This window comes from Phocoena sinus, chromosome 5, assembly GCF_008692025.1.
Source record: "Phocoena sinus isolate mPhoSin1 chromosome 5, mPhoSin1.pri, whole genome shotgun sequence".
NCBI classification, from domain to species: Eukaryota; Metazoa; Chordata; class Mammalia; order Artiodactyla; family Phocoenidae; genus Phocoena; species Phocoena sinus.
The window spans coordinates 2,701,188-2,771,778 of NC_045767.1; the positions used below are offsets into that span (position 1 = coordinate 2,701,188).

Consider the following 70,591-nt stretch of genomic DNA (forward strand, 5'->3'; position numbering starts at 1 on the left):
ACAGTCTCTAGGTCCATCCACCTCACTACAAATAACTCAATTTCGTTTCTTTTTATGGCTGAGTAATATTCCATTGTATATATGTGCCACATCTTCTTTATCCATTCATCTGTTGATGGACACTTAGGTTGCTTCCATGTCCTGGCTATTGTAAATAGACCTGCAATGAACATTGTGGTACATGACTCTCTTTGAATTATGGTTTTCTCAGGGTATAGGTCCAGTAGTAGGATTGCTGTGTCATATGGTAGTTCTGTTTTTAGTTTTTTTAAGGAACCTCCATACTGTTCTCCATAGTGGCTGTATCAATTTACATTCCCACCAACAGTGCAAGAGGGTTCACTTTTCTCCACACCCTCTCCAGCATTTATTGTTTGTAGATTGTTTGATGATGGCCATTCTGGCTGGTGTGAGGTGATACCTCATTGTAGGTTTGATTTGCATTTCTCTAGTGATTAATGATGTTGAGCATCCTTTCATGTGTTTGTTGGTAATCTGTATATCTTTTTTGGAGAAATGTCTATTTAGGTCTTCTGCCCATTTTGGGACTGGGTTGTTTGTTTTTTTGATATTGAGCTGCATGAGCTGCTTGTACATTTTGGAGATTAATCCTTTGTCATTTGCTTCATTTGCAAATATTTTCTCCCATTCTGAGGGTTGTCTTTTCATCTTGTTTATGGTTTCCTTTGCTGTGCAAAAGCTTTTAAGTATCATTAGGTTCCATTTGTTTATTTATTTATTTATTGTTATTTTTATTTTTTTTTGCGGGACACGGGCCTCTCACTGCTGTGGCCTCTCCCGTTGCAGAGCACAGGCTCCGGACGCGCAGGCTTAGCAGCCATGGCTCACGGGCCCAGCCGCTCCACGGCACGTGGGATCTTCCCAGACCTGGGACACGAACCCGTGTCCCCTGCATTGGCAGGCAGACTCTCAACCACTGCACCACCAGGAAAGCCCTCCATTTGTTTATTTTCATTTCCATTTCTCTAGGAGGTGGGTCAAAAAGGATCTTACTGTGATTTATGTCATAGAGTGTTCTGCCTATGTTTTCCTCTAAGAGTTTTATAGTGTCTGGCCTTACATTTAGGTCTTTAATCCATTTTGAGTTTATTTTTGCATATGGTGTTAGGGAGTGTTCTAATTTCATTCTTTTACATATAGCTGTCCAGTTTTCCCAGCACCACTTATTGAAGGGGCTGTCTTTTCTCCATTGTATATTCTTGCCTCCTTTATCAAAGATAAGGTGACCATATGTGCGTGGGTTTATCTCTGGGCTTTCTATCCTGTTCCATTGATCTATATTTCTGTTTTTTGTGCCAGTACCATACTGTCTTGATTACTGTAGCTTTGTGGTATAGTCTGAAGTCCGGGAGCCTGATTCCTCCAGCTCCGTTTTTCTTTCTCAAGATTGCTTTGGCTATTCAGGGTGTTTTGTGTTTCCATACAAATTGTGAAATTTTTTGTTCTAGTCCTGTGAAAATTGCCATTGGTAGTTTGATAGGGATTGCATTGAATCTGTAGATTGCTTTGGGTAGTATAGTCATTTTCACAATGTTGATTCTTCCAATTCAAGAACCTGGTATATCTCTCCATGTGTTTGTATCATCTTTAATTTCTTTCATCACTGTCTTATAGTTTTCTGCATACAGGTCTTCTGTCTCCTTAGGTAGGTTTATTCCTAGGTATTTTGTTATTTTTGTTGCCATGGTAAGTGGGAGAGTTTTCTTAATTTCCATTTCAGATTTTTCATCATTAATGTATAGGAATGCAAGAGATTTCTGTGCATTAATTTTGTATCCTGCTACTTTACCAAATTCATTGATTAGCTCTAGTAGTTTTCTGGTAGCATCTTTAGGATTCCCTATGTATAGTATCATGTCATCTGCAAACAGTGACAGCTTTACTTCTTCTTTTCCGATTTGGATTCCTTTCATTTCTTTTTCTTCTCTGATTGCCGTGGCTAAAACTTCCAAAACTCTGTTGAATAATAGTGGTGAGAGTGGACATCCTTGTCTTGTTCCTGATCTTAATGAAAATGCTTTCAGTTTTTCACCATTGAGAACAATGTTGACTGTGGGTTTGTCATATATGGTCTTTATTATGTTGAGGTAAGTTCACTCTATGCCTACTTTCTGGAGGGTTTTTTTTTTTGTGTGTGTGTGGTACGTGGGCCTCTCACTGTTGTGGCCTCTCCCGTTGCGGAGCACAGGCTCTGGACATGCAGGCTCAGCGGCCATGGCTCACGGGCCCAGCTGCTCCATGGCATGTGGAGGGTTTTTTATCATAAATGGGTGTTGAATTTTGTTGAAAGCTTTTTCTGCATCTATTGAGATGATTACATGGTTTTTCTCCTTCAATTTGTTAGTATGGTTTTTCACATTGATTGATTTGCGTATATTGAAGAATCCTTTCACCAATGGACAGATCATCCAAAATGAAAATAAATAAGGAAACACAAGCTTTAAATGATACATTAAAAAAGATGGACTTAATTGATATTTATAGGACATTCCATCCCAAAACAACAGAATACACATTCTTCTCAAGTGCTCATGGAACATTCTCCAGGATAGATCATATCTTGGGTCACAAATCAAGCCTTGGTAAATTTAAGAAAACTGAAATCGTATCAAGTATCTTTTCCAACCACAATGCTATGAGACTAGATATCAATTACAGGAAAAAATCTGTAAAAAATACAAACACATGGAGGCTAAACAATACACTGTAAGGTCGGATCTTAACAAAACGGCACCGCAGAACAAAGGAAAGCTTCAAGTGAGTTTTATTAGGGAGCGCTCCCGGGCGAGGTTCACTGGTCCGAGAGAAAGGGGCCAGAGAAGTCGCGTCTAGTACTGGATGAGGGGAATTTTTATTGGGGTAAAAGCAGAAGGCAGCTTGCAAGGGGAGGGGGTGGTTTGCTATACAGGGTAATTCCTTATTTGGTGAGGCTACAGCAGGGCCAGGTGTTGGTTGGTCTGTTGTGGGGCGTAAGCCCATTTTCCTTTCCCGTCAGCCCCATTGTTTTCTGGGCAGGAAGTTAGAGTCTCTTGTTGATTCCCAGAACAGGTGAGGTCATTATGTCCCAATGCCTCTCCTACCTCATACTGGTCGATGTTTTCTCTTACCCCCCCAGGCCTCCTTTCACCCAGGCCAACGGACCTTACATACACTACTACATAACCAAGAGATCACTGAAGAAATCAAAGAGGAAAACAAAAAGTACCGACAAACAAATGACGATGGAGACACAACGACCCAAAACCTATGGGATGCAGCAAAAGCAGTTCTAAGAGGGAAGTTTATAGCAATACAATCCTACCTCAAGAAACAAGAAAGACTTCGAATAAACAACCTAACCTTACACTTAGAACAATCAGAGAAAGAAGAACAAAAAACCCCCAAAGTCAGCAGAAGGAAAGAAATCATACATGTCAGGTCAGAAATAAATGAAAAAGAAATGAAAGAAACAAGAGTAAAGATCAACAAAGCTAAAAGCTGGTTCTTGGAGAAGATAAACAAAATTGATAAACCATTAGCCAGACTCATCAAGAAAAAAAGGGAGAAGACTCAAATCAATAGAGTTAGAAATGAAAAAGGAGAAGTAACAACAGACACCACAGAAATACAAAGGATCATGAGAGATTACTACAAGCAACTCTATGCCAATAAAACGGACAACCTGGAAGAAATGGGCAAATTCTTAGAAAAGCACAACCTTCCGAGACTGAGCCAGGAAGAATTAGAAAATATAAACAGACCAATCACAGGTAATGAAATTGAAACTGTAACTAAAAATCTTCCAACAAACAAAAGCCCAGGACCAGGTGGCTTCACAGGAGAATTCTATCAAACATTTAGAGAAGAGCTAACACCCATCCTTCTCAGACTCTTCCACAATATAGCAGAGGGGGCTTCCCTGGTGGCGCAGTGGTTGAGAGTCCGCCTGCTGATGCAGGGGACGTGGGTTCATGCCCCGGTCCGGGAAGATCCCACATGCCGCGGAGAGGTTGGGCCCGTGAGCCATGGCCGCTGAGCCTGCGCGTCCGGAGCCTGTGCTCCGCAACGGGAGAGGCCACGACAGTGAGAGGCCCGCGTACCGCAAAAAAAAAAAAAAAAAAAAAAATATATATATATATATATATAGGAGAGGGAGGAACACTCCCAAACTCATTCTACGAGGCCACCATCACCCTGATACCAAAACCAGACAAGATGTCACAAAGAAAGAAAACTACAGGCCAATATCACTGATGAATATAGATGCGAAAATCCTCCACAAAATACTAGCGAACAGAATCCAGCAGCACATTCAAAGGATCACACACCATGACCAAGTGGGGCGTATCCAGGAATGAGAGAATGGCTTGAGATCACTTGCTCATTCATTCCTTCGTTCCGGCCACGCTGCCTGTGCTGGGCGCAGAGCCTGGTCCCTCAACCGCAGGAGCTCCCGGTCCCCTCGGCTCCAGCAGGGCAGCTTAGGAAGTAACAGGGCTGCCACGCAGAGGAATCGGGGTGTCAGGAACCACAGCCACGGAGAAGCACCCGAGACGACCGAACAGAAGAATGGAATTTGAGTCCATAAGAGGAGAAACTCATAGAAACGCCTATGGCACACAGAAAAAACTAGAAAGTGATGTTTCTAAAAGCCGAGCTGGGGTGGTGAGACCACAGGCACCTTCTCTCTCACCTCCTCCCCAGACCCAGCATCTTCTCCCACCAACGAGGGACACAGCAGCGGGGTGGGGTGTGTGTGTGTGTGTTTCCACAGAAGGGACGGAAAGCATCATTGCAGAGCTGTCTGAGCTGAACTGCAGACTCAGGAGCTGGGGGGGTTCCCCCTGGGGGAGAACCGCCCCTGGGCTGAGAAGACCCAGCCCATCGGGGGCTGCGAGGGTGCAGGTGGGGACGGCAGAGACAAGAGAGGCAGGGAGTTACTCTCACAGGGAAAAACCGGGAACGAGTCGCCAGAAGAGGAACCAATTTAAAAAAAAAAGACCAGGAGGGGAAGATGCTTGCCACCTGGAACCGGGCGTGAATGATGCGTAATAAATGTCATTCTTTTTCTGGAGGTGACAATTCAAAACTGTGACTTCGTAATTACCCACATGTCTTTATTTCATCCTTAGAAGGGTCCCACAGATAGCTCACATCATCATGTCAGATTTTCAGAGGGACAAGGAAAAGTCGAGACCAGGGTGGGAAGGGCCACCTGAGGGGCCCTCAGATGTGTCAAGTGCCAAGTGCTGGGTCCCACCAACAATCCTTGCATCACTGCTCATGCCAACAGTGCTCCTTTTTAGAGATGAGGAAACTGGGGGCCAGAGAGGTTGAGTCACCTGCCCAAAGACCCACAGCAAAAATGGCCAACCCAGGATGCAACCCTAAGACTTTGTCACCCCCAAACCTGCGCTCAGCCTTTGAATTTAGTCCAAACAAGAGAAGGTGGTCCAGGACAACACTACCTCCCTGCTGCCCACCAGATGGAGACCCTGCTCAGCACTGGCGCCCTGGGAACCAGAGATTGAGCCTGCCGATACCCTGAGTTTCCAGCAGGACAATGGAATAAGCCAGGTTTACCAGATGAAGATACAGGACACCCGGTCAAATTCCAATTTCAAATGAACGATGACTAAATCTTAAGTATATTCCATGCAATATTAGGAAATACACTAAAAATGTCTTCCTTGTTTATCTGAAATTAAAATTTAACTGGGAGTCCCTTTTTATCTGACGGCCCTGTTAGGAGAGAGGCCGGCGTGAGCATCTATGCAGGGGCTGCTTTCAGGGCGGCACGAAATCCTCCGGGCAGCTGGAGGGCTGCATATTAAGACACGTTTTGTCCCCGCGGCGCTGTGTCCGGCTCCACGCTGCTGGTCCCACCCCGCCTACAGGATGGGGATGGGATGAAGAGCCCCTCCCTCCACGGATATGCCGGAATGTCCTTGTTTCCACGTCACCTCTTTCAGCCCAGGATGACCCAGGGGGGACAGTTTTCATTGTTAGTGTTATTCGCATCCTCCTTTTACAGACAGGACTCCGGAGCTCAGCGAGGGAGGATGTGGCTCACCCGACACCCCACAGCAGGGAGGGGGCGCCCAGCTGTGCCCCACCCGCAGCCCAGGCCTTGGGGATGGGCACCTTGGCCGGGGAGGGTTGGGTCTGACGGGGGAAGGCTGCACACTCCACAGCCAGAGAGAGAGGCGGGCGAACAGAGCAGCAAGGGAGGCTTTCCAGCGCTTAATTCTACAAAACAGACGCCCACGGGCAGTAATGGAAGAATAGCGGCTCCCCTGGGCCACAGCCCTCCTCGTGCACGGACTGGGCAGAAAGGCAGGGGCCCTCCCCGAGCTGCAGCCTGGCCCTTCCGCCAGCTCTGTTGCACCTCCCCCTCGACTGACACGCCTCAGCTCCACCCACACCCCAGCATCCTGAACCGCTGGGCGCAGTCAGACGGCACCCGCTGTCCCTCTCAAGAGCCAGCTGCCCAGTGTCCTGGTTGGAGGGTGACCCTCAGGCAGCTGAGGCCTTCTTGGTCTGTGCAGTGCCCGGGAGGGCCCGCAAGCTCCCCCAGCCCACCCACCAGGCGGCCGACATCCAGGACTGGTGGGTGCAGAATAAGTCCTCCAGCTTCTCGGCTTTGGACGCCCTGGGGGGAAGCTCCGGGCAGCGGTGCAGTCCTCGAGCTCGTGGGGTCCGCGCTCTGCGGTCCTAACAGTTTTATCTTTTTTCTAATATATAATTTTTTCGGGGGTATAGCTGACATACAATGTTGTGTACAGCAAAGTGAATCTGTCGTACGTATACGTATATCCACTCTTTTTTAGATTCTTTTCCCATATATGCCATTAGAGTGCTGTGCTTTTGTGAATGGAGTCCCCTGGCACCTGCAGCATGCATGGGGCCAGTTCACAGAGGTCCTGTCTCCCATCACCCCTGGATTGGGCCTCACAGGGATGGGTTCTGGAGGCCTGCCCTCTGCCCCGCCCAGTGACCCCTCCCCCATCCCCCATCCCCCATCCCCCCCTGGGCAGGGCCTGGTTGTCCCCAGTATTGGGGTGGGGCTCTGGGGTCCACACGCACCCCTCAGAGGCCCCTGCCCCAGGGGTCATGTTGAACAGTGCATAGGAAACCTCTAGACAGGTCAAGAGACAGTCAGGGAAAGCAGACAGGTTTTCTCCTGCCTATTTCTTTTTTAATTGAAGTAACACTGATTTATAACGTTATATGTTCACGTGTACATCGTTATATTTCTACTTCTGTATACACAAGAGTGCTCACCACCAAAGATAGTTTCCATGCATACCATGTGTATAGCTGGCCCCCGTACCCATTTCTCCCTCCCCTGAGCCCTCTGGCAACCACTGCTCTGTTCTCGATCTATGTGTTTGTGTCTGTTTGCTTTGGTTTGTTCATTTATTTTGTTTTCGTTGATTTGACTCTTTATTATTTTAGCTTCCACACGTGAGTGAAATCCTACAGCGTTTGTCTTTCTCCATCTGACTTACTACATTCCACTTAGCGTGATGTCCTCGAGGCCCCCCATCTTCCTGACTTTGGAGAGAAGGACCTGTACTTTCACTTACGCTGGGCCCAACAGTTTTTGCTGTTGAAGCCGCTGGTCCGGTGTTCTGTTGTGTGGCCCACAGGCTGGTACAGTTGGCAGCTGGGCCTGGGGCCTGGGGGAGGACTCCTCCGGGGTTCCCCTTGGGGAACGTCGTTGGGAAAGCTGGCGTTGGCACGCGCACGCCACTGTCCCATCGCAGCGTCCGCCTCCCTTCCATCCAAGCCCGCCCGGTGGTATGAGGTGGTGGTGACTTCCTGGGACCCCCAAGCCGGGTCATGAGAAGCCGTGCACCTCCCGCCCGATGTCTTGGAGCACGTGCTCTCAGAACCCAGGCGCCATCCGAGGGAAGCCCAAGCCACGCGGAGAGGCCACGTGGAGGCTCTGTGGTCAGCAGCCCTGACACCAGCTGCCAGCCACGCAGGGGACTAACCTGGGCGTCCAGGGCAGCCGAGGCTTCAGACACTGCCGCCCAGCCAACCTCCCATGGTGCCACGAGGGACAGCCTCGTAGCCGACCCCACTCAGCCTACAGAACACTGGGAGATAGGGATAAATTAGTGTTCTGCGTTTTTTAAAAATAAATTTGTTTATGTATTTTTGGCTGCGTTGGGTCTCCATTGCTGCACGCAGGCTTTCTCTAGTTGTGGCGAGCGGGGGGCTGCTCTTTGTTGCAGTGAGCAGGCTTCTCATTTTGGTGGCTTCTCTTGTTGCAGAGCACGGGCTCTAGGTGCACGGGCTTCAGTAGTTGTGGCTCAAGGGCTTAGTTGCTCCGTAGCACGTGGGATCTTCCTGGACCAGGGCTCGAACCCCTGTCCCCAGCATTGGCAGGCGGATTCTTCACCACTGCACCACCTGGGAAGTCCCTAAATTGGTGTTTTAAGCCAATGATTTTTGGGGTGCTTGGTGCGCAGCAGTAGATGACCAAAGTACCCCCAAGTGGTCCTGGCTCCGCCTTTGGGGCCACACAAAACCAATCCCTGTGGCCCCGACAGCCCTTCAGAAATCACAGGCAGTGGCCAGGTCCCCAGAGCCCTGGTGAAGCAGCCCTGATTCCTGGATGCCTTCCTCCAAGGACCCAGCCTCAGGTCCCCTTTCCAACCTGCTCAACATGCCAAGGCCCAGATTACCCAAAGGGACCCACAATCAACTACAACACTGCCAAGAATGTATGAGCCACCCAGGATGCAACAGAACGATCGCCTCCTCTATTCCAGACACTCTGGTCCTATTATTATGATCGAAGATTGAAATTCCTTTCTAATCAACCCCACCTGCTTAAATGAACCTTCTGTCATTTACACCCTCTGGATCCTTTTTAACCAAGCAGACTCCAAGGCAGTTGCCACACTTTTCCCAGGAGCACCAGGAAGACAGCTGACCCCTCACAGAGAGTCACAAACAAAGAGTTCCAGGAGCCCAAGGTAAGTGGGTCCCTGGAAGATCCAGGGCAGAAGAGTTCCCTCTGCCAGCAGAGAGGCACTAAAGAGTGAGTAGGAAGACTCGGGATTTATGCTTCCAAAACCGCCCCCCCAAATAAAACCTGACACAACCAGAGACAAAGCAGTTTGTCACACAGAGTGATGTACATTTTAAAAAATTAATTAATTAATTTACTTTTGACTGCGTTGGGTCTTCATTGCTGCACGCGGGCTTTCTCTAGTTGCGGTGAGCGGGGTCTACTCTTTGCTGCTGTGTGCGGGCTTCTCACTGCGGTGGCTTCTCTTGCTGTGGAGCATGGGCTCTAGGCATGCGGGCTTCAGTAGCTCTGGCACGCGGGCTCAGTAGTTGTGGCTTGCGGGCTCTAGAGCTCAGGCTCAGTAGTTGTGGCGCACAGGCTTAGTTGCTCCGTGGCATGAGGGATCTTCCCATCACAGGGCTCGAACCCGTGTCCCCTGCATTGGCAGGCAGATTCTTAACCACCACGCCACCAGGGAAGCCCCCGAGTGATGTACATTTTTAAAACAATTTCAGTTTTTAAAAGAATTCACTGATATTCTGTCACCCATCTTAAAGAATCCAGAGAAAAAGAAAGAATATACAGATTTCATCATTTAAAAATCAAACTACTTTCTCTTCCAGGGTTTGAATCACCACTCCCCAACTCAAATGTGGGTTTTCTGAGAATGTCTCATTCATTTAACTATTTTTCATCCTGGAGGAAGAAATTGTCAGTCACATGCTATTTCGAGAACAGAAGCTCCTATGGAAGATGCTGAGGAAGCTCTGAGCGCTGTCGCCAGGGACAGAACCTCGCCCTGTGGAAGCAGCACAGCCGCGGGCTTGTGGGAGTCCCCCTGCTCACGCCTCCTGGCACAGGGACTACCCGACTAATTGGATTGACCTCTGGGGACCCCGTGTCCCCAGCCCTGTGGAGCCCGAGTCTTCACAAGTTTGAGAGAAATGAAAGAAGGATGTTTATCTAAAGATCTAGGCTCACCACCTCCTGTGACGGCTTCATTTTGGAATTGCAAAACCTCCAGCCACTTAGTAAGACAAAGAAAGGACATGTTTTTAAGGGCAAAAGCATGTCGGTTTAATCTCAGAGCTTTAAGAGAGGAGATGCAGAGCAGATTTAAGTGGTTTTAGCATATGCCGCTATTTGTGTGAGAAATGTGAATGTGACCACACAGGCGGCTTTTCTGCACGTTTTAATGCATTATATAAGCACATTTATATAAATGTTTTCCTGGGTTGGTTAAATAGTGCTTTTCTATTTAAATTTAATCTGGGTCCTTGAGAATGAATTTTACTGATCTTTTTGTAACCCTGGAGATTTATCCTCGATGCAAATTTCAAACGTGAAATGAATTGTCACTAAGTTCATGAGTCTCTAGCAAGAGAAGGATGGACAGGAGGATTCGTGCCACAGATGTGTTTTGAGCAGGTACTATGTCTGTACGTCCTGTACAGCAGGAAACAAAGGGCCATATACCTGCACCCTGGAGCTTCCATTCCAGCTGGAGAGAGGAATGGAAGAGAGACTGACCATAAGCCAGCAATGCGTGTGCCAGGAGGAGCTGTGTGCTAAGGGAGTAACCAGTGCCGGGCAAAGTGGGGTCAGGGGCAGTCCCTTCCCTGTGGAGGGTCACTCGAGCAGAGAATTAAAGGAAGTGATGGTGAGCTATGGTGACATCACAGGAGAGGTCCAGACAGAGGGAAGAGCAGGTGCAAAGGCCCTGGGGCAGAAGCTGTGCGGTCAAGAAATAGCAGGCGTGAACAGGGGAGGAGAGAAAGGAACAGGGTCATGGTCATGTCCTGCGGGACCTCGGGGCCGTGGTAGGGACTTTGGACCTGGCTCTGAGTGGGAGGGGAGCTCACCGGGAGGTTCTGAGCAGAGGAGTGGCACGTTTCTGCTTTCTGTCTCCCTGTGGTGCAGCATGGAGAAGAGCTGATCAGGGCACAGGTGAGGAGACCACGGGGACATGATGGAGGTGGCTTGGACCTGGCTGGGGGAAGCAGAGACGGTCGACCCTAGATGTGTATTGAAGGCAGAGCCAGTTGGATTTACCAGCAGCTTGAAAGTGGGGTGAGAGAGAGAGGAATCAAGGATGGCTTCAGGACGTAGAAGAACAGAGGTGACACAGGCTCAGGTGAGGCAGACTGGGTCAGGGTTGAGCTGGGAATTAAAAGGTTTGACTATTAAGTGATGCTTCTTAGACCACCAAGGGGAGATAGCTGGATATGCAGGCCTGGTGTTTCTGGGTGAGGTCCAGGCTGGAGGGGCAATTCAGGGTGGATGGAATGCATACACCCAGGAGCCTGGCCAAGGGCAGCTGGGTGCGTGGGACACGAGCCCATGTAGACAAGCCAGGATGGAGTGAAGGGGTTAAGAGCTCAGACGCTGGAATCAGTGAGCCTGGGTTTGCCTGAGTTTTGCCACCTCCTACCTGGGAAGTGCAAAGGCCCTGGGGCAGAAGCTGGTGCGGCTAAGGAATAATAGAGGCCTGGGACTCAGCCTCTCTCAGCCTCTGCTTCCCCAGCTTGAAACGGGGTACAGTGGGGTAGCATGTGCCTCACTGTGCGTGAGGGCGAGGGGGCGTAGTGACCTGCACGCAGGGAGCGCTCTTTGTCATCCCTGGCTGACGCACTCCAGTTCTCCCTGCTGGGAGGGTCTGGAAACTTCGTGGAAGTGGGCAGGGGTCTCACAAGCAGCTTGGAAGGAAGGGAAGGCACAAGGCACCCTGCAGTCAGAGCACGTCCAGGGCCAGCGAGGCAAATCAGAGGGTCTGAGGGCAGAGGCCCGGGGTGTGATGGGGGCCAGCAGGACTGGGCAGAGGCCAAGTTGACCGCCAGACCGTGTGCCTCTGGGGCTTAGGTGTCTAGTGCGGGAGCGACAAGGCCAGCTGGATCTCGTTCTTCAAACCTGGCATGTGCTGAGTGCCCAGTGCCTGCTGCCAACTTGATGGCCGAGTCAGGGTAGTGGGTTCATCGCTCTGATGGCCCTTGAGGCTTGATCCTGCCCACCCCGTCCCAGTCTCAGCCATCATCTCTCATGTGGTTCTCTTGTGACCATTCACGAGGGATTTGGGGGCATCATCATCTCATGTGACCCTCACATTGAGGGTTGTGAAGCAGAGATGAGATATTGAACAGATCTGAACAGATCTTGGAATAGAGGCTCAGAGAGGTTAAGTAACGTTCCCAAGGTCACACAGTGAACAAATATAGCAACAGTATATGAACGCAGGTCAGCATCTCCCAGGATGGAACCCAGGGCCTGTGAGGAGCCCACCCTGGAATGTCCCGGGCCATTAAGCACCTACTGTGTGCCCAGCCTGGTGGGAGTCACAGACAGATGACTTCACACGTCATTCTGCCTGTGGGCACGCTGACTCCCAATCATGGGCAAGGAAACAGAGTCTGGGGGTGGGGCCTGTCCAGGTGCCCTGGAACCCAGGGCCCCTGGGACCTACCAGGCTCCTGCTGCATCTGGGAAGCCCACCCAATCCGTCCCAGACTGCAGGACCCCTGGGAGGCAGCGTGGGTCCTGGTGGGAACGCCTGCCCGAGAGCCGACGGCTCGCGCCGGCGAGGTGGTCCTGGGCAGGTCTGCCCTCCTCGCTGGTATGCGGGGTTGGGGTCAGTGCGGATCCTTCCAGGTACCTGTGGAGGGCGGCCAATCCTACCATAGCGCCTGGGCCGGGCCGGCAGGGTTCTCCTGCCCTGTGCTGACCCGCCCGCCTGTGCGCCCCGGTTCTGTAGCGACGACAAGGGTCCCGGGCCTCGGGTGTGCATCCCAAGCCTCTGCTCACCGCTTGCTCCACTGGTGCGCTGCCCCCTCCTCCCTCCCACCGTCCTCCAGCACCTCCTCCAGCAGGCCTCCCTGATTGTCCCAATCGGCCCCAGCCTGTCTCGCTTTCTCCGGGCCCTACTGCAAGGGATGCTCGCCTGCCCCCTCTGTGTCCCCCGTACCCCAAAGGGGGCCAGGAGCCCAGGAGTTCCTCACTCCAGGGACAACTGATGAGTGAACAGGGCTGGTGCAGGGATGCCACCAAGTCAAGGGACCCCAGCCCGTGCGGTCCTCCCTGCCTCCCTGTGGATGGAGCAGCCTCCGAGCTTGCTCCCTGCTCTGCCCGCATCTACAGACTGTGCTCAGCACCACTGGAACCTGGCGAGGCCCATCGACCCGACACACGGCTGGCACAGGGCACGGCCCAATTCCCGAGACACAGGCCACACCCTGGCTTGCGGTTTCCTGGCCGTGGCCCAGGCAAGGCTCCCATGAGCCTCTGCTTCCCCGTCTGTGGAACAGGGGGATGTTAGTACCCTAAGGGGCCGTTGAGAGGATAGAACAAGTGGTGCCCCTACCACGCGGAGCCCAGGGCTGGGAGCACAGGGTCTCAATTCTGCAATGCGGGTGGTGTTTAAGGAGCATTCCAGGGACACCGGCCACGTGCCAGCACGGGGTGGACGTCGCAGGGGCTCATGGCGTATTCGGGAAGATGGACAGGTGGGTGACCTCAAGCTCTCACAGCCCAGCCTCCCTTGAGGTGCACCCAGGGCTGGGGGAGCCCAGCAGGGGTCTTCTCACAGGGTTTCTCACGTCAGACATGGCCTCTGGAGGATGTATGAGGAGCGGCCGGGGGCCAGAGCCGGTCAGTCCAGGCCAAAGGGAGAGCATCTCCGAAAGCTGGTGGCCCAGCAGTGATGGTCACCCGGGCATGCGCTCAGGGCACAGGTGGGACATGCGGTAGGGGAACACTGGGTTCCCGTCAAGGGGTTTGGGAATTTTTTCTGGGAGTGACAAGGAGCATTTGGAAGTTTAAGGGGAGATGTGCCCCCCCACCCCCTGATTTGTTCTGGAATAAACGTCTGACTAATTTGCTTTGAGTTTGAGCCCAATCCGTCTCTGGTGAGAACACGGGGTTGGCCGCACTGGCCACGCGGATATGCTCCGAGGTCACCTCGTCCATGGCTGCGCCTGGATCCCATGAGGAACCAGCCTCCCCTGGATGGCTTCCCCATCGGGGCAGGAGCCCTGGGACGAGCAGAGGGTTAGGCTGGAAGGGCCGCTCAGCGTTCTCAGGTGCCCAGCTGATTTGATGCTTCAATGGGCTTTCTGATCAAGGGGCTGACAGTTAGGGGCCTCCTTAGATCCAGAATTTCAGAGAAAGGGTCTCTCACGGCACGCAGCATCAGACGAGCCACAGCCCCGCTCCCCGCAAGGCACGCACCTTCCTGAGGCTCTGCTGGGGCTCAACGGTCACCCTCTGCCCATGCCTGAGCCCCATACCCCAGGGACACCTGCACAGACCTGGTGTCATCGCCCTCAGCAGCTGGCGTCTGTGGGTGAGACCTGTATTCCCCATTTTCAAGTCTCCCCCGCCTCTGAACCCCATGGTAACCCCAAGACACACTGCTTTGGTCAGTCCCATTTGAAGGCTGGGAAAGCTGAGGCCTGGCGGCCAGCTCTCGTGTTTTCATGGATCCAGAACTTGCTTGTGGGCAGCTGGCAGGACAGCGGCCCTTCAGACGCGTGGGTCCTGGCAGAGGAGTGAGGTGGGCTGAATAAGGGCCCCACAGACGCCCAGGTCCTAGTGCCTAAAACCTGTGAACGTGTCACCTTACAGGGCAAGACTCTGCCGGTGTGATTAAGGACCTTGAGATGGGGACCACCCAGGTGGGTGAGGAGTGGACACGTGCCAGAGGCGGGGGAGTGACCACGGAAGCAAGAGGCTGGGGAGCCGCTGGCCGGCAGCCCGGGAAAGCAGGCGGCCTCTAGAAGCTGGAAGAGGCCAGGAAATGGATGCTTGCCCAGAGCCCCAGACACCTGGCTTTCAGACTTCTGACGCCCAGAACTGTTAGAGATTAAATCTGTGTTGTTTCAATACACTACCCAGGAGGTGATTTGTTAGAAGAGCCGTAGGAAGCTCACACACAGAGGAAGTGGGAAGTCAGGCTGGGTAGCACGGGGCGGGGTAACCATGCGTCCTGGGCACCGGCGTTTTTAGTGGAAATGAGAAACTTTTCTCAAAGCCACCAGAGGTATTCGAAATAGAAACCCAGTGCCCTGCTCCATCTACCTCTGCCCCTGGACCACGTAATCCACCGTAATGGTTCTGCCTGCCCTGGGCTCGGCCTCTGTGGGGTGTAAGGAGTGTGGGACCTGCCCTGAACGCCAGGGATCCCCGTGGCGGGGTGTGGGGTGCGGTCTCACACTGGCAGGTCCCCTGAGCTTCACCACTCTCTTGGCCGCTCAACACACGGCATGCGGCCAGGCCGCAGCCCAAAGCCCCACGTGGGATTCCTGATCATTGCCACGTGCTCACACCAGCTCGGGGAGATCCTCAATGCTCATCAAAAAGATATTCAAGCCACGGAGATGTCGGAGCCCCACGGAGGGTGCCTAGCGAGTGTTCATTACGTTCTGGTAATAATCACTATTAGAATGTGACATGATGTCGAGGCCGAAAGGACACGCTTGTTGGGAAACACCCAGTTCAACACGCCGAGAGGTGCAGGGGCCGGGGTCGCCCGTGTGTCCTCCTGTCTCCTCACTGCTACACCGCTCTGGGCAAGGAGCCGGGTCAGCTCTCTGTCCACTGAGCACCTGACTTTTCAGCATCGAAGAACGCAGCTCATCACCCCCGAAGCCCTTTTCTCTTGGTTCCCAGGACCCCCAGCTGCGGTCCCTCCCCCAGCTCCCTGGCTCTCCCCTCTCCCTCCAGCTGCTTCCTCCTCGGTCCTCACCTCGGATCACACCCCTCCTTCGAGCTGTCTGCACTCCCGGCCTCAGAGTTTTAATACCTGTGGTCAAGGACTCCCCAGTGCGCATGTCCACGTGGGCTGCTGCCCCAGCTCCAGACTCGCGCCCACGGATGCCCCGGGGGCATCTCAGAGCCCCAGCCTGTGTGCCCTGCTTGTCCCACCCAGTTGATGGCCGTCCTTGGACTTGCTCAGGCCACGTGAGGTCTGTTTTACAAGATTCGAAGGTTCTTGGGTGGTGAGACAGAACGCCCTGACCCGCTGAGAGACGAAGAGCAGACCTCGGCTACGTGCAGCTCCGGAGGAGAGAAGGCGTATAAACAACGTGTATTTATCTCCCACAGTCCTAGATGCTGGAAGTTCAAAATCAAGGTGTACCCAATCCAGCCCAGTCCCATCACAGGCAGGGAAACGGAGGCCCAGAGACGCCAGAATGGTTGGGTTCTAGCCTCTTCCTGGCTTGTAGGCAGCAGCCGTCTTGCCGTGTGGTCATGTGACACGCGCTGTGTGCCCTCAGGAAGGGAGAGAGTGAGTGAGGGGGAAAACTCTGGCATCTCTTCTTACAAAGGCACTGATCCCATCACCGGGGCAGGTGGGCACGGCCGAAGTCTGCGGGCCTGACCCCAGCAGGGCTGGCTGGCAGGCTGCGGTGGGGACCCGGTGGAGTCCCGCCTGGTGGCCCAGGCTCTCTGGGGAGGGTGAAGGTAGGACACAGCCAACGGGCTGGGCTTTGGGGTGCTGGAGTATAAAGGGCCTTTTGCCCCATCTCATCACCTCTCCCCCAAATCCACGCCACAAAGCCACTCTCCTTTCTCTGACTCCTGCAAGCCTGGATCTGTGTCGGGCAAGGGAGACTTAGCAAGTCAGGCCCCCGGCCGCTGTGCAGAGCCCCCTGGTCTTTCAGGGGCTACAGAACTAGGCAGAGTGAAGCAATTAAGTAAAAAGGCAAACCAGGGCTTCCCTGGTGGCGCAGTGGTTGAGAGTCCGCCTGCCGATGCAGGGGACGCGGGTTTGTGCCCCGGTCCGGGAAGATCCCACATGCCGCCATGGCCGCTGAGCCTGCGCGTCCGGAGCCTGTGCTCCGCAACGGGAGAGGCCACAACAGTGAGAGGCCCACGTACCGCAAAAAAAAAAAAAAAAAAAAAAAGGCAAACCTGATTTGCCCTGAAGCCTGCCGCCCTCAGCCTGGACGTGACCTCTCGGGGCCTGGCTATCCCGTGTCCCGTTGGTCCTTGGTCCCTCGGGAAGCTGCTGCAGCCTCTCCCATGCCTCCCACGCCCCCTTCTCCAACGTGTACTCTCACCCCCCAGGCTCTGCGCCTGGCAGGGGCTGCCCTCAGATGTCCCTGCCAGCACCCTGCCCACCAGACATCAGGGCCTTGCTCAGGCCCTCCCTCCCCACCAGTTCCTCTTGGAGTAACCCCCGGCTGATACTGAACGAACAACCAGAAACGTTGTCATCGTGTGCCCTGGACTGCACCCCCCCTTTTCCACTTCCAGTGACCATGCCATGGACCCGCCGGTATGGCCCATACCCGCCACACATGAGCGTCCTCTGAGCTTCCCACGGCCGTTGTAATAAATCACTGCACACCTAGAGGCTTAAAGCAACACAAGCGTAATCTCTTACAGCCTGGAGGCCGGGAGTCCTGAAATCAAGGGTCAGCAGGGCTGGTGTCTTCCGGTTCCTTCTCTCTCTCCCTCTAGGGGAGAATCCGTTTCCTGCCTCTTCCCGCTTCTAGAGGGCGCCCGCCTTCCCTGGCTTGTGGCCCCTCCTCTGTCTTCAAAGCCAGCAATACCACATTGTCAAATTGTATCTTCTCTCTCTCAGCCTCCTCCCTCCCTCTTACAAGGACCCTGGGTCCTAGCGATGACACTGGGCACACCTGGATAATTCAGAACTATCTCCCCATCTCCAGGACCTCACCTCCATCACATCTGCGAAGTCCTTCTTAACCGTGTAAAGTAACACGTTCACAGGATCTGAGGACTGGGGCGTGGGCACTTACGGGGACCGTATTCATCCCACCACAAGTGCTGCAGGTCGTTTAGCTAATCTGTGTTGTTGGACAGTCAGGGGGGTTCCAACCTCTCACCCTCGCCAAGAAGGCTTTAGTGAGAAAACGAGCCTGTGGCTAATTTGACGTCCGCCCAGGATGGCTTCCACCTTACATGTGGAAGTTCTGGGTTAAAAGGAATAGAAAATTCTAAGGTTTGAAAATACATTTTGCCAATTTCTTTCCTCAAAGGCTGCGAAGCTGGTACTTCCTTTGCTCTCACTGCCCTTGGGACGAACCGGGGTCTGAGTGGCACTTCCTTTGCTCTCACTGCACTTGGGATGGACCGGGGTCTGAGTCCATCCAGGCTCCTGTAACAAAACACCACCGACAGGGCGGCTTAGCAGCAACAGACGTTTATTGCGTACGTTTCTGTAGGCTGGACGTCCAAGATGAGGGTGCTAGCGTGGTCCGGTTCTGGTGAGGGCCACCTCCTGGGGGCAGACTGCTGGTGGCTGTGGCTCCCTGGGTCCTGGTGGAAGGGGCCTGGGAGCTCCCTAGGGCCTCTTCTATTTTATTTTATTTCAGTTGAGGCATAGTTGATTTACAATGCTGTGTTAGTTTCAGGTGTGCAGCACAGTGATTCAGAGATACAGATATACAGTCTTTCAGATTCTTTTCCGTTACAGGTTATTACAAGATATTAAGTACAGTTCCCTGTGCTGTACAGTAGGTCCTTGTTTATCTATTTTACATATAGTAGTGTGTATATGTTAATCCCAAACTCCCAGTCTATCCCCCCCCACCACCCTTTCCCCCGGTAACCATACATTTGGTCTCTAAGTCTGTGAGTCTCTTTCTGTTTTGTAAATAAGTTCATTTGTATCATTTCTTTTTTAGATGCTGTACATAAGTGATATCATATAATATGTCTCTGTCTGACTTACTTCATTTAGTAGGATCATCTCTAGGTCCATCCATGTTGCTGCAAATGGCATATTTCATTCCTTTTCGTGACCGAGTAATATTCCACTGTGTATATTTACCACGTCTTTATCCATTCATCTGTTGATGGACACTTCGGCTGCTTCCATGTCCTGGCTATTGTCAATAGCGCTGCAGTGAACATTGGGGTGCAGGTATCTTTTCAAATTAGAGTTTTCAACTTTTCCAGATTTATACCCAGAGGTGGGATTGCTGGATCATATGGTAACACTATTTTTAGTTTTTTAAGGAACCTCCATCCTGTTCTCCACAGTGGCTGCACCAACTTACATTCCCACCCACAGTGTAGGAGGGTTCCCTTTTCTCTACACCCTCTCCAGCATTTATTATTTGTAGACTTTTTTTAAAAAGATTTTTTTGCTGGGGACCGTTTTTAAAGTCTTTATTGAATTTGTTACAATATCGCTTCTGTTTTATGTTTTGGTGTTTTGGCCACGAGGCATGTGGGATCTTAGCTCCCCAACCAGGGATCAAACCCGCACCCGCTGCATTGGAAGGTGAAGTTCTAGCCACTGGATCACCAAGGAAGTCCCTGTAGACTTTTTTTTTTTTTTTTTTTTTGCGGTACGCGGGCCTCTCACCGCTGTGGCCTCTCCCGTTGCGGAGCACAGGCTCCGGACGCGCACGCTCAGCAGCCACGGCTCACGGGCCCAGCCGCTCCGCGGCACGTGGGATCTTCCCGGACCGGGGCACGAACCCGGGTCCCCTGCATCGGCAGGCGGACCCTCAACCACTGCGCCACCAGGGAAGCCCCCTGTAGACTTGTTTAATGATGGCCATTCTGATCTGTGTGAGGTGATACCTCATCGTAGTTTTGATTTGTATTTCTCTAATAATTAGCAATGTTGAGCATCTTTTCATGTGTCTGTTGGCCGTCTGTATGTCTTCTTTGAAGAAATGTCTATTTAGGTCTTCTGTCCATTTTTTGATCAGGTTGTTTGTTTTATTTTTTTTTTTTTGCGGTACGCGGGCCTCTCGCTGTTGTGGCCTCTCCCATTGCGGGGCACAGGCTCCGGACGCGCAGGCTTAGCGGCCATGGCTCACGGGCCCAGCCGCTCCGCGGCATGTGGGATCCTCCCAGACCGGGGCACGAACCCGTGTCCCCTGCATCGGCAGGCGGACTCTCAACCACTGCGCCACCAGGGAAGCCCCTGTTTGTTTTTTGATATTGAGCTGTGTGAACTATTTTATATATCGGAAATTAAGCCCTTGTTGGTTACCTCATTTGCAAATATTTTCTCCCAGTCCACAGGTGGTCTTTTCGTGTTGTTTATGGTTTCCTCTGCTATGCAGAACCGTATGAGCTTGATTAGGTCCTATTTGTTTATACTTTGCTTTTATTTCTTTTGTCTTGCGGGAGACTGACCTAAGAAAACATCGGTAGAACTTTTGTCAGAGAATGCTTTGGCTAGGTTCTCTTCCAGGAGCTTTACAGTGTCATGTCTTATATTTAAGTCTTCAAGCCATTTTGAGTTTATTTTTGTGTATGGTGAGAGGTAGTGTTCTAACTTCATTGATTTACATGCCTGGGGCCTCTTTTATAAGAGCATGAATTCCATTCACAGGGACACCACCCTCATGACCCAAAGGTCCCCTCCTAACACCATCACTGGGGGGTAGGAGTTCAACAAATGATTTCTGGGGAGACACAGTCAGACCCTAGCATGGAGTGTTGTATTGTGTCCCTTTGATGTCATGTGGGTGGAAAGGGTACTTTGTGTCCGTCATGTGGATTACTCTGCCCAGCTGACCCCGCTGACTTTGTCACCAAGTGTCCTGCTCTGGAATCAGACTTGAATCCGCCACCTCTGGCTCTGAATCACAAGTTAACCTCGTCTGCAAAACGGAGACAGTGATCCCACCCGGCTGCAGGTTGGAACCCGGGGATGCTGCCGGTCGGCTGACCGTGGGAGGTGTCCTATGTGGGCAGTGGGGGCCACTCGCATCCCTCTCCGGTCCTGGGAGAAGGGCAGGGTGTGGACAGAAGCAGGGTCCTGGCGCTGGCTCCGGAGCGCCTGCATCGGGCCGTGGTGCGCTCCGTTCGTGGAGACCCCACCAGCCTCGGGGTGCAGGGACACCGTCAGACCAGGCTGCTTCTCGGCGAGGCAGGTCAGGTGACTCATTCTGTGCAAGTTGTTTTTAAGTGACTTGACGGCTGGTGAGGAAGCCGCCTGACAGCAACCGTAATTACCGCCCTCACACGGAGCAGGCCCGCGGGGTTCCGGCAGGTGCCGAGCCCCGTCACCCCCGGCAGCTCTGCAGGCAAAGGGGCAGACCCTCGTGCCTGGGGGACAGCAATGCCCTCTGAAGCCTGAGAGTCAGGGAAGGGAGCCCGTGCCCTTCTCGCCCCCATCACCCCAGGAGACACTCCCGCCTCCCGGCCAGCGCCCAGGATCTGACTCCGCCCACCTCGTCAGCCTCACGGGCAGAGGCGAAAAGTGCTGCCCGGGCCTCTACCCCCAGCCGGCGCCCTGTGCCCTGACCCCCGCGGGCTGCCAGCTTGCCCTCCCCATCTCTGCAAACCCCGGCTGTGGTCCGAGGCTCACCTCTAACGCCCATTTGCCAAGAAGCCCCCTCCCCACTGAGCCCCGCCATCCCACTCCTTGGGTCAGCGTCACACTGCCTCCTCTGAGGCTGTCACGGCTTATGGAAAAGCTGAACAGGTCAGAGGCAGGTGAGAAACACCTATTCTCTCAGCAGCCCTGAAACTGTACACATACACGTGTATACACATACGCACACACGTAGACACATACATACGCGAGCACACACCACACGAGCACACGGTCAACCCCTGGAACCCGTCCTTCCCAAGCTGATGAACTCTCTGGCACACTTCAGGTGATGCTGGCTCCTCCCACGATGCTCAGGTAAGGGAGTCCAGATGGGTCTAAGATGGTAACTGCAGACCTTGGCCCTGTGTGAAATACCTCCCTGCCCCCAGCCTGGGCCTGAAGTGTCCCCCAGATGCACCGGGGAGGGGTAAGTCAGCAGCTCTCTCCTTTGTTCCCCCCACTTGCATCTGAGACGACTCCTTAGGCCCACACCCGCCCAGGGAGCTCGGTGCAGGTGGTGGGAGGGTGAGGGCCCGGGCCCAGCCTGGGCAGTGAGGTCCTGGGGGTGACACCCAGAGCCGGCCCCTCACCAGCACATGTGGGGTCCCTCACTCCCTTCAGCACCCGTTTCTGGCCGTCCACCCTTGGTGCGGGTTGCCTTGCCCTTCCAGGTGCTTCCTCAGAGGGGACCCCTTTAAGAGGACCCCCGTCTGGCCCCTTCTGCAGGGTCCACTTGTGGCCCGGGAGCACGCATTGCGGCACTTGTGATCTTTGTTGTGGCACACGGGCTTCTCTCACGTTGTGGCGCGGGCTCCAGAGCGTGTGGGCTCTGTAGTTGTGGCGTGCGAGCTCAGTAGTTGTGGCACGTGGGCTTAGTTGCCCTGTGGCCTGTGGGATCTTAGCTCCCTGACCAGGGATCGAATGCACATCCCCTGCATTGGCAGGTGGATTCTTTACCACCAGGCCACCAGGGAAGCCCCCATCAGCTCTTCTCAGGGCTGATTTCGCCCTCCTCCTTGATGTACTTTCCCATCTGGCTTCCGGGGATGACCTGCCTCCCCGTCTCCCCGGAGTAAGTGAGGGGCCAGGCACGACCCAGCATTGAAGGCAGAGGGCACAGCAGGAGCAAAGGCCCCGAGGCAGACGTGGGCCTGACAGGTGGACGGGGCTGCCGAGAGCTGGCGTGGCAGGAGGAGCGCAATGGGAGAGGCCACAGGGAGCTTAGGAGCTCGGAGCTGGTGGGGGCAGGTCTGGTCCCGCCCTGGAGACCACAGGAGAGAGTGGGCGGGAGTGCAACAACCTCACTGGGCTGCTTCCGGGTGCCTTGCCCGTCCCCTCCTGTCCTCTCAGTGCCGCGGTGCCCTGAGCTCTCGCCTTGGTGCCCTCTCTCCCACGGTGGCCTCACTCAGGCTCAGGGCTATGCAGTCTGTCTTGAACCGTATCTCCATCCTGGGTCCCCCTCCTGGACCCCCTAGGCCTATAACCAGCCACCTCAGCTGCATCTCCATCGGGGGCTCCGAAGCTGACATGCCCCCTGGGGCCCCATCTTCCCTCCCCACCTGCTGCTCCGCCGTCTTCCTGTCACATGGAGGGGCTCCGTCCTGCCAACCCTGGGTGGGGGTCGGCTCTGTCTCCTCCCCCCTCCCACGTCCGGACAGAGCAAGCCTGCTGGGCTGTCGCTCCCTCCACAGTGGTCCCACCTGTGGCAGCTGCCATCGTCCCGCCTGGATGGCTGGATCGGCCCCCTTGCTGCTCTCTCTGCCACCACCTTGGCCCTGAAGTTCCATCCAACAGAGCCTCTGGAAGGATCCTGGCCAACCCTAGGTTGGTCCCGTCACATCTCCGCCCAAGCCCTCCAAAGCTCCCACAGATCCAAACAGAGTAAGTGCCTCACTTACTCCGGCTTTTTACCTAAAAGCCACTTTCAAGACGTGGAATCTAGAAAGTTTGACAGCCACTCTGCACTACGTTTCAGTCTCTCTTCCTTGCTTTTTCTCCAGCGCTTACCGCTGTCTCATTAGCCATCTATGTCATCAATCTCGTTTGATTCTGTTTCACTCATGGAATGAAAGCACCGTGCGGACAGGAATTTGCGTCAGCCACTGAGGTATCCCAGCCCCGCCCCGTACAGGGCCTGGCAAAGGGCAGGTGGCCAATCAAAACCTATTGGATGATTGAATGAGCAGATGAATTAATGAATGTGCCCTCACCCTCCCAGCAGGAGTCCGACTTCCTGAGTGTGTCATGCCGGCCGGGCCAGGACTAGGTGCTCCGGCCACCAGCCCTGCGGTGGAGCCCAGCTTGGCAGTCACCTCGGCCAAGGAGCCAGACACGAGTGCCACCGTCTTGGACCTTCCATCCCAGACCCCCCATCAGCGGAGTGGCACTGAGTGACCTCAGTAAGGCCACTGGCAGGGCCCCGTCTGCGTCCCTGACCCACGGAGCCGTGAGCTAGAATTAAATGACTGTCGTTTTGCAAACCAGATCTCAGCAACAGGGAACTGGGGTGCGGCTCATGGGCTGACGCTGCAGAACCAGCTTCAGGCCGCGCCCCTACAAGACCTGCACAGGTGGTCCCTACCTGTCTCGGAGGTGTGAATTTGGCTGAAGTGGTGAGAGGACAGAAAGCTGCATTCAACATCTGGGTATAGCGCCAGCATTGAGGGCAGTAATAATGACGGTGCTATCACGTGATGACTCTTGGCCAGATACTGGCTTAAGTGCTTTACAAACACTTCCTTGTTTGAAAATAGAAAAAATAATGACATTGATGGAGTGGTGGCCTCGTGCGAAACACTTTACTGTCAGCCTCTGTCATTATGGCCCCATTTTACGGGTGTGGAACCTGACACCCGGAGAGGCCAAGCCCCCTGTGCCCTCCCAGGGCCAGGAAAGGCCCAGCCAGGATCCAGATTCACCTCCCTCCTGCCCTGTTCCGGGCCCTCTGCCCTGGCCCCTTGGGAGCTCTTTGCAGCCACACTGACGTCTGAAGGTGGAGACCACATTTCTCCCTCCTCCCTGTCTGACCAACGGGTCTTGGGAAAACCTAACCAAAGTGCAAAGGGTTTGGTTTGATGTAACGTAAAAGCCACGGGACTCCTGACCGGGTGTCTTGGATCAATCACATTCCCTCTGTATAGTTTCCTTGACTGTTGTGACAAGGTACTACAAACTGGGGGCTTACAACAGCAGAAATGGATTCTCTCACGGCTCTGGAGGCCATAAGTCTGAAACTCAGGTGTCCCCCGGGCTGGGCTGCACCTGGAGGCTCTAAAGGAGAATCCCTCCTTGTCTTTCCCAGGTTCTGGTGGCTGCAGAAATCCTTGGCTGCGGCCGCGTTGCTCCAGTCTCTGCATCTGTCTTTACACGGCCTCCTCCTTGTGTGTCTCTCCCCTTCTTACAGGTACATCAGTCAGATGGGATTAGGGCCCGCCCTAAATCCAGGCTGACCTCATCTTAACTGATTCCATCTGCAAAGACCCTATTTCCAGATAAGGCCCCATTCTGAGCTTCCAAGTGGATGTGAATTTCAGGATGGAAAGTGGAGGTTCACCCCAGTACACCCCTCTGGGGCCCCCAGTCCCTCACCTGTCCAGCGAGGCTAGTGGGGCCCCCTTTCTTGGTCGGGGGAGGGTCCAAAGGGATTGCCTGCGATCTCCTCCCAGCCCCCTCCTGCCCGTCTGCATCCCATCCACCCCAGACCGTGGGAGTCGGCAGGTGAAGGTTGGGAGCCGGGGTGGCGGGCATCTTTCCTCACTGTTACACAACCTGCCTGCGTGCGATAAACTAACTCCCAGAGGGATCCAGGAAAGTTGGTCGGTTGAGCTCCACCCTGTGTGGTCTGGCCACGGGTGTGCCAAGCTGCTGGCCTCCACCTCCCCTCACCCCTGCTCCCTGGTCTGGCAGCACTCAAGGAAATGTTCAACTGTGACATGAGAGCCTTGGCACAGGCTCAGGGTGCGCGTCCAGGACCGACTGGGCCAGTACCCGACCAGCCAGGGACCCAGAGAGGGGCTGGCCAAGGCTGCCTCAACCTGGCTCAGCCGCAGGGCCGAGGTCGAGACGGCAGTGCCCTGGGTGGCAACGTGCCACCAGGAAGGGACGCCGAGTGCAGGACAGCTCAGGGAACTGGCCGCAGGCCCAGCCCTTGCTCCACGGGGATGCTACCCGGCTGGCCCCGAGGGTCTGTTCTGGAAGGTGGTCAGGCCAGGCGCCAGGCTCTGGCACCTCCTTTTCAGAGATCATACGTGCTGGTCTTGTAGCAAACCGCAACGGGGTTTTCGCAGGAGGACTGAGCACTGCCCCGGGGGCTGGACGCCGCAGAACCCCCAAAGGCAGCTCAGGGAAGACGAGGGAGAGGGAGGGGCTCAGGATCACTTGGCCCCACCCCTTAGGCACTCCCTGCGGCGTGGAGCCCCTGCACCCCTGGCCTGCGGATCCGCATTCTACCTGAGGTGAGGGGATGCTAAAGGGGAGAATTCCAGAATGCACTCAGAAGACCCCAGAGGAGGCCTCCCAGGGCTCTGCTGCCCCACTCCAGCCCCCGCGTGTCCCGTGGACCTGCTGCACGGGCATCCCCAGGGCGGGTCAGCAGCGCCAGCAGCTGGAGTTGTTTCTGCGTGGCGCCTGCAGGGGCTGCCCTTGCCGTTTGGACCTGCTCCTTCCCAGCCTGCGCTCCGCCTCTCCCGGACTCAGTTTCCTCACCGGTGCCAGGAGACGACAGAGCTCCCCCCGCCACCCCTTCGTGAGGACACTCGGGCTTTGGGGACATCGCGGAACCCACCAGTCAAAGCACGTAGCCGGGGCGGGTCTCTGGCATCCCTGAGACGATGTGTCACTCCCATCTGACGCGGTCAGCGGGGACACCGCGGGAGTGACCGGCACTGGAGGGCAGAAGAGCCGGGAAAATTTCAGACTCTGCGAAGTTCAGAGTCACCCAGGGCCACTTGCTAAAATGCAGATCCTAGGGCCCTGCTCCCACAAGCTGCGTTTTAACCAGGGTCCAGGGAACTTAGAAGCAGGAACCGGGAGGACCACACTCTGAGAAAACTGGGACTCCCAGAACCTTCCAGGGGTAGAGTATTAGCTTCAGTGGGCCCTTCCGCCACCCGGCCCTCTGCCCACTAAGGGAAATTTGTGGGCAGAGCTGTGACCACTCGTGCCACTGTGAAACCTGCATGCCCACATAGGCAAGTGCAGTGTGGCTGCAGCCCACAGGGACGTGCACATGTGCACACATGTGGCCCGCACGCACATCGCGGCACACCTGTGCGCCCAGGGCACTGGCGCAGGCGTGCACAGCACACCCCCAGGGGCATTTGCGCTCCTGCATGGGACACGCAGCGTGTCCTGTCAACCATCCGCCTGCTCTGTGCTGATACGTGACCCTCCATCACGTTTTCTCCTAGTACCTGGGCAGGGTCTGCAAAGACAAAGCAAATCGCTCATCTCAGCTGATTTGGCAGGTGGGCGCTGCCTGCCAGCTCCACTCCAGGCCCTGCTCAGGGCACCGTGGAGGAGCTGCCCGGAGGCCAGCAGGCACAGCCTCTGCCTGCCCTTGTCTCCTTTGTCCTTTTTTTTTTGCTGTACGCGGGCCTCTCACTCTTGTGGCCTCTCCCGTTGAGGAGCGCAGGCTCCGGACGCGCAGGCCCAGCGGCCATGGCTCACGGGCCCAGCCTCTCCGTGGCATGTGGGATCTTCCCAGACTGGGTCACGAACCCGCATCCCCTGCATCGGCAGGCGGACTCTCAACCACTGCGCCACCAGGGAAGCCCTTGGGTCGCTTTTATTCCACCTAAGAGAGACATGGAAGCGTGGTCACCAGTGACAAAGGTGCTCTTCACAGGATGGTGGAATTTCAGGTGACTTTCAATTTTCTCCTTATACTTTTTTCTTATTAAAAAACCACAACGGGCAAGTGCTATTTGTATAATTGCAGAAGCAATAAAGCTATTTGGGTTGGGGGGAGCAGAAGGGCATTCACCACACACCCAGTGGTTTGCGCAGTGGGGTGTTTAGGACCTGGGAATGAGACAGAGGGATGTGTGGGTGGGGGGAGGGGGAGGGGTGGCAGGGGACCCTCCCGGCATCTGCTCTCCTTGGGGTTAATCACTTTACAGGCGTTGAGGCACCGTAGCCTTTAACTCTCACCTAAAATTCTCAAAGCGCCAGGGCTGGCAGACGCCGGCTCTCACCTACAACTTCCTCCTCAGATCTTTGAGGCAAGGATGAGCTTGGCCCCCAGCACCCGGGGCAGAGCCCTGAGGGTCGAGTTCAGTCTGTGGATGAAGCTTCCAGCTGGAGTCCTCCAAAGGCCAAGGACATGGGGCTTGAGATAGGGCTACAAGAGTGCCGGGACTTTACAGGAAGGAAGGAGAACGGGGTGCTTCAGGCCAGGAGTGGCTTGGTCCGTAACAAAAGCAACCCCAAACGTGACTGAGGCAAGCCGCGTGCAGGCACTGAGCCAAGGCCCCCCCCCGCTGGGTCCAGGTGCTCCCAGGATAACAGGGGCTTGCCCCGTCCGGCAGGAAGAAATTAGTGGGGACGAGAGTACAGCCCTTAGAAACTGACCAGGTGCAGGTCACGTGAGCAGGAAAGAAGTGGGGGGGGGGCCCAGGTTGTGGGCTTGTGAGTGGGTGTGGGGAGGCCTTGCTGCGCGAACCGCGCTCAGGTTCAAGTTTAGGGGGTATCCAAGGGTCAGCAAGCAGAACGCCCAGCAGGCGCTGGTGGTGGGGATCTCGGGCTTGAGTGAGGGTCAGGGCGGGACATGGAGGTCAGGGCGGTGCGAGCCCCCGGGGGGCGTGTGTGCAGCGAGAGAGGATGAGAGCCCTGCGGGAGCCTGCAGGGAGGAGGACGGGCCCCAGGAGGGGCAGGCCCCTGCAGCCGCAGGAAGAGAAACCTGGGGACGGTGGTGCCACGGCTTCGGGGAGGCTGGGAAGGGGCTGGGCCCATCTTGGGACAAGCTTGGGACAGGCCTGGATGCTTGACCTTCCTCTGGGCGGGGCACTGGCCTCCAACCTGCTTTGGTACCGGAGTCCCTCCACCGCAGGCGGCGCTGGTGGGGGTACGAGCCTGTCTTCGTCATCGTAGGTGCGCCAGGTAGCCTCCACCCTCAGACTTTAAATCAGGAGCAGGAAACAAAGGGGAAGAAAGAAGCCCAGAGGAGAGTTCTGGCAGTGGGAGCAGTGACTAAACACGCTGGGTCCCCGGTGAGCCAGGAGGCAGGCAGAAAGGGGCCTGAGCCGCAGCCGCAGGAAGGCATCGCCCGGAGCCCACTGGAACTTTCTGGGGTGGGAGGTGAGTGCAGCTCTGAACCAGGGGTCCCAGCCCTTCTGGAGAATTTCTGAACTCTCAACAGCCCCGTCAAGAATTCCTCTTCAGCTCAAATGGCCCTAGTTGGTTTCTGTTGCTTTCAGGCGAAAACTATGACTACTTACAGAATTTGGCACCAGAAGTGGGGCTCCAGGAGGAAAAGGAGTGAACCCTAAAACATAGACTTGGCGGAAGATGGGGAAAGGGATCTTCCATTCGATGAAACCGTTTGTTGCCTGTTTAAATGTGGGGTGCGCACTGCATGCGCCCCGAGGTTATGGCTCTGGGGGAAAGTGTAGGGAGTTTCAAGGTGGTGTGGATTGGCTACTCCTAAGGGCTCCCCTAAGGGCTCCTGAGAAAGGAGCTGGGAACAGCCCCCTGGGCGCTAAGGGGACAACAGAGGCTCAGAGCAACCGCGGGTAAGACTGGGGGAGAAACTAGGCCTGCTTTCCCAAGCCCCCACCAGGAGTCTCTTCGGGGTGTCCTCTGTGAGCACAGGGGAAATCCAGTTGGTGCAAATCCGAGTGTGGAGGTGAGAGGGGTTAGCAGACCCTGCCGAGGAGGCTTCAGGGCTTGGGATCCAAGGTGAGGTCCAGCCAAGAGCTTTGACTGAGGCCGTGATCCCGTGACATCGACTGCACATACAGACTGGCAGCCTGCGAAGATGGTCCAGAAACTGGGCTGGCAAAGGAAGCCTGAGCTTGACCTGAGATGCTTCCCCCTTCCTGCAAGTCAGGGGCTGGAGGGAGCCAGACCAGGGTGGGGCGGGTGAGGCACCCCCATCACGGGCAAAATTTCAGGGCACCTCAAAAAACTCAGTCCTCAAGACAAATCATATGTTAATGCAATATTTTAAAGACCAAAATGAATGCAAAAAAAAAAAAATCCACAAGGAACAAAACGTCAAGATTTGAAGCGAACATAGGGCTGGACCAGGCAGGGATTAGGGCGAGGCAAGTGGGGTGAGTCTCATGAGTGCAGGTCAGATCTTGTCTTTAAAATATTGGTATTTTCTTCGTGGCAGATTTTTTGCCTTCATTGTGGCCTTTCACAGCACTGCATTAAAAGTGTTCACCTCCATCGCGGAGGTTTTCGGTGTCCTCTGAAATTCTGAACCTGAGGCCAGAGCCTCGTCACCTTCCCCATTCCTGGTCCTGCCACCGGGCTTGCAGCGGGTAAGACGTGCAGCCCCTCGGCTGGGCATTGTCCACGATGCCAACCCAGGGGTGGCCCTGGGAGCGACAGTCCCCAGGAAGCCTTCCCTCCGGCCCACAGTGCGTGAGGAGAGCTCTTCGGGCTTTGCAAAGAGGTTCACTGGAGTCACAATCGTCCTTCCCCACATGTAGCCATCTGTGCACCGGCCGCCGGCCTGGGAGAGCCCCTTGCACCCACAAGGGCCTCCGGGGACAGAGCGGAGTGGAGAGGGGAAGGACCCTGTTCTTGACGGCCTCCCTGAAGCCTCCCACCCAGGACTTGTGTTATATGACTTCATAAATGACTTATTTATATTTTTATGGAGGTTTAGTTGATTTGTAATATCATATTGGTTTGATGTGTACAGCACAGTGACTCAGTATTTTTTTATATTAAGATAACAGTTTAGGGCTTCCCTGGTGGCGCAGTGGTTGAGAGTCCGCCTGCCGATGCAGGGGACGCGGGTTCGTGCCCCGGTCCGGGAAGATCCCACATGCCGCGGGGCGGCTGGGCCCGTGAGCCATGGCCGCTGAGCCTGCGCGTCCGGAGCCTGTGCTCCGCAACGGGAGAGGCCACAACAGTGAGAGGCCCGTGTACCGCAAAATAACATAAAATAAAATAACAGTTTATTGTAGACATTATAGTGAGGGGATGAGTATATTTGCTTCCTTTTCTTTTTAAAAATCATTTTTATTGGAGTATAATGGCTTTACAATATTGTGCTAGTTTCTGCCGTACAGCAAAGTGAATCAGGTCTACGTATACATACCTTCCCTCTTTTTTGGATTTCCTTCCCGCTTAGGTACTACAGAGCATTGAGTAGAGTTCCCTGTACCGTGCAGTAGGTTCTCATTCGTTATCTATGTTATACATAAGAAGTGTATGGATGTGACTCAGTATTTTTACAGGCTGCCCACCGGTGGTTTTCCATCCTTTGCTTCTGGAGACACTGACTGAAAACCTGTGAGGGGGGTTCTGCTCCTGGAACAGCCGTTTCCAGCATCCGGGGAGTCCAGTGGGTTTCACCCTCGCCGAGTTAGCAGGACTCCGGGAACAGAGGTGTTACCAGCCCTCTCGGACTGGGTGGACCCCAGCCAGGTCCTTCCCTGTTCTGGTGCCACTCGAGCCAATTGAAGGAGCCCGGGTTCAGCAAAGGAGAGCAGAAACTTTACCCGTTGATCCATGACTGGGGGGCGGAGAGCTCACACTGTGAAGACCCCTTCTCCCCAGGGGAGGAAACCTTTAAGGGCTCAGAGGTGGTTGTGCTACCTGAGCTCGGGGAAAGGAGTGGCGATTTCCAGAAACAGCCGGAGCCGGCGCGGTCCTTTGGGCCTCACTGTGCTAAAGCAAAGTGCAAGTACCCGCTTGGGGCGGGGATCCCGGGGTGGCAAGGAGGCAGAGGCAACTTGTGGACGTTTGGGTCCCCTGTGCGCGGGTGCCACCCTCGTGATCGGGCTGCACCCAGCTCAGGGCAGCTGACTGTTGCCACCTGGGGCCTTTCTGGCTCGGGCTGGTTCTCAGTTTGCTGCTGTGGTGGCCTCTGCCTTACTTTCTGTTAAGGAAGAGCAGCTGTGGCACAGACTCTACCAGATTATGGCGTGGGGAAAAAAGAAGGAACGAAGTTGAGCCTCTGTGCAGGTGCGGGTCTCTTCCTGGTGACGGAGGACCGTTTCCCAAACGCATCCCTCAGGCTGCCAGCACCCAGAGGAGCAGTTCAGGGGACACGCGGCCAGTTTACAACAGCAGACCTTCAGTGAGCGCCCCTGGGCTCTGGGCCACAGGGGTGGTCCCCTGAGTCAGCAGGCCAGTTGCCCCCAGGGGGAATTTCGGGGTGTTCTTGGGGGTCCCGAAGATGGGATTTCAACTGGCAAGTGGAGGTCAGGGTCCAGGGAAGCTGGGGGTTCCGTAACATGTGGGACAAGCCCCATACCGAAGCAGTGGGCTTCATTCCCCAAAACTCCTCAGATACCACGGGGCACCTCTTGTGGGTGAAAATCCTGTTGATGGATGTCTGAACCTAGAAACTAGCGATTTTACAAACAAACACTGAGGTAGTTTTTAAAATACTTTTAATACAAGCTGTATTTTCCAGGAAAGCACCTATTATGTAAATTGGGGACAGATAGAACTTGCTTATTTTGGTACTTTATAAGGAGTTGAGCCTGATTTCACCCAAAATGGAAATATGTCACCAGCGTCCACGCTGCTACTGGCACCCAAGTCCCAGTTGCACTGTGGCCCCACCAGCACCCACACCCTGGCACACAGATTGTTAAAAATGATAACTCTTTTTCCTTTGATCTCTTCTGTGCACTATAGGTAGGGCATTATATCGCTCTTTAAAATTTATTTGTGTTATAGGTTAAACCATTTATTTCATTTTAGGATCACAATCTAATATGGAAGACAATGTATGAAAAAATTTTAAAATCAATAATTATAACATCCAATCAAGTACCATTTACTGAGTATCTACTGTGTGCCAAGGATGGTGGCAGGTGGTAGGCACCCGCACTGCCTCCAGCCTTGTAAATCCCTGCAGATAGAAGGCTCAGCATCCCTGTTTACAAAAGAGAAAATGGAGACTCGCAGAGAGAAAACACGGTACGCGGTTGAAGCAGGGGAGTCCCACAGGACTGACCTTCCAAACACGCTCACGTGTGATGTAACAGCTGAAGATATATCTACCCAGGGCAGAAACCAGGCCGAGGACAGTTTCATTAGGACTGTCCTGAGCTGGCAACATCCCTCCCTGACACCCTGCTTGCTTCGTGGAGTGAGAAGGCCTGACGAAGAGCTTAACGCTGAAACAGAAGGAGCAACACATCTTCCCGCAGGAAGTTCTACCACCGAGACTCGCCTGGGCCTGGAGACCTCGCAGCCCTTGATGATAAAGTTCCCTGGCTGGATTTCCTCTCTCCAATGGCTCCACCGACCTTTCCAGCCAGACTAAATGCGCTCTGACTCTCTCCCACTACAGCCTTCCCAAGCAGCTATGGGTATTACGTGTGCCAGCCCCGCTAGCCCCTTCTGCAGACTGAGCAGTGCCCGTAGGAGGTCCTCTGCCAGCCCGTGGTGACCAACCCAGCTCTTTGAGACAAACGTTGTTTTCCACAAGAGTCCTCGCATCATTTTCTTCTTTTCTCTATCACATATTTATTATGTCATCTAATAAAATCATTGGGGAACAGCTGACAATAGAAGCTAATGGAAAAAATTCAGGGATAATGAATCATCCTGGAATGAATTGTAGCCACGCTTTGCTATTTTCCCTCAAACAGTATTTGTCTTGTAAAAACAGATTATCTTAGTCTGTAAGGAAAGGGCACGTACGAAACCACCTCTGTGATGGGGAATTGTCAAAAGCGTCCTTGGAGACGTCCGTGAGAAAGCAATCACCCGAGCCAGCACCCGGTTCTTTCGGTCTATCCGTTGTGGCCTCACGTATTTTGCAGGGCTGCTGGTTGGTGCATGCATGTTTAACATCGCTGTCCTCTTGACAGTGCTCTTTTCATCACTACATCATTTTGTATCTCTGTCCCTGTCCCTGGTGCTTTTCTTTGTTCTGAAGTCCACCTTCTCTGATACTAATATTGTCTACACAGTATTGTGTGATATTAACACGACCACTCACACTTTCTTCTGATTAATATTTCCATGATTTATCTTTCTCCATGCGTTTGTTTTCAACATACTTTTTATTATATATGAAGGGAGCTTCTTGTACACAGCATTTTTGGGGTCATGTTTTTATTGTCCACTCTGCCAATCTGTATTAATTCGGTGTATTTAGACCACTTGTAATTAAGTTAAGGCTTAAGTTGTCATTTTATTTTATTTTATTTTTTTTTTGCGGTATGCGGGCCTCTCACCGCTGTGGCCTCTCCCGTTGCGGAGCACAGGCTCCGGACGCGCAGGCTCAGCGGCCATGGCTCACGGGCCCAGCCGCTCCGCGGCATGTGGGATCTTCCTGGACCGGGGCACGAACCCGCGTCCTCTGCAACGGCAGGCGGACTCTCAACCACCGCGCCACCAGGGAAGCTCTGTCATTTTATTTTTTGTTCGTTGTTTTCTCAGTTTTCTCCTCCTCTGCTTTTCCCCCCTACTTTCCTTTGGGTTACTTGAGCGTTGTTTAGAATTCTGTTTTGATTTATCTCTTGTTGTGGACTGTGTTTCTTGGTACAGGTTTTGAAACGGTTGCTCCAGCTATGACATTATATACATAACTTATCACAGGCCAGTGCAGTCATTATTTTCCAGTTTTAATGACGTAAAAAAACATCTCCTCCCTTTAGGTCCTTTTGCTGCCCCACATTTATAATATAAACGCCTTCACTATCTCCTGCACATACATTGAGAGTCACATCAGACGGTGTTATAATTTTTGCATCAACTGTCAAATGTGATTTAGAAAATCCAGGAGAAGGGAGGCCTGTTTCATTTACACATATGTTTGCTTGTCACGTTCTTTCTTCCTTCCCGATGTTCCAAGGCCCCTTATTTTACCATTTTCTTTCTGTTTAGAGAATTTCCTTTAACCAGTCTGTAAGGATAGGTCTGTTGATGACAAACACCCATAGTTTTTCATCATCTCAGAATACCTTGATTACCCCTTAATTCCTAAAGAACATTTTCTCTGAGTTTGGAACTCTGGGTTGACGATTCTTTTTTCCCAGCGCGGTTTGTGATGAGAAATCTCCTTTGCATTCAAATTGTTTCCCCTGGTAGGTATCACTTTTCTCTGACTGCTTTCAGGATCTTTTTCTTTGTCTTTAATTTTAAAGTTTGATTATGATGTGTCTTGGCATGGATTTATTTGGGTTGATCCTGTTTGGGGTTCAGTCATCTTAAATCTGTAGGTTTATGTCTTTGTCTGACCCTGGGCCTGTGCCCTTCCCCACAGTGCCACCTCCCTGCTCTCTGTCCTCAGGCCGTACACAGCAGGCAGGATCCACCAGGACTAGCAGAAGCCCCTCACTATCTTTTATCCTGGAGGCTGAGAGACACACGGTGCCGGGCGTGAGGCAGGGGACAGTCCTACAACCTGGACAGCCCTCTGGCCCAGTTGGGGCTCCACATTTAGCTGTGGGAGCCGTGTGGGTTCTGAAGAGTGACAGGCAGACAGGAGTGCCCTAGGGCAGGCAGCCTGGCTAGGGAAGGGCTCCACTACCTGGGCCGCTCCATCCCAGCACGTCTGCCTGTTTGGCTTCCGCTGTACCTGTGTCATCCCTCTACCAGCCTCTGAGCAGGGAGAGGAGAGCAGAGAAAACCCTGACTGAATCCAGGCCCCAGCACACAAGAGGTGCTCAACAAGTGCTCAGTGAAGGACTGGCTGCATGGATGCTTGGATGGGGAGAAGCCGACAAAACTAGAACCGGGAAGAAGGAGCCTCAGGGAGCATGACTCAGCCATGGGGGCAGGGCTCCGACTGCTCAGGGCTGTTTCCCCAGCAGTACCTGGCATGGGGCAGGTGTCCAGTGACTAGTCACTGAGCAAAGGGCACAAGCACTGACCTGGGGATTCTCGCCCCAAAACAGTGTGTGGTTTCGTGGAGGGAGGTGCCTGGGTTCCACTCACACCTGCACCACGGACCGCGTTGGCCAAGTCGCTCCCCTTCCCCGCACCTCCTGGGTTGGGGAGGGGATGATGCCACTTCATTCTCTGTGAGCGTGAAGCGGGTTCTTATAGCGGAAGCATTCAGGGCAACGCTGGGCACCTGGTGGGCACCGCGTGACAGGAGCCGTTGTCAACTGCCTCCCATGGAAGATGGAGCACGACAGCAGGTGGACCATCAACCTCACTCTACAAAAAAAAGAAACTGAGGCTCAGAGAGGCTAAGCTCCCAGTCTGAGGTCACACAGGAATCAGTACTGACTGAGCACTTGCTGTGTGCCAGGCCCTGCGCTGGCACCGATGCTGCAAAAGCGAATCAGGCCATCTCCCCTCACCCCCAGGAGTGTACTTTCTTCCCTCCGTCAGTCCCACCAGCGGGGGACAAGGGGACTAGCGTCCAGGGGTCCTCATACGTGCCTGGCGGTGAGCTGGGGATGTTGTAAATGGTGGTTCACGTGCTCTCTGCAATCCCTCCGTGGCTGGAACGTGCCGGAATCTGTTCATCTCTCTGCCTGTGCGTGGCTGCCTGCTGCTCAGACATGCTGACCGTCGGGGTGGTCACAGGAGGAGGAAGAGACCCTGAGAGGGACGTGCTCTCACCTCCCAATGACAAGCAGACTCGGAGGTGAGGAGATTGCCGTCAGAAGAGCCCCCGGGAAGCGCTGGGTCCCACGTGCCCACGTGGAAGCAGGCTTCTGGCTTCTCTGCTCTGACTTTCTTTCTTAGGGAGCAAGTTACTCCAGTGACGGTCAGAAATTGGCCCGATTCGCAGGACTCGTGCTCAGCCAACTCCATGAAACTCCTAAATCAACTTGAAGTCTGCAGAGCGAACCCGATGGGATACCTGTAACTTAGTGACTAAAGAAGAAAACATCCTTCAGAGCCCCTTGGCCCTAATAGGATGCACACAGCCCTCCCCAAATGGGTTATCTTGGAAAGAAAATGTGGTGCAGAAAAGTGCTTTCCACACTTTGGGGGAGAACCGGGCACACAGGCAGCTGGGATAAGGTTTGCGTAACTTAAGAGGGAGAAGTAGAGGCTTTATTGGTCCTAAACATAGATCAGATTTTCCTAAAATCGATTGGAGAATTCCCAAAGCAGTGGGCACCCCCGGGTCTCTCTTTGGGGTACTGCAAAAGGCATATTCTCTGAATTCAAAGGAAGACGATTTCAAGCAGATGGGAGGGGCCCTGCTGCAGGATGAGGGCAGAAACGCTGGCTGCTTCATGAGCCTCCGTGTGGCTTCAGGACATCAACGCCTGCAGCCCTGCAGCCCGCCAGGAATTCTGTACTCCCTGCTGAGTGAGGCTTTCCGGAGGGGAGGGGCCCTGGTACGTGGTGGGGTGGCAGGAAGGGTCAGCCTCTCATCAACCCGCCAACAGTGACAAACGTCTTTGGTAGGCCGAGCCCTGCGATTGTCACTGGAGGTGATGACGTGGCCCCGAGAATAAGGTGCTATGGCCTGGAGGAGGGATGGTGGGATTGCTGTCTCAGCTGGCTGCTGTGGACTGGATGTTCATGTCCCCAGAGTCACACGTGGAAGCCCTAACCCCCAGGGGGGTGGTATGTGGAGGTGGTACCTTCCGGAGCCGGTGGATGAGTAAATGAGTGAGTGAACACAAGAATGAATGAAGGGTACGGCGTGGTTCGTGGAGCATATCCCCGGGGTCCCACCCCCAACCCCAGCAGCCTCCCTCGAGGGTGGGGTGCGGGGAGAGGAGAAGCCCCGCATCCCCGCCCCCCCTGGGGCGCCTGCTTGGGCATCCGGATCACACCTGCTGTCACACCAGGTCCCTGTTGGTGCTGGGACCTAGGGAGGACACGACGCCCCTCTGACCCTTCCGACAGCCAGGAGAGCCCAGGCTGGGCGTGGGAGCGGGGAGACCCCCAAAAAGCCTTACTAACGACTGGGGGGGGCAACAGGCACCTAAATGTGACAGCAGCAACCCTCCCCAGTGCCACCCAGTCACTCCTTTCAAATTCTCATTGAAAGCCCCGTGTGACAGGCTCACGGGTCACCTTGTCCCCGCACGTCCCAGCCTTTCTCCACAAGGGAGGCTATCTAGCCTTATGACCCGGGGTGCCCTTGGGAACCCCAAGCTGCCTCCGCGTCCAAACCAGGAAGGCGGCTAAAGATGGATGTGCCCCCCCACCCCAAGCTCTGTGGGTCCTGGTTTCCTGTCTGAGCTCCCTCTGAGCAAAGCCGGGATTACGGCCCCTCGGGAGAGCCTGGACGGACTCGCCGACAGGTTCTTGCCAAACTGGCCTTCTCGGCACTGGCCCAGAGCCAAGGCTGGTCCTACAGACACACGGATGTGGCACAGCCACCCGTGGGGCCTGTGGACCGCGTCCCATCCACTCCCAGCAGCTCTGGGGGGTCGCTTCCCCCTCTGCGGGGGCAGATCCCGATGCTGTTAAGAAAACATGCCGAGGGCTTCCCTGGTGGCGCAGTGGTTGGGAGTCCGCCTGCCGATGCAGGGGACATGGGTTCGTGTCCCGGTCCGGGAAGATCCCACATGCCGCGGCAGCGGCTGGGCCCGTGAAGCCATGGCCGCTGAGCCTGCGCGTCCGGAGCCTGTGCTCCACAACGGGAGAGGCCACAGCAGTGAGAGGCCCGCATATCGCAAAAAAAAAAAAAAAAAAAAAAAAAAAAAAAAAAGAAAACATGCCGAGTACCTTTTGTATTGACCTTGGCGGGAGGAACCACATTGGGAAATCCACAAGAACCCCGGATTCGTCCCGAAGCGGCAGCAGGGCCAGGCTGAACACTGAGCCTGGGATCCCGCAGCCTTTGTGGCCTAGATGTCCCTCAGCCCCGGGGTCCTCGAGGGTATCCTGCCCCGCTCAGTGCTACAGACGGGAGACAGAAGCCCCGAGAGGAGGTGTCTGATCCTGCCCCTGGGCCCACCTGTGTACCGCCTGCTAAAATCCCCTTTCGGCAAGGACCCTGCCAGGTCAGCTTGGCCAGAATCTCCCACCTAGATATCAGATGAACATCCTCATCCCATCACACCCCAGCGGATGCCTCCAGCGAGGATCCCGGCGGCGGCGTTGAGCCAGAACGCCCCTCAGCTGTGATGTTCCCTCTCAGTGCTTTTCCATCCACTGAGCCCACCTGCTCCTGGGCCAGAAGCCCCACCTGTCCACCCTGTATCCGAGTTAAGCCTGGTTCTGTATAGACGTCTCTTTTCCTCTATTGCAATAGCCCTGAATAAAATCTGTCTTTACTGCTTTAAGCACTGTTTTTTGTCTGATACCTCACCCACCATCTCACTGTGGGGGGCAGCCCACCCCCCATGCCAGCCAAGCAGGAGGGCCCAGGACAGCGGTTTACCGCCGTAAAGCCCATCGCAACAGGGCTCCCCAAATATGGGGAAACCGTGTTTGTGCCTGAAAGCCCTTGGTCCCCAGAGACAAGGAAGGGGAGCTTCGTGGCCAGGTGGGAAATGTCACCATCGGCCGTGATCCCGGGAGAGCCGCCGCCACACGGAAGGTAGAGTTAGCCTCGTTTCTTTTAACCCAATACAGCTCAGTCTGACTCAGTCCATGCCTCTGCACCCCAGTCCTGTGGTGTCCAGACCTCCCCTCCTCTCCCAAGGTGCCCCCTCTGAAGGCCTGACCACTCTCCTCTTTCTGGGAGAGACTCCCCTCCTCCAGAGAGACCCCTCCTCGAGGTCTCTGCTCCCCTCGGGTATCACCCAGCCCTGGGCCAAGGTTGTCCCTCCCTTCTGAGGACTTGACCCTGAGGTCACACACTGAGCGCCTACCAGCCGGTGACCTTGTGCAGGTCACAGCCCCTCTCTGAGGCTCAGTCTCCCCTCATCTACAAAATGGGGGTGCAAACCCCCCCCAATTCTCAAAGGGATGGAGACCAAAGCACATCAGGGACCCCAGGCTGTCACTGGGCATCTGTGAGAGGTGAGAGCAGTAATGGCTCACTTGCATAAAGAGCCTCACAGGCAGTTAAAATCCATCCCAGGTGCTGGTGGCTGCAGAGAGGCCGGTGCCAGAAGCCTGCCACCCTGGTCCTTGGTCTCATCCCCTGGTTGTCTGTGTGTCTGGGTTTGGAGGGAGCAGAGGAGGAACTGGCTGTAATATTGCCCTGAGCACGTTGGAGAGAAAGGGGATGACACGTGCCTGCATTTCCCCCTAATTGACTGCCGTCTTTGCTCTTCGTTTCTCAGGAGCCCACTTTCCTGCAGATGGCCCTTCCAGGGGCTGGGCCACCTCCTCGCTGGGCGGGAAGGGTTGCGGAGGGGAACCCACCCTCTGGCTCCTTCTGCTTTGTCTTCAGGGGCAGGAGTGCACCCCGCTGGCCTGGCCGCTTCAAAAATGGACAGGTCGTGGAAGACTAGAAAGTGGTGGGGAATGTTCTAGAATAAGGGGGACGAAAGAGAAATGGCAGGTAAATGTAAGGTATGATTCTCAGTTAAATCTTCAATTTAAAAAAAACAGGTAAAAATATATAATTTGGGACAATTAGGGAAATTAGAATTGGGGCCAATATGGATTCTTGCCGTCTGAGCTCAAGCTGCCATAACAAAACCCACAGCCTGGGGGCTTAAGCAACAGGAATTTACTCCCTTACAGTCTGGAGGCTGGAAGTCCGAGATCGGGTGTGGCTGGGCTGGTGTTCTGGTGAGGGACCTTCCTGGCTCACAGGCGCTGACCCTCCACTGTGCGCTTACGTGCAGAGAGAGCGCTCTCTCCGGTTGCCTCTTCCGCTTCTTCTTGGGGCACTAAGCCCATGACCTCGTCTTATCACCTTCCGAAAGCCCCACCTCCTGACACCATCACTTGGGGGTTAAGGCTTTGATGTATGAATCCTGGGGACACAAACATTCAGTCCATAATAAACGCAGAGCATCAACGTTAAATTTTCAGATGTGGAATTTTTCAGGGTAGGAGAATGTGCTGGGTTTTAGGGGACGCTCAATGCTGTGTTCACCAGTAACTTCCTGTATTTATATATGTACATACAGAGCGAGAGAGAGGGAGTGCAAATGGGACACATTGCTCATGTTAGGGAATTGGGGGAAAGGTTATACGGTGCGTGTTTTTCATACTCTTCTTTCCAGTATTTTGTAGGTTTGCAAGTTTTCAAAAATAGAAAATTGGATGAAAAGAAATAAGGCTCTACATTAGATACAGATCTTGAATTGGTTAATCCTATCGGCCCCAGGACCTGTGTGTGTGAGATGGAGCCCCTGGACCACTTTCTCCCTGGGGGCAGCTCAGAGGGGAAGCTGCTGCAGGGACGTGAACTGGAGGCCACCCTGTGTCGGGGAGTCGGCCTGGCTCAGGGACACACAGGCAGAAAGGGCCCCTGGGAACCTGCTCCAGCCCAGGTCAGCTGGACCCTGCAGACACAAGCTAACATGTAATTGTGCCCTGAGGGCTTGGGGCCATTTGTAACGCAGCGGTGTTATGCCCATTGCTAGCTGATGCAGGGTCCCCTCTGCCACCCCGGGATGGAGACACAGGCAGAGCCACGCCTGCCCACCGCGGGGGCAGGGATGCCATGTCAATGCCGCCCACTCTCCACCCTCCCGTATTTCCTGAGCCCTTCTCTGTACCATGTGGGTGCTGTGCCGACACTTTGCTCTCCGCGGCCCAACAGTCCTGGGCGGGAGGGCTGATCCTCCCTGTGACACAGTGAACAAGTGGAGGGTCACGGCCAGAACGTTGCCCTTCCTCCCGACTTGGATGTTCACGACAGTGATGATGGGATCCGTGGGATCAGGGCAGCCTTCTCGCCTTTTCTCCTCATCTCGGCCTCCGAGCCACCCCAGCCCGGCAGGTACCGACGGGGTCAGGTGTTGATGATGTCAGGCGCTGACGGGGGACTGTGCTTGGGATGAGCGTCCCGCCCAAGGTCACTCAGCACCATCCAGGGGAGGACCCTCAGGTGTGAAGCATCCTCGTGGCTCATACACACCCCGCCCCCCGTCTCCTGAGCTCACAGGTGCACGGATGTCTCTCCTTAGGCAGGTGAGCCCCTGGAAAGCTCGGAAGGTACAAGCTAAAATGTAACAGAAGGCATCTCAGAGGGAGTTCCAGGGGATTTTAATTTTCTTCCTCATATTTTTGCAGGTTGCCAATATGCTCTCCCGTGTGCACACGGCTTGTAAAATCAGAAACAAAACCGTGGTTTTGCGGAGGGGATGAGGGGCTGGTGGGCGTGGTCAGACGAGGTCAGCACCAAGGCCAGTCTGTCCTTGAGTCAGGCTTCTGGCCACAGCATCCAAGTTTAGAGGGAGAAAAAGCTGTGGAGAGGCCGGAAGGTGGAGGGCTCAGTGCTGGCTCCATCCAGCTGAGACAGGTGACCTGGGCGGGTGCCAGCTGACCTTCAGCCTCAGATGCCCTGGGCATGAAATGAGGGGGTCATCCGGCCTCTTGCCCACCAGGGGACGAGATGACCCACAGAGATGCTGGATGTGGGACCTCACTCCAGGAGCAGCTCGATCCAGCCCCGACCCCTGTGATCTTAGTGTCCAAGCAGGGCCACTAGGAGTGTGACCGTCTTGCTGCACCTGCGGGCACCCGGCCGTGGGAGCGAAGCTGGTCCCCAGTCCTTCTGTCAGCCTTGCTGAGGCCTGGTGCTCACAGCTGAGACACTACAGCGCCACGCTTCCCCGAGCTGGAGCTGAGTTAATGAAATAAGTAAATTAAAACCAAAATAGAAATGTGCGCCCAGTGGGAGGTTGGAGAGAACGGGTCCCCTCGCAGGCGCGAGGCTCCCTGCAGAACCTTGCAGGCTGCGAGGCCTCCGAACTGTACCTGCAGCTTCACATCGTAATCGTGTGCAATTATAGGCGGGCGGGCTGCACCCCCGGCACTGGTGGCAGGAGAAACTGAATCCCCAGCTTTTATTCTTTTCTTGCCTCCAACTACGCGATTACCGGCTCTTGCTGTCAGAGGGGAAAAGCCGTCAGCAAGCACCTGGCCCAACCTCCTGTTACAGATGGGGAAACTGAGGCCGGGAGCCGGCGGACTCCTCCCTGGACAGCGGACGGGTTGGGGAAGAGCAAATGCGGGAATCAGCCTGTCCCAGCAGTGTGACCTTGACCTAGCCACTTAACCTCTCCGAGTCCAGGTGGTGAAGGGTCATGATGACCCCCAGCCCTGCCCTGTGGGTACTCACGGCTTCTTCCTCCTGTTTCCCGGGTCAAGGAGCCTCAGGTCCTGAGCCTCTGGCCGAGCCCCGCCTGACTGGCCCTGAGGCCTGAGTAACCAATGGTCTGAGTGCTGGGCTTTGTGGAAGCCATAGGCAGGTGCCACCCCACAGCCTGCAGGGGGACCAGATCCTACGTCTTTCTGCTGCGGAAATTCCCCTGCAGGTGAGCACATCGGTCCAGCAACAGCCAGAGCCGCCGCTGTGAAACGGGTCTCTTGACAGGAGCCTCCCAGGGCTGCCTGGAGGCTGGGATGGGACACATGAGGGTGGCCCCCGGCAAGGATCCCCAGTGCAGGGCAGGAAGGAGTGGCTTGGAGGCTTCAAGGAGGGGACCCTGAGGCACCGAGGGACCCAGGCTGAGCCAGCGCTTTCCTGCCTCTGCCCAGCTTTTCTCTTCCTCTGTGGCTCTCTCTCTCTGACTCTTCCCCTTTCCCCACCTCCCTCCCCACCGCCTGCAGAGGCACTAATTGTGTTGGTCACTCACTGGGATGCTCCCCGGATCCCCTCGGAGCCCATCCCTGCCCGGCTCAGCCCCCAAGAGGATCAGGTGGGCGACAGACTGGGCTGTTTGGAGGTGCCAGGGCCTCTCCATCCTCCCTTAAGGGGGACAGGGCCTCTCCCCAGCCCTGACCAAATCCAGGCCAGTCCACACGCATCCCTGGCCGGTCCTGCCCCCGCATGTGGAAGGAGAGGTGGCCACACATGCGACAAAGAGACACATTCAGAAAAGGCTGTGATGGAGGAAAGCAGCAACGCAGAGGGCTTCCTGGAGGTGGCACTCTTTGGGCTGGAGGCGAAGGGCTCGAATAGCAGAGGGAACAGCACATGCACAGGCATGAAATCAGGAACACTGGGACGAGGTAGGGGGAGTCTTGGGGCCCAGAGAGCCATGGGGATGGCTGGCGCAGACACCAGATCACAGAGAACATGACTGTCACTTGAGCAGAGACACAGAAGAGGAAGCACTAGAGCTGTACAGGGTCTGGGGCCTGCAGCGCCCTAAGCGGGGGAATCCTCCCTGCTCCCTGGTTCATGCCCCCAGTCTATCCCATGAACACTAGGCAGCGTTGCTCAGTCCACCACCCAATCCTTTAAAAACATTTTTTTTTGGCTACACTGAGCTTGTGCTGATTTGAGAAATTAATTCTGCCAGTGACTGAATCAGTACCTGATTACAATCACAGGCAATTCTGAAGCCCTGAGAGCTGGGCTCCATCGCCACCCTTTCCACAGCGGGGAGCTGGGTTCAGAGAGGTGACGTTACAACCCGAGCACCGGAAGGGGCTTAGGATCTGTCGCCCACCCGGGCAGCTCAGCAGAAAGAGACAACGTGGGTGGAGGGCTGGGGCGCTGGGGGGCTGGCAGCCCAGAGCCTCCGACCCCGCAGCCCCACTGCAGTCTGTCTGTATGTGGCCCCTGGAAGCCCCCGTGGGCACTTACTTAGGCAGGGTCCCTTGATCCCTCCTCCGTTTGGGGAAACTTGGGCCCAACTTGACAGAATGACTCAGACAGATGTCACGCTGCTGTCACAGCCTGGCCGGTGGCCTCTCTGGGCTCTGCACCCGCTTGGTGGCCAGCTGACCTCCAAGGGAAGCCCCAGCAGAGGCTCGCCTCGGAGCTGCCCCCCTGGAGAGCCGTGGAGCTCCCCCTCCACCGCCCCATGTGCCTCTCTGGGGGTCCAGCAGGACTGACCTTGAAGATGGGGCCTCGTTTGGCTGCTGGTAGCTGCAGTGGGGACGCGGCGGGCTTTCCACGAGCGGGGGCTCCAGGCGGTTAAGGGGCTGGGGAGGAACGTTGGTGGGACCAGGAGCTGGCTTCGGAAGGGAGGCTTCGCCCTGTGCTCTGGCCCGAGGCTGACTGCTTAGGGGAGACGGAGGGTCCAGCCAGCTCCCCAGAGCCAAGCGAGGGCCGGACCCTCCTCCCGGCCTCCGGATGCCCCGGTCTCGTGGCGAGGAATGATGGTGGCCCGCGCCCTCGTGGCTCTGAGCGCTTCACGTGTGTGGACCTGGTCCAGGCCTCGTGGTGGCCCTGAAATAGGAGCTGTCACGCGCCCATTGCACAGATGAGGAAGCATGCAGATATCACGTGAGCGAGGATTTGCACCCAGGCACCCTGGCTGCCGAGGGCCTAAGGGCAGTTCCGCTCCCGAAAGGAATCGGCAGCTGGGTGCACACTCTTCCCTGGTTCTTACCCTGCCCTCTGCCTTTTTATGTTGCTGGAACCCGATTCCTCCAGGTTCTGGTGGAGGGTGACAGTCCTGCCCTGTGCACCCCCTTCAGGGTCTGAGGCGGGGCCCCCGGGCTGATGGCTATTGGGCCTCCCCTGGAGGCCGGCGGTGAGAGGCGTCTGCCGAGCTGGAGAGGTGGGCCGGCCGGGAAGTGACATCTGAGCAGAGACTTAAAGGAGGTGAGTGATGTGGATGTCAGCGGGGGTCTCCAGACAGAGGAGAGGGCCGGGTGTGTAGGTGCCAGGGGGATGGAGTGAAGGGCCAGGGTGGGAGGGGGGCCCCGAGAAGCAGGAGGCCCGACGGTTGACCGCCGGCCAGGCGGAGCCACGCGGGGCCTCTCGGCTTCCGCTTACTCCAGGCTGCACTGGGTCTTGTGCAGCGGAGGCCCTGGTGTGACTTGCTTCCCAAGGCTCTGGCTGTGTCTGAGAACAGATGCGCAGAGGCCGAGAGGCAGTCTGCAGGTCCAGGTGAGAGCTGAGGGGGCCTGGGCCAGGTGGACGCAGCAGAGGGGAGGGGCCCAGACTCTGGCTGAATTCTGGGGGCAAAGCGAACAGGATTAGACCATGGCTTGGCTTCAGGGTGCGAGAAAAAGAGGGGATGAGTGGCAGAGGCTGTGGAGAGAGGGGCCCTGGGCCTCCAGAGGTCAAAGGTAATAGGTCAGAGAATGGAAGGAGAGGAGAAGAAGTAGTGACAAGGGTGGCAGAAAGCAAAAGAGGACCTGGAAGCCAAAGGGAGGGAGGATCCTGGGAGAGACACGCCCGCAGGACGGGCTGGGAGGCTGTGCAGAGTGGGGGTCGCCAGGTGGGTTTTGGTAAGGAGGACCCCCTGTGCCCAGCATGGACTAAGAGAGTAGAAATCAGGAGGAGGGGTCCGCTAGGTGGCTTTTTTTTTTTTTGCGGTACGCAGGCCTCTCACTGTTGTGGCCTCTCCCGTTGCGGAGCACAGGCTCTGGACGCGCAGGCTCAGCGGCCACTGCTCACGGGCCCAGCCGCTCCACGGCATGTGGGATCTTCCCGGACCGGGGCACGAACCCGTGTCCCTGGCATCGGCAGGCGGACTCTCAACCACTGCGCCACCAGGGAAGTCCTGGTTGGCTTTTAAACACGGGCTATGACATGTATGTGAGGATGGGAGGGACCCAGGGAAGCAGTGCTGTCCTATAGAAGGTTCCTTTGGGATGGAAAGGTTGGGAAAGAGAGAGGACATGGGGAGGGGCGGCAGGAAGGAGGGGTGTTGGCTGCGGGGCTTGACGGGAGGGCTGGGAAGAGAGCAGCCGAGGAGGTACCGTCTGGGCTGCACTTGGGCTCTGCTCCTCCAGGTCCTGTAACCCCTGTCCCTCCCGAGATGGGCCTGTCCCGTCTGATATGCTGTCCACAGCCACGTCCCGGCAATGGCAGCAGGACGGCCCCCGCTCAGCCCGGTCGCTCTCTGCTGGGGTCTGGATGAAGGTGGGCGGCAAGCTGGCGCCCACCCAGGTCGACTGGAGCCACGTGGGCAGGACCTGGGCTGTTGAACTTAGGGGACCATAAACACCCCCCACCTCCCTCTCGGAGGATGGGGACCAGCTGAGAAATCAGACGTGAATGCAGGACCCGAAGCCTTATTTCTGACCAGGTTGATTGGAACCTACGGTTCAGAACCGACCAGCTGGACAGCTGGCCCTGCCCCCTCCTGCCTAGGTCTCGGGTCAGAGCCGGCCCACTTGCCTGAATTGCTATCTGTGCCCTTTCGGGCAGAAACCACAGAAAAAATAGATCCAACTCCCACCCCCACTCAGGACGTGAAGTTGAAACTCAAAACCTCAGCTGGTCAAGGACAGGAACCCACTCCAGCTACACCCCTACTTCATCTATGGTGGGGATGGGATAGAGGCCGGGCTGTGTTCCAGGAGAAGTCCCCTCACCCACCCAGGCCTGGGGAATGGGCCATCCCACGACCCTCGTGCCCTTTCCGGGGGTATGTTCACAACCAGACACTGATGGGCATCACCGCTCCCTTGCTATTTTTGTCCCCATTTCACAGAATAGGAAAATGAGGCTGGGGCAGCCTGCCCACGTCGAGGGAGGGAGTGCGGTCTGCGGTGTAGCCGTCCGCTCCCTGCTCTCCGCCTCTTGCCAGCGTCGTGGCCCAGTTGTGCCCCTGTCCTGATCCGAAGGCCCATCAGCATTGTTCAGGAAACGAAAACATCTTTGTGTTTCATTTCCTCTCCATTGTAGGAGGACGAACGCCCTTGGCCAGCCTGCAGGGGTGGGCCACCCATTTCCCCTCGCTGTGGCTCTGGATATTAAAGCTGCCACCGTCTGGGCTGGAAATACGCCAGTGAGAACATTTCCTTCAATGAGTCCAGCATCAGAGAGCAGCCCAGACCACGGCTCTCCGTGAGCCCCAGGTGACAGGGGCAGGGCGGGAGACCAGCGTTCCCAGGCCCTGGGGCTACCCCACCCTGCTCGGTGAGCCAGGCACAAGTGCACCCCAGCCCACACTGCAGAGTAGAGTTGGCCCGCTGGGTCTGAATGCTGGCTTCTCCACCAAAGCTGGGAAGTTCTGGGCACAGGACATCATCTCCCCAGCGTCCACATCCGCTCTTCTTGCTTGAATACAGGGCCAGATTTTGTTGGGTGTTCCCCAACCCCCTGCCAATGACTTTGGGAAGGGTGGATGACCCTATCCCAGCTACAGGGGTTAATCCCCCATGGTGGAAACACTGGTACTGTCCCCTGTTCTGAGCACTGAGTTCTGGGCACCGAGATGGGAGTGGAGGCTACTGGGGGCTTCAGGGAAATGTTCTCTTCCTCTCAGAAAGGCTCAGGAGAAGATGATTTCTTCTTCCACTAAACATGGCCACGTCTGTGTGACCTCTGGAGCAGCAGCAGCCACTCTGTAGCCATGAGGAGGACACAGCTGAGGCCAGAGCAGAGAGGTGGGAAGAACCTGGGTTTCTGAGCTCTTTCTGCACCTCTCAATTCTCCAGCTCTGGAGCCAGCCCCCCTAAGAACTTCCTGTTCAGTGAGTTAAGACTTTGTCCTTATCGTTTATACCATTTTGAGATAAGCTTTCTCCTATTTGCAGCCAGAAGGATTCCAGTGTTCTCAGGACCCTCATCTGTAAAAGGGAACAATCATCTACCTTCTCAAATAAAATAAAACCCAGAACTTCCCAAAACTGGCAGTGGCAGGAGACCCATCGGTCTGTCTGTCTATCACCCATCTTCTACGTATCTATGTATCTCCATCCCTGCTGTCTGTCTATCTATCTATCTATCATCTATTACCTGTTTATCATCCATTTGTCATCTATCTGTGTATCAATCATCCATGTATCTGTGTATCTATCTCACTATCATCCCTCTGCATCACTCACTCACCTCTTGGTCCTCTCCTTTCCTGCTTTGCTGCCTTGCCTCCTTCTACATCTCTGTGTCTTTAGCTGGGCTCACTCTGTGTCCCAGGTAGCAGGCCCCAGATCCCCGCCTTACCTGAAAAGCCAGCTGGGACGAGCTCTTCAAGAGGGGCCCGTGAGGACTTCCCAGGGCCACCCCGTACCCACCTGCCTGGCCATTCACTTGGCTTTGCCAGAGGTATTTGAGTCACGCTGGCCTCTTCCCACGGTGGCCAGGGGTCTAGGATCTGGGACAAGTGGGTCCCCTGGCTTTCTGACATCCCACGTTGTCACTGGTGGGACCCCTGGAGTGTAGACTCTGGGGTGGGGTTTGAGGAGCAGATGTTTATTAGGGCGGGGGTCCCTAACCCCCGGCTTCCCTGTTAGGAGCCAGGCCGCACAGCGGGAGGTGAGCCGCAGGCAAGTGAGAGAAGCTCCGTCTGCCACCTCCCATCGCTCGCATTTCCGCCTGAACCATCTCACCCCCCATCGGTGGAAAAATTGTCTTTCATGAAACCGGTCCCTGGTGCCAAAAAGGTTGAGGACCGCTGTAGTAGGTGATGAGCTTGGGGTCTAGACTGAGGGGGAAAGTGTAGCTGAATGAGGATCCCATATGAGGTGTATCCGGGTCCTCAACCCAGAACCTATGAACGTGACCTTGTGTGGAAACAGGGACCTTGCAGGTGTGATTGCGGGAAGGATCCTGAGATGAGGAACTCATGCTGGGTTACCCGAGTGGGCCCTAAACTCAATGACGAGTGTCCTGACAAGAGAGAAGGGGAGACACAGAGGAGAGGCCGTGGGAAGGGCACGCGGAGAGCCCAGCAGTGCAGCCACAGCCCAGGGACGCCTGGAGCCACCCGAGGAGGGGCAGGGCCCTGCCCCCACCTTGACCTTGGACTGCCAGCCTCCAGAACCTTCCGAGAATGGATTCCTGTCCATTGAAGGCACTGGTTTGCGGTAATAACGGCAGCCCCAGGACACTACTAATCCAGGATGGAAGCAGGATTACGCAGAGGGAGACCTCACGGCCGCCAGCCTTGGCCGGGCCCCAGGGCCTGGAGCTACGCAGGCCCCCCGAGCATCCGAGGTGGGCTGGCTGGCAGGGGAGACACCCTCAGCCCTGAAGGAGGTCCGGGAAGCACATTCTAGGGATCACGCCCTACAGATCTCCCTGCCCTGTCATCGCCTTATTACAGCTCCACCTCCTGACGTCTTGAAAACATTGGGGTCTAATCTTTTCAAATGAAAATATCCGCACTTAGCCATTGCACCAGACGTCCCATGAGCTGCAAGCAGACGCCTTGGCGGTAGCAGAGGCCGTGTTGGCAGTCAGCAGCTGGGCAGGCGTGGGGCTGTGGCTGGCAGTGAACGTGAAAGAAGGGGGTGAAAGAAAGTGAAAGTGAAAGAAGGGGGTGAAAGTGCAAGAAGGGGGTGGGCCAGAGAGGGGCGTGGGGGGCTCGGTGCCTCGCCTGTCTTGCCCCGAGCTACCTGCACGGACAGGCCCCTCCTCCCCCGGGCCCTCAGCTCTCTCTGCACGTGATGCAAGCTTGCAGTTGGAACATTCACCTGGAGGACCGAAGGGGCAGGGCCGTGGCCCGGGGGAGCCCGACAGCTTCCCAGGGCTGAGCCCGTGTCCAGTTCACCTCCCCGGGGTCACGATGGGTCAGCCCTGCCCTCCCGCCACTCACCCCCCAGTGACGCCCATCTGACCACAGGCTGAGGAGGGCCGTCACATCCACGGAAGAGGCTGCATCAATCGGCCCTGGATTGGACAAGACACAGGACTTGCCAGGCCTGCCGACCTTTTCAAAAGGACAGCAATCCGATGACTCTGCCTCCCAGGCCCCGAGAGTGGCAGTTAACGTGATTAGCAGGAATCAGGGGCCCAGTGGAGCAGGTTCAGGCCAGTGGGAGCCTTGCCAGGCCCTCACTTTGCCAGTGGGGCTGGGAGGTCAGGGAGAGCCTCCACCCAGCCTCTCTGCCTCCAGCTGCCTTGCCCAGGTCCATCCCTGATGTGGCAGAGAGACGGACCTTTCTCAGTTCACAGTGGAGTGTGTCACCCCCACCTCAGCCTCTTCCAGAGGAAGTCCTGATCCCTTGATGTGACCACGGCCCCTGGGGACCCCTGCTGATGAAGGACGACCAGCAGCCACAGAAGCTTCCGGGAGCGTTGTGGGCCCCGCTGTGCTATCGGAGGTGAGCACCGAGGAGACCAGGGGACACCCTCGCGTCGCCACCGTCTCCTCCTCCCTCCCCCCACGGTCCAACCCATCTTCCTGGCCTCCTGCTTCCACCTCCTTGGCAGCCTGGAAGCCCACCTACTTCCCGCTGTCCCTGTGGCCACTGCCCCGGCTGGGCCCCCGTGGCTTTCCCGTGGCCAGTGCAGTGGCCCATCCCTGGTCTCCAGCCTCCCCCACCTCCCTGTCCCCCTGTCACCGCAGACACAGCAGTCTTATAGAACACACGTCTGGCGATACTACCACCCAACATAACCACGTCTACTGGCTCCATACCTGCCGAACTCCTATACATCCTTCAACACCCACCCTAATCGTCCTGGGAGGTCTGCCCCACGTGGTGACCGTCATCATATCCCCACTACAGGTGTGTGAAGCAGTTTGCACAAGGCCAGGTGTCTGAAATCCAGTGCACCTGGACTCCTGGGGTCCCTCGGCCCCTGACACTCAGCTTTCCTGGTGGCGGACCGCCCCCCCCTGGGCGGGCACCATCCCGGCAGTGGCGATCACAGCTCCAGGGGGGCTGGAAGTCTCTCCTGCGCTGGCCCAACATGAGTCATGGGGCCGGAGCAGCCGGATATCGATTTCTCATTTCTGTGATTAATCCACAGCCTGGAACGACCGGTTCCTGCTTCCCCAGAAGGTCAACGTCCACACCAGCCTTGCAGGGCTGCAGAGTGGTTCACACTCGGCCTCCATGTGCAAAGGGGATGCCCCCCACCGCACCGAGGAGGCAGGGCCCGGGGGACCAGCGTGAGAAGGAGAACTGCAGGTCCCACCCTCCTTGCTGTGTGACCCTGGGCAGGCCACTCAGCCCTTCTGTGTCCCCATGGCTTCTCCTGGAAAGAAGCTAGAACCTGCCCTGCCTCCCAGAATGAGTGACGCGCCTCAGGGCTGACCAGGCTGCATCCGCCCAGAGGTCCCCACCACCTTGTTTCTGACCCGAGCCAGCCGGCCGGGGTCCCCCCCACCCCTCCCAGGGACGCTTGCCCAATCTCCTCACCACTCGGAGTCTCTAAAATGGGAATACAGCTGCAGCACAGTGCCCTTTATTTCCTCATATGCGGAATGGGAGCAGCCTGGGTTTTACAGCATGACTGTCTCAGGACTCTTCCTCCAGCTGAGGTGGGAGAGGCTGGGCAGGGGGCCCAGTGCGCAGAGGGGCTGCCGGGTGACAGGGTCTTGGTCCCCTTTCCTTGCGTCCACATTTGGGGTTCATGTGATCTCACGCAGGTGGGCAGTGGGGATGCGGCTGGCTGTCGAGCTCCCTTGATCTGCGATTGCCACATGGATGAGGGGAAGGACTTGAGCTCTCAGCTCCCACCCGCCACGTCCCAGAGCCCCCTGCCTGCCAGGACAGTTCTGCACACAGCCTCTTCCCTCCCCCGCAGCCTGTCCCAGCTCTGGAATTCCCCCACCCATAGTATCTGCCATGCCAGGCCACGCCCAGCCAAGAAGGGAAGGGAGCGTGTCCCCTGAGCCTGCCTGTCCCCTGGGGTACAAAGTCCATCCTGGGCACTGTCCCCAGTCTGGGCGGCCCTGGACCAGCACCGTGTTCCAGAGCCGGTGGCCTGCCTGGACTCCCCCTCCTAAAGGACCCTGGGCCCCAATGGGCGCTGACAGCCCTGCCCGTCTGCTGTCCCCTCAGACGACTCTGGCCGTACCCCCAACCCGACGGGCCGCCATGGCCACCCTCACTGCCCAGCGCCCACCAGCGATGCAGCCTGCGGGGCTGGTTGAGAACCCCATGGGAAGAGTTCCTCTCGCGATGGCCCCTGAGCTGACGGGAGGGCGTGCAGGCGGCCAGGTGGAGACAGGTGAGCGCAGGCCCGGGTGGAGGAGACCTTATACCTGCAGAGATGCCTCCATCACTGCCAAGGTGGTGGAGGAGAGTGAGGAGTGGTCCAGCGTGGTGGGGCGAGTGTCCAGAGGGGCTGTGGGGAGGAGAGGCAGACACGGGCAGATGGAGCCACGGGCAAGAGCCCAGGCAGTCGTGTTGGAGCCTCCACTGTCTGTGCAGATGAAGCCACTTCAATTGACTGGGGCTGTGCCAGTGTCCTGGGGTCACCGTTGCAGGTACCACACATGAGGGCTTAAAACAACAGAAATTCCTTCTCTCTGGTTCAGGAGGACAGAAGTCCAGATCAAGGTGGGAGCTGAGCCACCTCCCTCTGTCTCCTTCAGCTCCGGGGGTGGCTGGCCATCCTTGGCGTTCCTTGGCGCGTAGACCCATGCCTCCCATCTCTGCCTCTGTCGTCCCTTGGCCTCCTCTCTGTGTGTGTCTGTCTGTGTGTCTCCGTTTTCTCTTCTTCTAAGGGCCTGCCCTAATCCAGCATCCCCAGATCTTAACTTATGACATCTGCAGAAACCCGAGTTCAAAATAAAGTCACCTTCTAAGTTTCCAGGAAAGACATGAGTTTGAGGGGTGGGCACTAGTCAACCACTACACCTGGGGATGACGCCTCGGGGGCCTGAGGCCAAGAGAGAGGCCTGGGCTCTGTCGGGGGTACGTCTGAGCCTGGAGCACGCAGCCCAGGCCTGCCGGGCCAGGCTCAACAAACGTTAGTGAAGGAAGAAACAAAGGCGACAGGGTGGCTGGCCTGTGACGCAAGGTGAGGGGGTGAGAGGAGCCGGTGTGGGGCAGCGATGTGCTCTCATCCCCCCAGGAAGTCGGGAAAACCTCGCGAGCAACGTGTGCACCGGGACCCAGTGAGGACGTGCCTCCCCAGGTGAGGCCCAGGGCCAGGTACCGGGACGCCATCCACCCTGTGGGCAGCTACCGGCCCAGATGCACTGGGTTTAAAGAGAGCGTGTCCAAGGTGCCCGCAATCCATTCTGGGACTTTCTGCCTTGAAAAGCATCAAATCTCCTACTTTGCCCATTTCCCCTGGAGAAAGGGCGGCCCTGGTGTTGCTCCAGAGCTAGGAAAAGAAGACTTTATCAACATGTCACCTTTAACTTCCAGTTTCCCGGGCTCCTGTCAGATCGTGTCAGGGCCTTAATTTCAACATTTTCATATTTAACATGTAGGTCCCCAGCTGCACGGCACGACGGGAGGGAGCTGCCCCGCTGTCCACATAATTGGCTCCGAGGCCCTGCGTTCTGCCCTCTGAGGAGTCTGGGTCCCACCACCCACGGATTGCAGATGGAGGAGGGGCACGCCACAGCCCAGCCCGCAGAGGGCGGCAAGAACAACGTGCGCTGGAAACTTCCACCTCCTGGGCCATCCAGACTCCCGCAGGCGAAGGTGATATTTCACCCCCGCAGTGTCGCCTCCTCTCCCAGGGACTCTGCTGTCTTCTGATTGTTCAGGTCGAGCCACTTCTTCTGGAACCAACACATGCTACCGTCTCTGGATGCTGGGTCATCCTTTAATCCATTCCTCCTTTCGTCCTTCCGTATATCCATCCACCCACCCACCATCCACCCACTCACCCACCCATCCACTATCCATCCACCCATTCATCCATCGATCCAATAAAAATGCTTCTTTTATTCAGCATTCATTTTTAAAATCGAAGTATAGTTGATTTGCAACATTGTATTAGTCTCAGACGTACAGCAAAGTGATTCAGTTTTATATATATTCTTTTTCAGATTCTTTTACAAGATATTGAATATAGTTCCCTGTGCTGTACAGTAAATCCTTATTGTTTATCTATCTTATATATATCAGCATTCATTTAAAAACAAACATTTGGGGCTTCCCTGGTGGCGCGGTGGTTGAGAGTCCGCCTGCCGATGCAGGGGACACGGGTTCGTGCCCCGGTCCGGGAGGATCCCACGTGCCGCGGAGCGGCTGGGCCCGTGAGCCGTGGCCGCTGAGCCTGCGCGTCCGGAGCCTGTGCTCCGCAACGGGAGAGGCCACAACAGTGAGAGGCCCGCGTACCGCAAAACAAAACAAAAACCAAACATTTATTTGAGATCCATGTAGTAGTACTGATCTGTGCATCACACCACAAAATTTATTCCATTCATTCATTTACTTAATCTCCCACTGCAATCCCAAGCATGTGGCAGGGATGGTGAGCCGCCTGTCGAAGTCCACGCTCTCCTCGTCCTCCTGGGACACAGCTCTGTGACACTTCCCAGCCTCTCTTGCAGTTACTTGCAGCCACGTGACTGAGTTCTGACCAAAGAGAGGCGAGGGGAAGTGAACGGTGCCATCTCCAGGCCGAGGCTTTGAAGAAGCAGGTGCACCTGCTCTGCACTCTCTTTTTCCTCCCCCAGCTGGATGCAGGTGACCATGGGACCCAAGGAAGGCAGAGTCACAAGGGGACAGAGTAAGCATCCATGAATCTATGCAGAAGAAGACTGCCCACCTACCACCTGGCCGGGAAGGTTTGATGAGCAAGAAATAAACATCTATCCTGGTTGAGACATTATGCGTTTTGGGGTCTTTCTGTTACCACAACCAAACCCACTTTAACAGAGCAGGCATTTTTACCCTCGATGTACAAAAGGGGAAACCGAGACCCACAGGAGAAAGGAATTGACTTGGCAATGATTTCTTGGATCTGACACCAAAAGCACAGGCAATGAAAGCAAATATAGACAATGAGACTACGTCAAACTAATAAGCTTCTGCACAGCAAAGGAATGATCAACAGAATAAAAAAGCAACCTATGGAACGGGAGAAAACATTTGCAAACCACCCTATCTGGTCAGGAGTCAATACCTAAAACACGCAAGGAACTCCTGCAATTCAACAGCGAGACACCACCACCAACGAAGCAAATAACCCGACATAAGATGCAAGGACGTGAACAGACGTGTCTCCAGAGAAGACACACAAATGGCCAACAGGTATAGAAAAAGACGTTCGACGTCGGTAATCATCAGGGAAATGTAAACAAACAAACCACGACGACTTACCACCTACTTCACTCACACCTGTCAGCACGCACGCACACGAGAGAGAGACAGAGAGAGAGGGAGAGGGGGAGGGAATATCGGTGAGGATGTGGACAAATCGGAAACCTTGTGCACTGTTGGTCGGAATGTAAATTGGTGCAGCCGTTATAGAAAATAGTACGGCAGTTCCTCAGGAGAGTAAACATAGCAATCCCACTTCTGGGTATTTAGCCAAAGGAAATGAACTCAGCATCTCGAAGAGTTATCTGCACTCCCGTGTTCACTGCAGCATTTTCACCATAGCCAGTATCTAGAAAGAACCAAAGCGTCCATCGACAGGCGAGTGGCTAAAGAAAACGTGGTATATAGGTAGAATGGAATGTTAGTCAGCCTTGAAAAAGAAGGAAACCTTGCTTTTGCAACACCACAGATGGACCTTGAGGAGATTATGCTAAGTGAAATAAGCCAGACACCGAAAGACACTCACGTCTACGTGGAATCTAAAAATACTCAAACTCATAGAAGCAGAGAGTAGAATGGAGGTTGTCAGTGGTGGGGGAGGGGAGAAGGGGAGATGTTGGTCAAAGTGTAATAGGGAAGAACCTTCGTTCTATCTCAAGTTAATCACTAAAGGGATGCTGCCTCCTGTGAGGCGGGGGACCTCTGGGGAGGAGCCGTCCTACCAGGCAGAGGGAGCAGCGAGTGCAAAGGCTCTGAGCCCTGTGGGGTCCTCGATGCCCACCTACCCCACCAGGTGGCTGAAGATTCAGTGCGGTGACAGGCACGGGTCACACGCTCCCCTGGGGATGGGGCCTCAGGGTCTTTGCCCTCCCTCCAAGAGGTGGAGGGAGACGAGGAACCCCCAGGGCAGGGGGTTCGGGCCAGGGCTCCCCTGGGGCCACCCCGTGTCCCGCAGGAACGGCAGCCTTGACCCCCGCCCGCACGCTGGGAATGCACGGATTAGGAGACCATCGCGGTACAACCGTCAAGATTTGGAAAGGTCATAAAACGTTAAGGATATTGACGGACGGAAAATATCACAGATTTCGTCAGCAGTTTCTTGGCCTATTTTAATGACATTAACTTTTTAATTAAAGTTGAGGGCTCAAGACTTTCCAATGGAACCAAGTTTCGCTTCTGAATATAGCGGCTGTGCTTATGGGGATCCTAGCCCAGGGAGCTTTCTGAAGCTCCAGAAGTGGGGCGGCAACAGGTGAAGGGGGTCCAGGGTGGGGAGAGTGGGGGTGCCGTCAGTCCGGAGGCAGACGAGCCTGGAGAGGGTGAGGGAGGGGCAGTACTGACACCCAACACTCTTGTGAGTGCCATCACGGGGGGCGTCCCAGCACCCACCTCGCCTGCCCTCATGGGGGAGCGAGGGGTGCCAGTCTCCCTTCCCTGTGTGACCTCGCCGCGCGTGCTGCCCTCAAGAGCCTTCGGTGGCTCCCCTTTGCTCTGGACGAACTCCCAGCCCCCTGCACAGCTCTGCCCCTTGTGAGCTGTGCGACCCCGTGTCCCTTACTCAGCTGTCCTGTGCCTCAGTTTCTTCCCCTGTAAATTGGGACCAACGGCAGTTCCAACCTCACAGGACTGGGTGAGAGTCGGTGAGGCTGGTCCACGAAGGTGCCCGGCCAGGGGACGGTCGTCATCAACATCGGAGTCACGCTGGCCGACCCCATGTTCCCCACTTGCATCTAACACCACCGCCTTCGAAGCACTTATGGGCCCCCAAATGCCCCCGCTGCCCTGCCTTCAAGCCTGCCTGCCGTCCCTCTCCTGGAATTCTCCCCCATGGTCCCAACTTTGAGCCTACGCTCACCAGCTCCGCCTGTCAGAAGTGCTCCTGAACCACGGCCAAAGCAGGGGGCTTGCTCTGGTCTCCGGGCCACCTGGCGCCGTGCCCTCCCCACACCCCACCGCCCTATGGTTCCTGGGTCTCTCCTGTGACCCAGCTCAGCACCCCCAGGCCTGGCACGTCATGCACCCAGGCTCCCACCGAACTTAACACCGAGATCAGCAAAGGGCGGGAGGGAGGGAGGGGACGAAAGCAGAGACGCCGAGAGACAGACACTCACACACACAGAGGAAAGACCCAGAGATAAAGAGAGACCCAGAGATGCAGAGAGACAGACAGAGACAGAGCGAAAGATACACAGAGGGAGAGACAGCGAGAGTTATAGGGACCGAGAGAGACACACGAGAGAGAGACGGAGAGACACGGAGAGAACGAGGAGGTCAAGAGCGGTGAGGACACAGAGAAGCTGACGAGAGAGACTCGGATCAGATTCGGACAGAGGTGAGCTGGGGCCAGAGACAGAAAACGCCTTTGACCATGGAGGCGTCAGGGTGGGAGCAGCCTGCCCCGCCCATGCCCCCTCACGGCCCGGGCCTCTGGGAGGTAGGCTGGGGTGGGAGAGACCAGCCTCACCCCCTGGGAGGCGCTGTCCCCGGGGTTTAGAGAACGGGGCTCCGGGATAGGAGAGCGGGCTTCTGCATGGGCCCTCGGCAGGAAAGCAGCCCCCAGGCTCCACCTGGGCCCACACCTGCCCTGTATGGTAGCCGAGGGGGTAGGGGGCTCCACAGGGTAGCTGTCCACAGTCTGTGGGGGGCGCCTGGTCTGGGGGTCCCCTGCCCACCTCCAGCCAAGCCCTCTGCAGAGAAGTCTGGGAAGGCGTGGCCGGAGTGGGGTGGGGACGGCTGGAGAGGGGCCAGGTCGCCCCTCCACCCCTGGGAGAGGGTGGAGCCCTGGGTTGCCATGGAGACCGAGAGCCCAGCCTGCGAGGAAGCCCGGGCACTTGGATGAGCACCTTAACAGGCTCTCCAAAGTCAGGGTCCTAAGGAACTGGGAGGGTGGGGGCTGGGGGTGCGGGACGCAGGGGGAGAGGCACAGGGTCGGGGGGACAGACCGCAGTGGTGGGTGCCCCCGGGGACGGCCCCCACCTCCTCACTGGCCTGGAACAAGCATGGCCACGAGGGCATGCTTACTCAGTAAGCACCCACTGTGGGCCTCCCCCCTGCACAGCCGATGGGCTGGGCTGGGGGGCAGGGGGCTCTCAGCAGGTCTGGGGAGGACGGAAGCCTGCTCCCACACAGCTGGACAAAAGGCAGCCGGGGAGGAACAATGCTGCCCGTTTACCAGTGAAGAAACAGAGGCCCAGACCGCCTTGTTCGAGTCGCCCAGGCCTCTAAGTGTGGGCCCACTGAGCTTGGAGCCCACCTGGCAGTGGGCTTCAGAGCCTGGGCTGTTCCTTCTCTGTGGGGCAGCGGGCTGGCCCCTCAGTCCGAGGGCGCAGGCAGGTCTGGGTGTCGTGCCTCCACACAGAGAGCAGCGACATGTTTGGAGGAAGGGGCACCTGTCCCTAATTTGCACGATGGCCCCAAAGACTGCAGAAGTTCCAAGGCGGCAGTGGCCCAACCCAGGGCTATCAGGGAGGGCTTCGCAGAGGAGGCCTCGCAAACCCTGAATCAGAGGGTAAGTAGGGGCCTGCCGGGCAGCAGACAGGGAGGGCACACTGTGTCCCCTTGCCCACTGCGCTGCTGCTGCCCCAGGGCTCAGAGAAGCCCTGCTGAGCGGTGTGGGGAAGGGTCCACTCCGGGACAGTCCCCCAACCAGTCCAGGTCCCACCCTTCCTGTAAATGACAGGTGGCCACCCCCTTGTAAGAGCCAGGCGGGGAGTCCCTTAGCCTCTGCTCTCCCTCCCTGGCCTCCCCTTTGTACTCTGAGCCAGGCCAGCCAGAGGCAGAACTAACCGCCTTCCACCCCGGGTCCTGTTACTGCCCAGTTAATGCACTTGATGGAAACACTGCAGTGGAGGCCAGTCGGTGTCCCGTGTCAGTGTGTGTCCTGAGGCTGCTCCCCACGCTGACTGCGAATGGGTCCCGGAGGAAGAAGGGCTGGCTCCAGGGCACCCTTGGTGGTGAGGCACCGAGGCTTCTTCCAGTGCCCGGCTCAGGGTGGGAACCGCCTCTGGGGATGGTCGGTTGGGGGCGGGGCGGTAGAGGGGCGGGGCTGGCCAGGAGAGGATGGAGAAGCAGGAAAGCTGGGAAGACAGCCCGCAAAGAGATGGAGAGGGCCATGGGGCACAGGGGCAGAAGGAAGGCCTCAGACTGTGCACGGGATGGAGAGCGGGACGGGAATGGGAAGAGCCACGAAACAAGGCTCTGGTGACAAAGGCGCCTGCAGGAGCGGGCAGGGCGCGAACAGAAAACCTCTGCACACGTGGTAGCATCCTGGGAGCACTTGCTGCCGCGATGCCCTTCCTTGTGGGGTCTCAACCACAGCGGATAAAGCCGTGCTGGCCGCCGGGTCTCCTGAGGACAGAGAAAACAGCAGATCCCTAGAAAGTGTGACAGATAAGAAGACTCAAGCCGGCTGCAGCTCTGAACCGTGCAGACCTGGAATGTCCCTGAATTCCAGGCAGAGACTCAGGGATGTGAGGGCTGACCAGGGCTCTCTGGGGACCCGTGGGACGAACACAGCCTGTGACGTGTGTGGCGGGACATCGGGCGGGTCGCTCCTGGGCTTTCAGCCTCAGTCTTCACGTCTGCGGAATGGAGGAGCACAGCCCGCCTCCCAGGTTGCGCTCAGGTTGTTGGTTGACCCACTGCCTCACACCTGACCCAGCTGCCTTTGCACCTGCTCAGGTGTCTTCCTCCACCCGACTTCCTCTCAGCCGTTGGGTGCCTGTTGGACTTTTGAGGGACGACTCTACACCGTGGGGGACAGACACCAGAACAAATAAACACGGGGAGAAAAGGCAACTTCAGAAAGAGAGAGATTGCTTCCTTAAAACAAGAGCAGCTGCTCTAAGGAACGAAAAAGCCAGAGAATACGCGCGGGCTGTTAAAAAATATTTAAATATACATGATGAGCAAAATTTAAATTAGCGGAAGGGTTGGAAGAAAAATGTGAGGGGATCCCTTAGAAGATAAGACAAAAAGAGCAATCAAAAATAGGAAAGAGGGCTTCCCTGGTGGTGCAGTGGTTGAGAGTCCACCTGCCGATGCAGGGGACGCAGGTTTGTGCCCCAGTCCGGGAGGATCCCACATGCCGCGGAGCGGCTGGGCCTGTGAGCCACGGCCACTGAGCCTGCGCGTCCGGAGCCTGTGCTCCGCAACGAGAGAGGCCACAACAGTGAGAGGCCCACATACCACACACACAAAAGATGCAGACAGAGCGTGACTGCTGACCCAGGAGGTCCTCCAACACCACAGGGCGATTCTGCCTGTTCCTGGGCTTACAGAGTGGAATCAGGCCTCGGAACTTAGAGGACTGAAACAATGGCACGACACCAACAAAAATACCGATGTTTGGTAAAGTAGCCCAGTATCCTGAATTATGAGAGTATAAACTATGCCATTTTATAACCACAAATCAGCCCATAGGCCGGGGAAGTAAAACTCCAAGGTAACGCTTGAGTCAAAGAGAGGAAAGTTCCCTGAAGTTGGGGAGGTCTCGGAACTCACACCCTGGCTCAGCGATGCGTGGCGTTTCCGGGGTCTTTTGGTTTTTTATTGGAGTATAGCTGATTTACAATATCGTGTTAGTTTCCGGTGTACAGCAAAGTGATTCAGTTGTATGTACATCTTTCTCAGATAATTTTCCACTATAGGTTATTACAGGATATTGAATTCCGTTCCCTGGGCTATACGGTAGGTCCTCTTTGCTTATTTATTTTAGGTAGAGTATTTTGTCTTAATCACTGACCGGTGATTGAAACTCACGGTGAAAACACAGACTGGGGTGTGACCAGGAGAGGGGAAGTGGTGCCGAGGGGTTGAAGGAAGAGGATTCTGACACTTGTTAGAATGGTAGGGAGGTGTTATTCAGGACGTGGCAGTGGGGGAGGGGGATACGACTGGTGCCAAATTCGACAAGGACGGGGGGCGGTGGGGGGATCTGTAGCCAAGGACGGGGCGGATGGAAATACTAAGAGGAGATGTCCAGGGTCCAGGGACCCTTCCAGGTTGAGGCTGGGTCAGGAAGAGGCCCTGAGGGGCCTGGCTGAAGTTTGGTCTGGGAGCAGAGGGTCCTTGTCAGGGGCCCGTCCCTCAAGTTCCACCAAAACTTCAGTGGAAATTGGAGGGTGGGCTTATGATTTGAAGTTGAGGTTAAACACCAAGGGGCCAGCACCATGATGCGGGTCTGGGGCCTCTGGGTCGCAGCGTGATGGGCGGGGGGGCCGCTCAGCAGGCCCCTCTTGTTCTACGGTTGCAGTGCATCTTACTGCCAGCTCACGGTCAGCCATGTCCAAGAGTTCGTAACCATCCAGCTGAGAAGCAGGCCGAGACCACCAACCACGGGCAGACCCTCCATCCCACAGGCTGGGTCCCTGGGCCCCGGACCTGGGACGTTGCTCCCACAGGCCATGCTTTGTTCCCTCTCCCCTACCTTCCTCCAGGACACAGCCAGGTAAGGCGAGCCCAGGACAGTCAGGAAGACTCCCCACCCTCCGCATCCCGGCATGGGCAGGCCGCTCTCAGGCCACTCACATACACGGGCAGGAGCCCGACCTCAGGGTCCCCAGCCCCTGCTTCAGGGCCCTAGCAGAGCAGGGGTAGCAATTGTCCTATTTCACAGATGGGGAACCTGAGGCATCCAGGGCCCTGGTCTGCTGAGACCTCAGGCTCCTGGGCTGCAGGGGATATGCTGTGATGATGGAGTCTGTGGGGAGGGCTAGAGCCCCAGAAGCTCCCTCAACCCCTTTGGGGCACGCAGGGGGGCCTTTGCAAACTGTTTAGAAAGATGGGGTGCAGCCCAGAATCTTTCCCAATCCAGAAACTCCGGCCATGTGGTGGGAAGAGCCAGGTGGGGCTGAGGTTCCACCAGGACCGAGCTGGGTCCCTCCCATCCAGGGCTGGGTTGGAGGACCACAGGCCTGCAGGAGACCCCGCCCCCTAGGCCTGGGTACAGGCGGAGCCGACCTGTTGCATTCCCCATCACCCTGACCCCCGCCCCAAGGCACCCACAGGTGGCTCTTCCCACAGATCTGCAGACTCACGCCACCCCTGCCCTATCCAATCCGGCTTCCTGCTCAGTTATTACCATTTAGTAAGTCGGCGCTGGCTCCCTGCGCAGGAAGGAAGTGTTTCGCTGCCATCTGCCGGCCATTTGCCAAAGAGGTGGGACCTGCTTTCACCTAAGAACCTGGGGGTGGGGGGCAGGAAGGGGAGGGGAGGGCATGGGAGCGGGTAGGTGGAAGGTAGAGGAGAGGATAGGAAAGGAGGAGACGTGAGATGGAAGGGGGCAGGGAAGGGGAGGGGAAGGGGGAGGGAGGAGGGGGGAAGAGAGGGAAGGTGGGGAAGGGATTCTTGAAGGAAAGGACTGGTCATGACTTGGAGAGACCTGGGCTTGGATTCTGGTTGTGTGACCTCGAGTAGGTTGCTCAGCATCTCTGGGCCTCATTTCCTTTATCTACAAAACTAAGATGACAAAGCTTACCTCGGAAGGGTAGCAACCGCAGAGTATCACAATGTCCGCGCCCCTGCCCGGGAGCCGTGCAGTGAGGGGCTGCCCATCCCAAGCAGGCTTCCCTTAGAGGCTAGAAGTCTTCCGGTTCTCACTCCCGGCCTTAAAGTGGATGGAGCAATTCACCCAAGACCCTGTGGGTCCGATGGAGAGCCAGCCGCGCACAGGTCAAGCTTCAGGCTTACAGCCCCGAGCGTGGAAGGGGGAGGGACACGGTGAGAAACAGTGGCCTCTGAGGGACGAGGTGACCTGGCGCTCGCCAGCTCCTCAGCCTGACGTACTCCCTTCAGGATAACGGAAAGTGGTCGCATAGGAGACAGAGTGACCACCGTGTCACTCTGCCCTCCAGAGTTCCAAGAGTGTCACTGGAGACCAAGTCCATTTCACAGATGGGGAAACTGAGGACTCCGAGGAACCTGGTCAACGGGGACCGCGTGGGGGTGGGGCGGGGGCCGAGCTGTGTACCTGCTGCACCAGCGGGGTCAGAGCCCGAGGCCCCGTGGCTCCCCAGGTGGGGCAGAAGGGAGCTCCGGGTGTGGATGTGTCAAGCCCGTGGCCTGTGCCCCCTCCATGCAGCGGGAGGCCCTTATGCCTCCATGAGGGAGGGGTCTGGTTCCTCTGAGTGTCCCCTGCACTGAGTACAGACTTAGGTACTCAGAGAATGTCTGGGAAGGAGGAGGGAGAGAGAGACTTGGAGCAGGAAAGAAGTGGGCAAACGAGTTAGGGGCTTCGGAGGGGTGACTGATGCCTCCCGGAAGGCATGTCCGCATCCTAACCCCAGAACGGAGGACTGTGCCTTTATCGGGAAAAGGGTCTCTGCCGATGTAGGTTAACGATCTTGGGATGAAGAGATGCTCCTGGCTTATCCGGGGGCCCTAAGTCCAGTGACTGGTGTCCTTACAGGGGAAGGAGAGGAGACAGACACACAGAGAACAAAGGAGGCCATGTGAGGACAGAGGAGACTGGGGGATGCGGCCACAGCCCAGGAACACCTGGGGCACCTGGAGCTGGAAGAGGCGGGAAGGATCTTCCCCCGGGGCCTCTGGAGGGATGCAGCCCTGCCCACCTTGTGCTTTTAAGCCGGCCCTGCCCATCCAGCCCCCCACCCCACCCTGGTGTGCGTAATTAGCTAGGTCAGCCCTAGACACTGACCCTGGACTGCTCAAGAACACCGTAGACGCTCCTCACCAGTCCATATTTACTGTCCCCGCACTTTGCCCTTTGAAGCCCTCATGGGGGAGGCCTAGTGACGCTGCCTCATGTCCCTGTGTTACCCTCGGAGGCCAGGGTTGCCCCGAAGGGGGCTGGGTGGAGCAGGGGATAAGGTCCCAGGAAGCCCCCGGGAAAGGTGGGTCCCAGGACGCAGCCCAGAACGACAGGGGACACACTCCTTGGGGTGTGGGCATCGGGCAGGGGTCCAAGAGCGGGAAGTTGACTCTGTGACCCAGGTTTCCCCCCACTGTGCTCTCTTCCCTCGGGGTTACTTCTGTGCCCTTGAGAAGTTATGTCCAGTTGCTCCGGCCTGTTTCCAGCTGAGCTTCAGGACCAGGGGACCTGGGGTCTGCGCGCTGAGAAGAACCAGCAGTGCCCTCAGGGGCCAGGAGGGAGGGAAAAGTGTGGCTGGTGAGAGTACCCGGGCACAGCAGGTGTTGGGGGGATCTGGGGGTGGGTGGAGGGTGCAGCCATTCTGCCCTGCCTGGAGGAGTCCACTTCCGAGGACAGGGCTGTGTGTGAGGGCGGAACGCCCACAGTGGCATCGCCAACCCTATCCTGCAGCCGAGCAGGGTGACGGGCCCCAGGTGCCCAGCCAGGACCTGCCTTCTGGCTTGGTGGCCCAAGACAGACTCGAGATGCTGAAAAGCAGGGGATCCAGCTGGGGCCGGCATCGGCAGCAGCCACGAGGGAAAGGGCCAGGAGGGCTGCAAGCCCTGGACCTGCCCAGCCTGCTTTGGGGGCTGCATCACCGCGAACCCATCTGTCTGTCCCCTGGACACCTGAGCTCCTGGTGGGGGTGGGGCAGTCCCAGCTGGCTCATCCCCTCAGGCCGCGCATGCCCCGGAGGCCCGGGAATCGTGCAATCGTAGTGTGAAGCGACAAAAAGGACATCTCAAAACCCCGATGCCCAAACAGGTGGGGACAGCATATGTTTGGAAACAACAGATGTAATCAAACCAACACCCAGAGACGCATGACAACTTGTCCTGGGTCAGCTGGAGAGCCGCTGGAGCTGGGCTGCCTCGGCTTCCCCCGCAGGCCAGGCTCACATAGGAGGGGCGGATGGAGAAGGCCTCCACGCCACTCCACAGGCTCCCCGGGGCTCCCCGTCCACCACCCGGGCCCCCAGGGATGAGGGACTTATTCCCCGTCCACACGGCCCTCGGCCCTCTGCCTTCTCTGTGGGTCCGAGGACACTGCCTCACCCCGTCACTCCTTCCCCAGGGCGGCCAGCAACTAGTCAATGTGGGAGAGCGCTGGTCTGGCCCCGCTTGGCCCGAGCCTGCGCCACCTGAAGGACCACCAGCTCAAGCTCCCGTGGGGTCCGAGGGACTTTGTCCCACGTTGCAGCTCTGGCTGTGCCCCTACTTCCCAAGATGTGGATCCCAGGCACACCCCCTGAGCCCCGGGCCGTCTCTGCCAGGGTCTGCTTCCAGATTCCACCTCCACGCTTCATATTGAAGTGTAGGGACATCGGTGGGAGACCAGAAGTTCATGCCTCTCTGAGATGAAGAATTTCCTTCTCTTGTGTGAGAATCACACCTTCTCACTGATATCATCGCATCCATTCAGTAAATCACTGAATGTACTGGCTCCATTCGGGACACCCGACAGACAGCAGCGCACAAAACAAAAATCTCATCTTTATGGTACCTAAGCCTGGATGGAGGCCAGCGGTAAAGAAATACAATGAAATATGTTAGCTTTATATATGATTCCAGGGTGTGATGGGTCGGGGGAGGAAAGTGAGGCAGCTAAGTAGATAAAGGAGGTGCAGGCGTTTAGCCAGTGGCCTTGGGGAAAAGGTGATGTGAGCGGAAAGGGCTGCACAGCAAGGAGAAACCCTGGTGAGTACCAGGGGGAGAGCGTTCCTGGCTAGTGGAACGGCCGGTGCAGAGGCCACGAGGCAGGACACGGTTTAGCGACTGCTTCAGGCAGCCCCCAGGTGCCTGCCCAGAACCGGTAAATATCTCGGTTACATGGCAAAGGTTGTACACGCAATTACAGTGGCAACTCATCTGTCCTTAAAATAGGGAGATTATCCTGGATTAGCAGGTGGGCCCAATGCCATCCGCGTCTCCTTAAAAGTAGAATCGGGGTGCGGTGGAGAAGACCAGAATAATGTGACCAGACACTGCTGGCTTTGGGGATGGAGGAAGAGACCACGAGCTGAGAAGTGTGGGCGCCTCTCGAAGCTGGAGAAGCCAGGACATGGATTCTCCCTTGGCGCCTCCAGAGGGAGCAGGGGCCTGCCCACACCTTGAGTTTAGCCCAGGGAAACCCCGTCGGACTTCTGATCCCCAGAATGGCAAGATAATACATTTGTGTTGCTTTAAGGCACCAGGTTTCTGGTGATGGGTTATAGCAGCCACAGGAAACTAGCACCTTGTTCTGGAGGACCAGAAAGCACTCCCGTGGACTTCGGGCAGCTCTCTTCACCTCCTGGGGCCTCAGTTGTCCCATCTGTAAGAAGAGAGTTGTGTACCATTTAGAGGCTCATTCCTCTTTCCTCGGAGTCACCAGCTAGCGTAGGGACAGCTGTGAGGGGTAGCAGATTTCTCTGGGCTCGGGGTTCGGCCTTGGCTGCCGTGACAACCATCTTCAGGCCTGGCTGGGCCGGGATGGGGGAGGGGTGATCCTGGCAAGAAGTGGTGACCGCAGCACTGGCCTCACCCGGGGCTGGAGCTCAGGGAAAGGCGATCGGCCTTTAAGTGGGTGCAGCCCCCTCTCCTGACAAGTCCAAGGGTGCTGCTCTAGCCGCATCCCCCACCCCCCTGCACTCCGCCAGGTGTATCCAGCTGACACCCGATGCCTTCACATGGGGTCTAAGGAGCTTCTCAAACTCGATGCTGGCAAAGACACACTCTGTACAGGCAGCTCCAACCCTCCCATCATCCTCAGCCCCTCACCACCTCCGGCCCCCACGCCGACCCATCAGAAACACCTGACCGCGATCTTTGAGGCAGATCTTGGACCTGATCAACTCCCCACCTCCACCCTCCCATGCCAGACAGACTCTTCCAGCAGCTTCTTCACGAGTTCTCCCTGTTTCTGCCCACAAATAAGTGGGGTCGTCTCCCTGCCCACTACCCCAGCTGGGCTCTGAGATGACACCTGGGCCCCTCCGACTCATTTCTCCCCGACTGTGGCTCTGCCCAAGCCCGCTGGGCTGCCCCGGGGAATGCCCCAAGCTCTCCGAGCCCCGGGCCTTTGCACTTGCTGCGCCCGCTGCCTGGGAGCTCTTCTCCCTCCCGGAGTCACGTCATCTGTGTCTCCCGTGACCAACTAACACCACTTGCCCTCCTCAGAGGCCCTGGAACCCACTCCTGACCAGTACAGACAGTTACGGCCAGTTCCACTCACCAAAGGCTGGCTCACACCTGCCTGGACCCCCTTATCCCCAGCACCTGGAACAGCAGGTGCTCATGAAGCCATCCCTGGATGGAAGAAAGAATGAAAGCCCCCCTATCCTGGGAGGAGCAGCAAGGGGGCTGATGCCCCAGATCACCTCTCCCCACGTCCTGGGGGCCCAGCCCAGAGCTGAGGCCCTGCCCTGGGCAACCAGCTCTCTGCACACTGGGACCCAGGACCAACTTCCCCACAGGCATCTTCTTGTTTCCCGGGGACTCCAGGGCCTGCCTCCCGGGGACGATGTGGGTGGAAAGTGCAGGGGCTTTTGAAGGAGCCAAGCCGAGGCCCAGTCCGGGTCTGGTGTCTTGTCCATGAGCTGTGTGACCTCAGCAAGTCTCCACACCTCTCTGACTTGTTCTCATTGAAAGACGGGTGTGTCCCACCGTCCTCCGGAAGGGTCCCTTCCATGCTGTGTCCCGGTCTCGGCTCTGAGACTGCTGTGTGACCTGGTGCTGGTCCCCTCGCCTCTCTGGCCCCGAGATGTCAATCTACTGTGCCAGGGAGGGGACAGGGGCCCCGGAGCACTTCCCAGCTGAGAACAAGTCGTTTCGCCTGTCCGAGCCTCAGTTTCCCCGTCTGAGAGGTGACAACAATGATGGTACTTGCCCCACACAGAGTTGCATATGAGGATTAAATGAAAGAATGCGTGAGCACCTGGCACACAGGAAGCTCTCAGGGCCGGGAGGTGCATTGCTGTTCTCTGTGCTCTGAAGCCCGAGGGGTGCTAGGCAGGAGACTCTAGAACCCCCAGCCCCAAAGCCCCAACTGCATTTATCCCAAAGTAGGAAATCTTTGTCGTTGTAGAAATCACTCAGGACTGGGGTTGACAGATAAGCTACAGGAAGCCCAAGCCCAGTTACCTGTGAATTTCGGACAACGGAGAATCATTTTTAGCATAAGTGTGCCCCTAATATTTCGGGTGTAATCATACTAGGAAAAGTATTCCTCATTCATCTGAAATTCACCTTCAGCGGGGCGTCCTGTGTTTTCATTGCCTGTCAGCCCTGCTTGGTGGTCTTCACAGGTTCAGACCCCACCCCCAGCCCACAAAGCCCACCTTGGGAGTGTGGCGTTGGGATGGGGTCCCATCGTGGGACCCCGAGTGTCAGATACAGGCGGTTTGGGAAGTGGCCACCAGGTGGCGCCATTGGGCCATAGACGCGGGTCCTCCGTGTTTCCTGCCACCAAGCCCCAACTCTCCACCACCTCTCTGAGGTCTGGGGCCAGGCACCCCCTCTGGGCCTCGGGTCCCCATGGGCATCACAACAGGTGGCGGTGTGCGTTCCGAGGCTCCCACAGGGTTGCCTGGGCTCCCCTGACGCACAGCCCCTCACCTGGGCAGGTGGAGCCCTCCTGGGCCAGACCTTGTCTCCTTGACACACCAGGTCAGGGTGCGGGGATCCAGGCACTGAGGGGCTAGAGGAAGGGGAAGAGCAGGTCCCAACACTCCCCCCCCCCCCGCCCTGAAGAGAGCCTCTCCCTCCTCTCTCCCCGCTTCTCTCGCCTCTGCTCCTCTGGTACAGCAACCTGTCTCTCCATCTGTCTGTGGGTCTCTCCCTCCATCCAGCCTCCATTCCTGTGTGATGTGGGTCCCCAGCCCCGTGACCTGGGCAGGGACACAGCCTCCCAGACCCCGCCCCTCCCTGTGATGGTTCACTGGTACGATTGGGCCTGGGTCTGGCAGGGGCTGGGACCCCGGGGGCTTGGGGGCTCAGGGGTGGGGGGGAGACCCCCGTAACGCACTGGCCTTCCCTCCCTGAGCACCGGCTGTGTCCCGGGGAGGCTTCAGGTCCTTTGGGCACTGACCCAGCTGCTCTTCACGGCAAACGTGTGCTTGGAACCATGCTCTGTTTCACCGGATAGAGCACGAGGCTCACGGAAGCTGAGTCAGTGACCCTGACCTGGGAACCAGTGAATGCATATGCATGCGTGAATGAATGAATGAATGGTATTGTCCGGACTTCTCAGCATGGGCCAGGGAGATGCCAGCTACTGGTGTGGTCCCTGCCAACTTTGACCGCGGAGGTCATGGGAAAAGGACCAGCTCGATTGGCACAATCTGGACGAATGACCCCAGGACCCAGCTCCCCAGCTGCAGGGAGATGAGCCTGTTTCCCGGCTCCGTACACTGTGAAGTGCTGTAAACGGGGCACGCGTGCAGCGTTTCCCAGCAAGCCCTGGAGGTGGACCCTTGGCCTTCTCTCTGCATGTGACCCCCGAGCTCTGCCCAGGCCCAGAGAGCAGGGGCCTGGGGGCCCAGAGGACACCCTCTAGGCTCCCGTCAAGGCCAATTCCCATCACAGTGCCCAAATGCAAGGGTTCTGCCGGCCCGCCGTTCCCGTGCCTGCAGGAACCTCCAGGAGGCTCGCCTGTGTCCAGGGGTCTGGATGCCCTCCAGTCCTCCGGCCTCTGTGGCTGAAAGTACCTGCACACATGGCCACGTTAAACACCCATTTCCTTAATGGAGTGTCAGACTCGGGAGACCTTGCAGCAGCGTGAGTAATGCAGGGCTGAGCTCCCTGTCGCCCAACCAGGAAATGAAGCTGTGATTTTTTTCATCTTCCCCTGAAAGTCCCCAGCCCCGGAGGCAGAGAGGCGGGCTGGTACAGGGTGGGGGCACCCGCACCGGCTTGAGAAGAGCGCTGGCTCCCAGAGCTGGAGCTGGGGTCTTCCAGGAGCAGGGTGCTCACCCCCCCAGGAAAGACGGAGTGGGCCATGGAGGAGGTCAGGACAGCACCACTGCCGAGGGGCTGGGCTGGAGGGACCAGTGACCTGTGCGTGTATCCGGGAGGGGGTGGGGCCAGCCTCCATCCCGAGAAGCTCAAAGGCATCCCCGTGGCCCAGTGGCCGGTGGCCTTCTCCGTGGACTGACTGTCTGGGCGTGCAGCCAACCCCCAGCAGACCTGAGTGTCTCCGGGGTCCAGAGTCCAGCCACCAGGCATGTATCCAAGCTGGGCCCCTAACAGCAGCCAGGTGCGCCCCAAACTGGAGCCCTACATGGAAAGTTCTGTGCCCCCAACAGCTTTGCACACTGTCTCCAGGTCAACCTTCCTGACGCCACGCCACCCCCCTTCCTCTATGCTTCTCCATCTTGCACGTCGAAACCCCCCTGATCAGGAGGCTGTGAAGCCCCCCAGCTCCAACTTCCTTCCTCAGGGCCCCAGCCTCTCCTTGGG

General features: G+C 56.5%; 1 long non-coding RNA gene across 1 annotated transcript; it reads right to left on the reverse strand.

The window, feature by feature from the left end:
* Positions 1-20,165: 20,165 nt before the first annotated feature.
* Positions 20,166-32,776, reverse strand: LOC116754089. The gene is made up of 3 exons (XR_004349946.1): positions 32,767-32,776; positions 23,337-23,342; positions 20,166-20,300 (listed from the first exon to the last, which is right to left on the reverse strand). It is a non-coding gene; the product is annotated as an uncharacterized LOC116754089 (long non-coding RNA).
* Between the last annotated feature and the right edge of the window lie 37,815 nt (positions 32,777-70,591).